This window comes from Muntiacus reevesi, chromosome 14 (genome assembly GCF_963930625.1).
Source record: "Muntiacus reevesi chromosome 14, mMunRee1.1, whole genome shotgun sequence".
NCBI classification, from domain to species: domain Eukaryota; kingdom Metazoa; phylum Chordata; class Mammalia; order Artiodactyla; family Cervidae; genus Muntiacus; species Muntiacus reevesi.
Window position 1 is genome coordinate 60,777,964 of NC_089262.1, and position 72,089 is coordinate 60,850,052.

Sequence of the window (72,089 nt, forward strand, 5' to 3'; positions counted from 1 at the left end):
AGGTTTTGAAGTGTTGGTTGTACGGTGTGCAGCAGGGCTTTGGCGAGAATTGGGCCCATTCATGCTGGTTGCAGGTGTTGCAGTTTTCAGTGCATCTCACTGATGTGCTGAGTGTACTTCTCAAATGTAATGGTTTCACTGGGATTCAGAAAACTATAGTGGACCAGATCAGCAGCAGACCACCAAACAATGACCATGAGCCTTCTTTGGGTGCAAGTTTGGCTTTCGGAAGTGCTTTGGAGTTTCTTCTTGGTCCAAGCACTGAACTTGTCATCACTGGTTGTTGTATAAAATCCACTTTTTGTCACACATCATAATCCGATGGAGAAATGGTTCCTTGTTGTTGCATACAATAAGAGAACACTTCTAGATGATTTTTTTGATTTGTGGTCAGCTCACAAGACACCCATTTATCGAGCTCTTTCACCTTTCCAATTTGCTTCAAGTGCCAAATGACCATAGAAAGGTTGATGGTGAGTTCTTGGGTGACTTCTCATGTAGTTGTAAGAGGATCAGCTGGTTGTTGTCAGCTTCTGATGGTGGGCTACTACACACCTCATCTTCAAGGCTCTTGTCTTCTTTGCAAAACTTCTTGAACCAGCACTGCACTGTATGCTCATTAGCAGTTCATGTTATCGTTATTCATGTCGCCAGTTGTCTCTGCTGCTCAGTGATCCATTTTGAACTTGAATAAGAAAATTGCTCAAATTTACTTTTTATCTAACATAATTTCCCTAGTCTAAAATACATATAGAATAAACAACAAGGCACAAGTCATTAGCAAAAAGCATAAAGCAAGAAACGTACTTTAATCTATGTAACACAGCCACATTTATTTAAGAACATATTCCAATATCAAATGACAAAGTTCAACAATACAAAGCCGCAATTACTTTTGTACCAACCTAATATATTGCTTCTGGAGGAGGAAATGGCAATCCACTCCAGTATTCTTGCCTGGAAAATCCCATGGATGGAGGAGCCTGGTAGGCTATAGTCCATGGGGTCGCAAAGAGTCAGACATGACTGAGCGACTTCACTTCACTAATATATTGCTTTGGTTTATCAGCTTTCTATGGAGACCTGTGTCTTTCCCCTAAATGATAATAACCTCAAAAGGCAGAGGTCATGTCTTAAAATCCTTGCACAAAATATCCTGCTTATAGTAGACATGTGTCAAGCATTCATCTGTCAACTGGTTGATTGTGACAACATTGCGTAGACATCTCATAAAAGGAAGGTATGGTCTCTGTTCTATTCATAAAGAAAGCTATATCACTGGCTGTCATTTGTATTTAGTTTTTCATGTAAATTTACAAAACAGAAAGCTGAATAACAATGTCAGATTTGTGTCTAAACTCTCACTGGCATAACCCCGATGTTCCGAGGCTGTGTTTATGGAGAAGGTAGCTACAGTAAATAAAGAGTTGGCTGGGAAGCCCTTGTTCCTCTCAGCTCCATCCAGTGCTGTATTTGAAAAGTTTTACTTCAAGGAATGATGTAAACTCTAAATCAGGAGGACTTTAAACACAAACAAACAAAACTCCAGTCAAACACAGTAACTGATTTTGTCATCGGTCATTCCAAATAGACTAGTTTATCATTCTTTTGGCATTTTAATAAAGGGTAAAAGCCTCATCAAACCTTCATGCTTGAATGAGAAATATCTTTCAATACTAGCTGGCATGCTCTCACCTAAAGCTGGAGACTTGGCTCTTTCACGCCCCTGGGGGCTGGGAGGAACAAAAACATAACAACAAATATTTTATCAGTGGCCTACTAAGATTCAGTGTGGTCCACAGACCAGCAGCAGTGTCACCTGGGAGCTCCTTGGAGATGTAGAATTTAAGGTCCAAGCCCAGATCTACTGAATCAGAATCTGCATCCCAGAGATTTGTGTGGGCACCGAAAGATGAGAGTAACTGGCATAGAAGGGCTCTATAAGGACAAGATACAACATTAAAGTCAAGATCTCAGTGATAAAAAGAAGGAGCCTGCTATCTGGCTGGTCAGGAGCAGAGCAGTCAAGCACAGGAAATAAAGTTTATTGGCCCAAGACCTGAACTGGGGAGAAAAGGAAGAAGGCCAGTGTGGTTGGAGCAAGCACGAGAGTGGCAGATGGTAAGAGAAGTAAAAATCAGAAATAGGAGACTGATCTATTATTCAAGGAGTCTGTCCTTCCTTGAAGACACTGTTGGGGAGATGGGTTTTTTTCTGAGAGCAAAGCAAGGCACTGATAGATTTCAGGCAGGGAAGAATTATGATCTGATTCAGATTTGGGATATGCTTTTGAGATAAAAATCCTCAGGCTTAGTTGATGAATTGGATGTGGGGTGGGAGTCAAGTCTGTGAGTCGAGTATGATAAGACAGAACTTGAGAAGAATTCCTTGATTTTTGGAAGATTATGAAACAGCGGGTAACAATTAGTCAACGCCATTTCACCTGCCTTCACTAATCAAGGTCATTTTAAGACCTACCTGCCCTTAAGCTGGGTTGGGAAGATCCCCTGGAGAAGGAAATGGCAACCCACTCCAGTACTCTTGCCTGGAAAATCCCATGGACAGAGGAGCCTGGTAGGCTACAGTCCATGGGGTCACAAAGAGTCGAACACGACTGAGCGACTTTACCTTGCCCTTAAGCACATGTGGCCTAAACAAGAAGAGGTTTGTCCAAGTTGTTTTCCAGGAATTGGAGTCGGCTGTGTCTAGCTGAAGCTGAGCTGGCTAAGACTGGATAGAACCATGACCCTCCAACTGGGCATGCATGAGTGTCTTTCTGTGACTTTTTGACATCAGGGACTGAAACTCCACCCTCCGATCGCGCTAAGCGCCTCCATTTTAGAAAATGCTGATCCCTGGAGCTTAGTTACACCTGAGCAGAATTATGACTATTGCAGCTTTTCCCAATCCTTTCCCCATCCTCCCCATGCCTGAGACTACTCTACATCTTCACTCACTATTCTATAAATACCCTTAGTCCTTGCCTTTGCAGAGGTAGGTGTCAGTCTTGTTCTACTGTCTTCTCGGTTGCTGCCGACGCTCAGTGTCTTAACATTTTAGTTTGCTGTCCACCAGGCCAAACAATCCTGGTTACAGCACTACTTGTTAAGATGGGGATACCAGAGGAAGAGTGTGTGGAGTGGAGGCAAGGGAGGGGAATGGAAAGTTAAACTTCAGGTGCTATGAGACGTCCACATCAGGGGGGATTTGGCAGCTGGAGAGCAAATCTGAAGATGAAGGCAGAGCAGACCCAGAGATATGAGCCTGGAATCTCTAGACTCTCCGCTGCCATGTTGTCCTCAATTTTTAAGTTGCAGGCAAAGGGCCCTTCAGCAGACTGTCAAAAGCCTAGTTCCAGTGACGTTACGTCATTCTCAGTGTTATCCTCGGTATTCTGTGGGAATACAGAAGCTCCACCTTTCTACAGGGCCATGAAGCCAACAGTTCCAGTGCTTGAGACTTGCTCAGAAGTCAACAGAGATAGGCTCTGAGCATGCAACATTTTGAAATCCTGTTTATCCTTAATTTATCCATAACTCCCCTAAGTGTGATTATTCACATTCCCAGACCACAGCAAATTAGACTTGTCTGTGGCCTTGTTTATTGTTTGTCTCTCCTGCTAGCAGGACCGCCCGTGGGGACTGGGTCGTGGCCACTGCGGGCACATAGTGAACACTCAAACACAGGCCTCGAGCAAGCGTGCGGTGAGCGGGGAAGGTTTCTAGAGACAAGTACAGCAAGACGGTGACAAGCAAAGTCTGGTGTCTAGGGAATCGTTAGAAAAACTGTAGAGCTCAATAAATCTAAGACCCCAAGACATTTACCTAGGAATTTTCCCAGTGCAGCTTATAACTCACCAGACTCTGACGTCATTGCTTCTCTATCGGCCAGTAAAATTATCCACGTTGACGGTGATGATGCTGAGTCATCAAGAAGAGATTGAAATATGTTTAGTCACTAGATTTAAAATGACAAGAAATATGAACTCTTCAAAGTCTCTTTTTCAAAATAATGGTTGAGATGAATACTTTGGACCTGGAAGTCTTAGGATAACCTAACAACAGGTATAAATGGAAAACGTTATCACCCTCTGATATTATCTTATAAAAGTATAAATGGAAAACGTTATCACCCTCCGGTGCTATCTTATAAAAGAGACAAATCACCCTGTTCTTCATAAACAATTACCTTCTGCAAACTGTAGTCAATTTACGTTTGTGATGAGTACAAGGTTCTAATTACCTACAACATCACTGAAGATGAACAAAACTTTTTTGGAAAAATTACAGACACTTATTCTGTGCTAACGAGGGCATTCTCCTTCTGAACATGGTTACACACAAACAGAAGAAGGCTGGAGGTGTCTGCCAGAGAGTAAACAAAAGCAACACACCTCCTGAAGACAGACAAGCAAAGGGAAGGGAACCATGAGCTTTCCCCCTGGAAAGCCTGGCTGAGGCAGCTGGGAGCACAAGCTGTATTCTTATAATTCCCAGGCTGGGAGCAAGCCTGCATGTGCCTACGCCGTGGCTGCTCAAGGAGAGCACCAACAGGAGAGAACAGATAAAGACACGTTTCTTTCCTACTTTGGAAGGGTGAGGATTAGAGCTAGGGTGCCGGCAGTTTCAGTCCTGTGAGCTTTTTCTTCTGTAAGAGGTCAGAATGGGTGTGTTAAGATGGCCATCTCTGAAGAAACTACCTAAAACTTTGTCATCATGGAAATATTGAGTTTGGGATGATGGTTTAAAGCAAGGTTGTGTGTGCATGTGCCATCATTTCAATCATGTCTGACTCTTTGTGACCCCTGTAGGGACTGTAGGCCTGCCAGGTTCCTCTGCCCATGGGATGTTCTGGGCAAGAATATTGGAGCAGTTTGCCATTTCCCCCTCCAGGCGATCTTCCTGACCCAGGGATCAAACACATGTCTCCTGCATTGGCAGATGGATGGATTCTTTACCACTGAGCCACCTGAGTGAGTGAGTGAGTGAAAGTCACTGAGTCGTGTCCGACTCTTTGCGACCACATGGACTGTCCATGGAATTCTCCAGGCCAGAATACTGGAGTGGGTAGCCTTATCCCTTCTCCAGGGGATCTTCCTGAGCCAGGAGTCGAACCAGGGTCTCCTGCATTGCAGGCAGATTCTTTACCAAGTGATATCAGGGAAGCCCCTTTACCAACTGAACTATCAGGGCTTCCCACCTGGGAAGCCCCCAATGCCAGGTTTTAAAACCAAAGTGAAAGTCACTCTGTTGTGTCCACCTCTTTGTGACCCCATTGATAATAGAGTCCACGGAATTCTCCAGGCCAGAATGCTGGAGTGGGTAGCCGTTCCCTTCTCCAGGGGATCTTCCCAACCCAGGGACTGAACCCAGGTCCCCCACATTGTAGGCAGATTCTTTTTTTTTAAGTAATTTATTTTTTAATTGAAGGGTAATTGCTTTACAGAATTTTGTTGTTTTCTGTCAAAGCTCAACATGAAACAGCCATAGGTATACATATATCCCCTCCCTCTTGAACCTCCCTCCTCATCCCACACCTTTAGGTTGATACAGAGCCCCGTTTGAGTTTCCTGAGACATACAGCAAATTCCCGTTATCTAGCTGTTTTACATATGGTAATATAAGTTTCCATGTTACTTTCTCGATACATCTCACCCCCCTCCCCTCTCTCCATGTCCATACATCTATTCTCTATGTCTGTTTCTCCATTTAGTTGGGTTGCTCAGTCGTGTCCGACTCTTTGCAGCCCCATGGACTGCAGCACACCAAGCTTCCCTGTCCATCACCAACTCCTGGAGCTTACTCAAACTCATGTCCATTGAGTCGGTTATGCAGGCAGATTCTTTACCAGCCAATGCCAGGTTAGCACAGATGCAAGAAGGCTCCCCTTGAAAGATGCTTACTAAGTTCTCTTCAGTAGCATTAGTCACAACACACACACACACACACACACACTCCTGAGGGCTGAGACTGTGTTCTATTGCAGGAAATCTAGGCTTCGTTTGGGGGCTGTAGGTGAGATAGGGGTTTGAGAATCAGTTGTTTATTTCTGTCTCACCTTTGACAGTATTTGTTAGCAATTTGGAAGTTCAAATGTTTGAGGTCTAGGCCCATTGGACAACACAGGGATGTGTGCTTCCCAACATCCCTGCCAGGCTGGCATTAGGTACAAGTGTGCATGTAATATGCAGTTCAGAATGACTACACCTCTAGCCACAGTGACTCACTGAAATAAAAAATAGAATCTCCTGAAGAACTACATCTAGGGGGAAAAGATCTGTCAACTCCCAATAAAAGAGGCCCACTGGAGCATGAGCTATAATCATAATAAAAGCTAATGATAATCCCCAGTAAAACTTTATGGAGAACTTCTGTGCTAGCACAACGTTAAAGCATCTTAATGGACCATCTCATCTAAACTCCATGGCCCCGCGCAGAAGGCACTATTAGCTCCGCACTGGCAGCTGGGGAGATAGGATAGCCAGGGAGAAGGCTCTGGCAGTAGTTCAGGTGAGAGAGGAGGGTAGCAGTGTGGGCGGTGAGGCGTGGAGAGGAGGAGACTTTCCTGAGGTCTCGGGACAGCAGCTGGTTGGGGAGCAAGCGCTCCCACGGCCTCCCTCTGGGGGGGGCCTAGGCTGGGCTCCTGGTGGGCTCCAAGGTTGTATACTGAATGCGTCAGGCCCCCAGGCCGATCCCTAAGCTCATGGAGCTAAATAAAGTGAAATATGGAAGACAGGCAGTTAATAGGGCAAAGAGAACCTTTTCAATTCTTCTCATAACAGCTGGGGCAAAATGTCAAGTTTTATACATATCGGAATATGGTGCTTTGAGTATTAAAATACCTCCAGATACACAGACATGTCTTTATGATTACTCGGGGAAAAGAAGTTTGATAAGAGAGAGCTACCACGCCCAGGAGTGAAAAAAAAAAGGTCTGAAACTCTAAACTTTTGTGAAGCTGGCTAAGAGCCAAATGTCAGCATTTTTCACCTCTTTTCCCATATGGCAGGAGGCATTTCACACTGCTTTCCATAATTTCAATAAATCTGGTAAGTGATATGAGTACTCTGCATGCCAAGAGACATTTAATATGTGTATCAAAATAGATGTCTAGGTTGGCTTGTGACAAGAACCAGATTTCAGCAGCTGAAGTGAACAAATGTGGCCTGGCTCTGGCTCAGCGAATGGGCGCACAAGATTCAGGATCACTTTCTGCTTATTTTCTTTTTCCTTCAGTTTTTAGTTATGTTTCTTTTAGGTTTGCTTATTCTCTAAAAAACCTCTGACCATCTTGATTTCTTCATATTAGCATTCCCTTCATTACTTAGAGCCTTACTGGGCACTGTTGCCAGCTGATGATAAGGGCAGGAAGACTCAGGAATTCATTCCTCCAACCAGTCAATATTTAGTGAGCTCCAGCCCTGTGCCAGAAATTGTTTTGGGTACTGGGGACAATGTAGTGAGCAAAAGAAAGCTCCCTGCTCACACAGAAAGGCTAACAGTAAACAAGTGAAAAGCTCATGCAATATGTCAAGTGAGGATGAATAAAGAAAACAGGGTGGGATGGATAGGGAGTGATTGGATGTGCCAAAGTCCTTCGTGACAAAAACACCATTTTAGCAGAGACTATTAAAAAAGGGGGTGGGGGGAGAGCCCTGCTAGTGAGAGAGCATAACAAGTGCAAAGGCCCTGGGGTATAGACTTGTCAGGAAGCCAATGAGGCCACCAGACCAGCAAGAGAGAAGGTCAGAGTTTGCTAGGCTCAATGGGCCCAACTAAGGACTTTCGATTTTATTGAGTGAGATGGAAAGCGATTGCTGGGTTTTGAACAGAAAAGGGATGTGGACTGACTTACATTTTCACAGTTTTCTTTGGCTCCTGTTGGAGAATCTATTGATTGTGGGGTGGGAGGAAGCAAGTAGGGAAGAGGGAGGCTTCTTGCAGAAGTCAGCCTAATGATGACAATGATTGAGGCTTTCTTGAAGGCAAGGACTACAGAGATTGCTGATAAGATGTTGAGTGTGAGGGAAGTTAAGATAATTTCATGGTTTTGTTTTTTTTTAAATTTTGGTTACAACTACAAACTTGGCAATCGAAATGTATTGCCTACAACAAAAAAGATGGTTATATCCCAGCTGACAGCCCATTTTGTGTGGTATTTTGTGCACATTTCAATCCATCAGCAGGGTGATTGGAGCCCAGAGTATGAGGCAATGGGGCCATGCTGGCACTGAGTTCTCATCACAGGTTGTTCTGGAGGGTCCCCAGGAGACCTGTTCCTTTTAAATTTCCATGAAGTAATTGTTAAAGATGAAAATGGGTGGCTCTTCTCTGGAGCTCTTTTAAAGGGGTGATTCTAATTTGAACTGTCCTGTTGTAACATGATCCTTATAGAAAAGTCAGGAAAGAGCAAGCCAATTTTCACACGAATTTACAAAATTGTCCATTTAGGTGTCAAACGGGCAAGCTAAGCTCTGTGGATAAGCTGCCTTTGCTTCTCCAGGGAATGACACTAGTTTTCCATGTGTTAAACAATACAGAGGCGGAAGGAAGAAGAGGTGAAGACCTTTGCCAGGGCTTGTCTACACCTTAAGCCCACTTAGAGGCTCATTGTCCATTTTAACCCGAGCAAGTAGCCTGGAGCTCCTTCGAGGTGGGTCCTATATGCTAATCATTTAGACACAACCTAGGTCGGTTATTCCAGCTGACTTTGATTTTCCCTCCGGGTGATTGAACACACTCCTCCTCTCTGGGCAATTACCCATATGCTCAGGAGCAGATCTAAGCCAGGGGAATACGGAGAGAAGCCAGCAGCTTCTGGGGACCACCTCCCCTTCCCACCTCTGCTGACCTCTGCTATTGAGGACCAGAGCACCAGCTGCAGAAGGCCCATTGCCTGGTGGTTTCTGGCCTTTCTGATCTCCCAAGGAGGACTGTGAGTAGAACCGGAGGTCCCAGTCACTGGAGTTCTCTTCCCTCCCCCAGGGAGGAGGGCAGAACCACACAGGGAGGGTACAGAGATGAGCTCTTCTGAGGGAGCTTATTATTTTGGCCTCACAGACTCCTCCCTTGATCCACTTCATGCTTGTTTCAGGAAGTGCATACACGGAGTAAAAGTGGCAGGAGCTTCAAAAGCAGGAGCTTCCGTGGGGCAACCCAGGGTGCTGGACTAGGGTGTGGGAATGGGGCTCGCTGGGATACACCACAGGCTGCTGGCATTGACTCAGGGTTGGTTCCACTACATGTGTTCTTCTAGAACCAGGCATGGTGGCTTGAGGAAGAGATGACGGTGGTTGAGTAGTTGGGGCAGGGGGAGGCCTGGGAGGAGCTGGTTGGGGAGAGCTCGCAACGAACTCGGTGTCTCTGCCCCTGTGGTCCTTAGTGGGACTACATGGATCCCAGAGACATTTGCCCTTACCTGGGCAGACATGAAAAAGATGTAAGGGACTTCCATAACCTTTTGCTAAGCATCCCAGGAGGAAGCTCTAAGAACACCTAATCACCAGGTCACATACTAATACTGCAACCCAAGTGTCTGCCTTCCTGATAACTTGCAGGTCTTCTCATTTTCTGAGGTCCTTAATGTTCAAATACAGCGGCCTGATCTTTCCCCTTCTAACATACTACGGCAGTCCAGATCCACCCATTACCCTTTTCCTTCTTTTCTCCAGCACCCTTTCTGGAGGTGGGGTGGTGTTCCTTTCGGTCCTGAGATGGTTCACACTGACCTGGTTCCCTGCCGTCTCCTGGCTCCTAGGCGTCATTCCTGGCTCCTGTAGCCCCTGTCCTCACTTGGTACCACTTCTGCCAACTCTAGCCCCAGCTGCTCTTCCTTCATCCCTCAAGACACCACTCTCTAAGGTATCCTGAAAGGCAGACACTGCTACGAAGTTCTGATGGTGAAGAAGACAATTACATTGCAGGGAAAAAAAGGTCCAAAACACAAGAGGCCTCAAGTGAACCAGCCTTTTTTCAGCTCAGCCTCCCTGTCCTGAAGCTTCTCTCTCTTGAGACCCTTCTCCTTTCCACTTTTGTCACTTGTCCTGGACTGCCTGGAAAAGCCAAAGTTCTGTTAGTGTGGTGAAAAAGGCAATTAAGTTCTCTGGTTCAACTTGGCCTAGGCTCTAGCCCAGGGAGGCCAGGAGTGCTCATTGCCCATGACCACGGGAGCTCATTAAGGTCATGGTGGACGTGGAATAAAGGGCCTGTCTTGCCAGACTCGCAGCGTGTGCTCTGAACCACTACCCCACACTGCCTACTTTCCCTCCCTCTCCAGGCTCAGCAGGGAAATGCAGAGACAACAAAGGAAAGCTGAGGAGGAAATCCTCTCCCCCCAGCTCTCTTTGTAAGGCAGAAGTTGCCGAGAAGAAGCAAACATTTCATCCAAAGGAACAGACCCCATGTCTGCACACCCTCATTAGCTCTCTGCCTGGACCTTTATTTGCCACAACTCCAGCCGTGGTCAAACCGAGAGATCAGACCAAGTCTGGCTCCAGTGTTTCGTGTAGGAACGGCTTGGAGCCCAGACAGCTCCAGCTGAGCTGCTGAAGTCCTAGCATTGGTCACACCCGCTCCGTGGTAACTGGTGGCCAGCAGTGTCCTGCTGAATTGTTCCCTGGCCTTTCTCTGCTCAGTTCCTGTGCTCCAGCTCTGAGTTTATAAATGTTTACCATACACAGACCAAGCAAATGTGTACAGTGAACCTTCACACAGAACCCAGGAAAGCTCCCTTTTAATCCAGAAAAGTGTCCTGGCAAAAGGGGAAAAAAAGCCGACGGTGTTCAATGTGTGCCCAGCGGGCTGCCTGCTGCCTGCACCCCGACCGGCCCTTTGTAAAGGCAGTGGAGGCCCGGCTGCAGCAAAGTGTTCATGTCTGTGGTCTTTGTGGAGTTTTCACAGTGAGGACCTTTATTCAGAGAGAGTCCTGTAATCTTTCACTAGTACCATAAATCTGAAAACTGCAGACGTCAAAGAGGATTAGGTCACTTCGGGGGCTCCTGACTGAAGTTTAAGAAAGGGAGAGAGAGAGAAAAAAAAAAAAGCATATTATATACAGTGATAGAAGCAGGGAGGTGGGGGGAAATGTTATGAATTGTGTTCTGAAAAATTCAGCTCAACAGTTCTAATAGGGCCAATATTTAGGCTACAATATTTGGCTGGATCTGTTATGCAATTCATCTTCAGCAGGCAGACAACACATAATCTGACCCAGAGCCAGTTTTTTTAAATGGAGTTAAATTAGTCACTATTTATAAGCCTAAGAGATTTCAAAAAGGCTATTTAAGGAGGGGGCCATTAGTTTTTTCTACTGATATGTTTGCCTTTCCATCATGCTGGATTGCTTTTGTTTGACTGTGGTTTCTGAGTCAAATAGTGGGCAGTATTGGGCAGGGTAATTTCAGCTGTCTGAGTACTTGGATCATTCATCCTTAAAATGGGGTTGACAGATTGGGAAACTCTAGGCTGAGCAAGCATTTGTGGGTTGGCATAACAATGGAAGAGAACTTCATTCCCCAGTATGGCTTGAATCCCTTTCCCATATTTCTTTCCCCAGTAGATCTAGATCTAAAGAAAGAGATGCCCCCCGTTACCTGATCCAACACCTGCTGTGATACAGATGCTAAAGCTTCCTAGAGACCCACTCCTTAACCTCCTACCCAGCTTTTCCAAAATCACCCATCCTTTCTATCCAAGTTCACCTTCAGCAAACAAACATTGGTGACCCCAGGGAAGATGACAGCGGTGGTAAACAACCCGCCTGCCAGTGAAGATGTGAGTTTGATCCCTGGGCCAGGAAGATCCCTTGGAGGAGGGCATGGCAACCCACTCCAGTATTCTTGCCTGGAGAATCCTGTGGGCAGAGGATCCTGGCGGGCTACAGTCTGTGGGGTCGCAAAGAGTTGGACATGACTGAAGCCGCTTAGTACTCATGCAGACGGGGATGAACATCACAGAGTCAGTGTTCAGCTGAACGATCTGAGCAATCATTTGTTAAGAAACCACCTTTTACAAAGCAGACAGCAAGAGAAGTAGAGAATTCACAGCCATAAAAAGGATACCTGATTTAGGGATAGAACTCAGCACCCCTTATGTCTACCAAGAAGAGACAGCCAGAAGGGGGACACTGATCTGTGAGGTTGGAAGTCAGGTATGGCGGTCTGAACCCGCCACCCTGTGGTGCCAACAAGATCACTCACCTGCCCCTCACTGGTCAAAGACCAGATCCTAGAGCTGTGCTCTCAGGCCAAAGGTGCTCCAGGAGCAAGCGTTTCTCCCCACTCACCTCCCCTCGTGGCTCCTGACTGAAGAGCTTTGTGCTCTCCTAGTGCAACGGCACCCCACTCCAGTGCTCTTGCCTGGAGAATCCCAGGGATGGGGGAGCCTGGTGGGCTGCAGTTCATGGGGTCTCTATGAGTCAGACACGACTGAGCGACTTCACTTTCACTTTTCACTTTCATGCATTGGAGAAGGAAATGGCAACCCACTCCAGTGTTCTTGCCTGGAGAATCCCAGGGACGGGGGAGCCTGGTGGGCTGCCGTCTATGGGTCGCACAGAGTCGGACACGACTGAAGTGACTTAGCATCAGCAGCAAGGCTCAGTGACCATAAATCACTCTACCAAAATGCCTGATTTGCACGCAGATTTTATCCCATCTTCTAGTGGGATTCATCCAAACACATGTAAGTTACAGGACTCAGGAAAGAAGTAATTGGCAACTTTCTTGACCACAGAAAAAATAACAATACCTCCCTGCCCCCTCCTCCCAGGTACTTTCTCTCATTGCCATTACTGTGCCCTCCCTGCACCGGCTTTGGTCCAGGACCCTCCCTCTTGCTCTCTTCTCAGGATCCCCTCATCTTCCTGCCTCCATCACACAAGGGCCCAGAAAGCTTCCCCGTTTGCCCCCTCAGAGTTAGGTGATAAATTTACAAAGTGCAAAATAAAGAGCCACGTCATGTAGATACAGTGTCTTTTCTCCCATTCTACATTCCAGAATGCTATCACTAACAATAAAAGCTGTGAGCACTGATTCAAACCAACTTTGTCATGCATTTTCTCAAATCTGCCACAAATTACCTGTGCGACCTTCAGCAAATTACAACCTTCAATTATCACTTTCTCACCTATTTCTCATCATTAATACAAAAATGGGGATGATAATAGGAATCTATATGGTGACATTTGTAGGGTGCTTCCTGAATCTCTGGACAAAGGGGAACCCCAGATGAACAGGGAGAGCCCCAGATGAGGAAGGTGAGATGCCTGCCTTTAGGAAGCTAGTCAAGAGGACTCTGTACAGAGGATGGCCCCCCCAAATCAGAAACGTTGCCCACTCTTGTGCTAAATGAAAAGTCAGTACCTAAGAACTTGAGTATATTGTTAATATCTTTTTGGTTGGAAAGCTACTTGCAGAGTAAAAATCCATCTTATATTTTAACAATAGAGATAATTGAGAATTATTTGGAAAAACTTGCACTGTTTTCCAATTATAACTGTAAAATAGGGCAAATGTAGCAAGCTTTGAAACTCTGTAATATTGGAATTTGGGGGTGAAATATTTCTTGTGTTAGACCAGTGTATTTAAAATAAGAACACTGATCAGTAGATAAGATGAAGCAATTTCTAAAACAGCATTCTCTGAGTCAGACAAAAGACAAAAGAGCTAATAACATTCTTGAAGCTCTGAATGTAGATTCAGAGTTTCTATGTCACAGGTATTTTCCTTGTACTTGCCAAGGTAGACACTTGGCCAAGACTGAACCAACTCCAGCAGGAAATAAAGGAAAAAACTACCCATGGCTTTACTATAACTGAGTGAGAATCTGGATGGGAGGAGAAGACAGACACAGGAAAAGATGCAGTTCAACATGGTGGCACCAGAAGACCGAGGGGGGCCCCGGCTATCAGGAAGGGCTCTCGGCAATGGCTTACAAGAGGAGCTGGGCCTGTAGGATGGTGGACTGTGGATGTTTGTGCCACAGGAAGCAGAATTAGGAAGAGGAAGTAGGCTTCCCTCATAGCTCAGTTGGTAAAGAATCTGCCTGCAATGCAGGAGACCACAGTTCGACTCTTGGGTCGGGAAGCTCCCCTTGTGAAGGAATAGGCTACCCTCTCCAGCATTCTTGAGCTTCCCTTGTAGCTCAGCTGGTAAATAATCCACCAGCAATGCAGGAGACCTGGGTTAAATCCCTGGGTTGGGAAGATCCCCTGGAGAAGGCTACCCACTCCAGTATTCTGGCCTGGAGAATTCCATGGACTGAGTGACTTTGACTTTGACTCTGAAGCAATTGGCACCTGGCCCTAGGAGGCCTGTACAACCTGGTGTCTGGCTGCCTCTGACCTCTTCCCACAACTCTCCCATTGCTCACCACAGTCCAGCCCCTCCAGCCGATACACTTTCTCCACCTGCTGGGAAGTTTATCTCAGGGCCTCTGCACTTGCTGCCATCTCTTCCCAGATTATTCATCCCCAGTATCTACATGGATACACCCGCCCTTCCTTCAGGTCCATGTCTGAATTCATCTCCAGAGAAGCCTCCCCTGTCCTTTCTCACCTCCCCTCAATGCTCCTTCTCCCTCTTCCCTGGTTTAGTTTTCCCCATAGCATTTGTCACCGTTTGACATAGTCTATGGTTTGTTTACTTTTGGTCATTGCCCATCTCTCCCTCATGAATGGGAAAGCGGAGAACTGTGTCCTCTGCGCACTGCTCCTAGAACACTGTGGAGGTGGTCTCTCCCTGAGTATCTGGGGACTGGATGAATGCTGCTGTATCAACTGGAACTAACCATCAGCCTTCTCCCCAAATATTTTCCACTCAGTAGCCAGTGGATTTTTTCTATGGCAACAGAGCTCTGAATATCGTAAACATCAACTGGAAAATGTCATGTGTTTTACCAGCATTTGCTCTATTTCCAAGCCTGCTAAACAACATCTACTCCATCAATCAAGAAATATCATTATTTGTAACATTTCTGCAGAATAACCACTAAGAACATCACCAGCTACATAAAAGCCCCTTATTCGCCAACATTTCTGTAAAGAATGTGTTTTGTCATTGTACAAGTGGCCTACATTCCTAGGCAATTTGGTAAATAAGGCACTTCTTTGGAGGCAATGTAGGGTCTACTACCCCTTTGAAGAAAATCCAACAACTTGTAACATCATGGTCAAGTAGTCCAGCTTTCACCAAGTTCCTTGCAGACTGTGTCATCCATTCTGTGGTGAATGCCTTTCATCAGGGAACCAAAATCTCTTTGGAGCTTTCCCAGCAAGCACACATGGGGCTGTACAGGGTTCTTCTGCTCCCTAGAGGGTCAAAGAGTGGGGGCTGCAGGCACAGAGGAGGTGCCAGAGAAGCTGGGGGTTTGTCTGCTGACCCTGGTGGCATGTGTCACTGGGACCAGGCTGTGTTGGGGGGAGATCACTGGTTAGTATCTTTACTTGGAAATATGAGGATTCCCTGGGTCCTTGGCTTAAACACATCCAAGAAATTAAAGGGAAAGAAAAGGTGCATTCTATTAAAGAACATAGGGTGTGTTTTATAGTTCTGGGAAGTAACATGAAGCTTCCTCTTCTCCTCCCCAGGTGCTGCTTCTGTCCCTTCCTAGGCCGTTCAAAATCAGGAGAGACTCGCTGAGTTAGAAGAGCTTCAGTCTCCCCCGATGCGTGCATGTGTACCTAGCTGCTTGTTCGTGTCCGACTCTTTGCAACCCCGTGGAATGTAGGCTGCTAGGCTCCTCTGTCCATGGGATTTCCCAGGCAATAATACTGGAGTGGGTTGCCATTTTCTTCTCCAAGGGATCTTCCTGACCCAGGGATCGAACCTGAATTTCCTGCATTGGCAGGCAGATTCTTTACCACTGGGCCACGAGGGAAGGCCCAATCTACCCCCATGGGGTGAGGCAATTCTAGTACAGAGGACTATTTCCCCAGGAAGTAATTCTTTCCAAGTCTGTGAGAAATCTCCACGCCAGGGAGGAGTGTCAAGGCAGAGTAAACCTTTCTCAGGGATTTGTGTAAACCAGCTAGTGACCCAAGCTTTCTTGACAAAAACTCCCATCCCCAGGAGGTAAAATGGCTCAGCTGGGTTCACAGAACTCTGCAATCTCATCTGCTCAGCAACTACGAAGTCAAGGAACCTAAAGGGGCTTTTTCAGCCGAGGGGAGCTGTTGGCCTCTTGTTGCTCTTTCTGGGCCTTGCCAAGAATGACATCATCTCTCTGGATTATTAGCAGGCCCTATCGGCAAACACTATCCCATCACTCACATCAAAGCTGCCCCACATATGTTCACGCTGGTCAGGGAGCCAGTTTCTGTCAGCTTCGTGCCCTGCTTTTAAAATTTCTGAGATGGTCTCATGAATAGAAAAAAACCACTGCTAGTATAACTTTTTAAACAGAGGGAAAAAATTTAGTGGGACACCATGATAACAATATGCTAATATGGAGATTCAGATCTACCTCTGGTCAAGCTATCCCTTCTGAAATTTAAAGCAAAACAACCATATTTATGATAAATACCTGGATTAGCGCAACCAACAGTAAGGTGAGATCTACCACAAAGCTCAGAAAGAAATGGATATTACCTCTTCTCTCTTGGTCAAATATCCCCCCAACCTGTGGTGGGAATGGGGTCACTGTGTGGTTTTTCTGGGGTAGAAAATAGCAGAAATGATGCACTGTTGGAAGACATGCTATATCCTATGAACTCCCTGCAGATTTATCTGGGCTGCTCAGTATTCATGCCAAGATGTGCAATTCAGGGCCTATTAGCCCACAGAAGGACCTAGAGTTCACTCATTCCAACCCCCTCACCTGGAATTCAGTTCAGTTTAACTGTAAATGGGGCAGTCTAAGGCCTCAAGAAATTCAATGCCCACTAGACAGCTAACTAGCTAACCCAAGGTCCTGACATAGCATGAGGGAATTAGCAAGGTGAGTGGTTTGACAGGTATAGGAAAAGAGGAAAGGGATGTGATTCTTTGTTTAATGATATAACTACCCAGGCTAAAAGGTTACCAGGGACCAGTGTTCCTGCCTCTAAGACATAACTGCTCTGCTTTGGAATCCATGAGAACCTCTATCATCTCCAAGGGCAGCACAAGCAGACACGTGGGTTAGTGCTCTGTTTTCACGAAGGGGCAGGTATGCAGGTAACACTCACAACCAGGACCTCACCATAAACAATCTGGTCTGCCTTCTCTTCCCACTTCCCACCTTGGAGACTCTGCCTCCAGCAGCCGAGTTCATTGTGGAGAACATCAGGGGACAGAAGGGGCTTCTGAAGTCTGTCTGTCTGTCCGCCTGTTGCTGAGGCTCTACGCCGTGCTGGGCTCTGCATTCTGCTGCATTTGAGGAAGGACAAAATGGAATCGCATTAAAACTGGCGTAAATTATATCAATTTCCTGAATCTTAAACAAAAATGTATCTGACAGCATCACTAACCATACCCAGTGAAAAACACACTGCATGTGGTTTCTTTTTCAATGTTACCATTTAAAAAATACAGACAAGCTAACTGAATTTGAATCAGAATTGAACCTCTACACTTATGAAGCCTTTGAATTAGAAATATTGTGCTCACCCAGGACTTCCAGGACATGACTACACATGCCAGGATTTATGAGGAGAAATGCAAGAAAATGAGGAGGAGCTGGCGACTGCTGGGAACCCCGCAGTCAGACTGGGATGCGGGCCTGACCCTGAGGCAGGGGAGGGGGCTTGTGGGGAGGTGGGTGCAAGCATTCCAGCTGCCCTGTGGTGCCAGGAGGCCCTGGCAGGGTGGCCAGGGAGTCCACAGCCCAGCACCCCCTGCCACAGGAGTCAGGACACCAGGAAACAGGCACCCAGGGGGCGCCTGCAAGAAGCGTGACCTCAGTGCCCATGTGGGGCGGGATCTCAGAGGGCAGCAGCCGGGCCCCGGGTTATGCTCCCTCCAGCAGGGAGTCCGTGAGGCATGTACTCCTGGCATAGAAGAGCAGCTGCCAGGACTTCCCTGGCGGTGCAGTGGACAAGGATCTGCCCGCCAGTACAGGGGGAACAGGCTCAGTCCCCAGTCGAAGAAGATCCCACGTGCCGGAGAGCAACTAGGCCCATGCGCCACAACTACCGAGCCTGAGCTCTCCAGCTGGGAGCCACAGCCACGGAGCCCGCGTGCTGCAGCTACCGAAACCTGTGCACCCAGCGCCTGTGCTCCGCAACAAGAGGAGCCACTGCAATGAGCAGCTGTTGCACTGCAAGGAAGAGGAGCCCCTGCTGATCACAACTAGAGGAAGCCCCAGCAGAGCAACGGAGACCCAGCACAGCCATAAATAAATGTGTAAAATCAATAAGAGCAGTTACCAGAATCCAGTCTGAAGCCAGGCTACCTGTTTTTGACTCTGGCTCTGTTCTTACCAGCAGTGTGACCTTGGGCTCGCTACTTAACTTTGCCATGACTCTATTTCTTCAGTTCTAAATCTGGGTTCTAAGTGGTACTGAACGGAATTCTCACAGCCCTGTAACGTATTGACAATGAATCGATGTAAAGCAATGAGAGGAATACCACATTCAGAGCAGAAATGCTCAATAAATGTTAGCTTTTCTTATTAGACTCCAGCTGAGTTGTTGTCTGTGATGGGTTGAATTGTGTCCCCCGCCCACCACCATCAAAAGGATGGGTTGTAGCCTTAGTCCCAGCACTTCAGGATGTGACCTTATTTGGAAATAGTCCTTACGAGGTCATCAAATTAAAAATGAGGTTATGAGGGTGGGCCCTCCTTTGGACCCAGTCAATATGATTGGTGTCCTTATGAAAAGGGGAAATCTGGACACAGGGACAGATACTTATAGAGGAAAGGGGATGTGAAGAGACAGAGGGAAGAGACGACTATCTACAGGTCACAGAGAATGAGCTGGAGCAGACCCCCTCGCAGCCGTCAGGAGGAAAGAAGCCTGTTGATGCCAAGATCCTGGACTTCTGGCCTCCAGAACTGCAAGACAGTGTTTCTGTTGTTTAAGCTATGCAATCTGTGGTACTTAATTATGGATTGTTGTTTAGTAGCTCAGTTGTGTCTGACTCTTTGCGACCCCATGGACTGCAGCATGCCAGGCTTCCCTGTCCATCACCATTTCCTGGAGCTTGCTCAAACTCATGTCCACTGAGTCAGTGATGCCATCCAACCATCTCATCCTCTGTCATCCCCTTCTCCTCCTGCCTTCAATCTTTCCCAGCATCAGGGTCTTTTCTAATGAGTCAGCTCTTCACATCAGGTGGCCAAAGTATTGGAGTTTCAGATTCAGCATCAGACCTTCCAATGAATATTCAGGACTGATTTCCTTTCGGATGGACTGGTTTGATCTCCTTGCAGTTCAAGGGATTCTCAAGAGTCTTCTCCAACAACACTGATGTTCAAAAGCATCAATTATTTGGCGCTCAGCCTTTTTCATGTGCAACTGTCACATCCATACATGACTGCTGGAAAAACCATAGCTTTGACTATTGTGCAGTAAAAAGTAATGTCTCTGCTTTTTAATATGCTCTCTAGGTTTGTCATAGCTTTTATTCCAAGGAGAATGCATCTTTTAATTATGATGACCCTAGTAAAATAACCCATCGTCCATTTTTAAATTCTGAAACTGATCCTTTCTGATAGTTTTGAGTGAAACACCTGCCAGAAGTGGGTGCCTCAAGCCCTGGTTTAAAGGGATTGCTGCTCTTCCAGCATCTTGAGCTGAGGGACATTCCCGCTGTCAGAGCCCATCAGGAAGCAACCCCTTCTCTGCGGCTGCACATGCCCCTGCATGTGGGCTCCCACCCTGAGGGACAGAGCAGGCGCCTTGCTGTTATTTTGACCGTGCACAATTTAACCCACACTGGCAGACTTGGAAATTGACATTTTCCCATAATTGCTGTGACCTGGCACCAGCATTGCTAGCGAATGACAGTGCTGAGCTTTATCAGAATCGGATGCTCCACAGAATGAGATTACAGAACTCAATGTGCTGTTTGCTGTGATTTCATGAAACTCAGCCCAGACACATGTGGCCAAATCAATTGGATTCATTCAAGAGATTTGGGGGCCCTTTTAAAACCCAGCCAGAATCTAATTTCTCCATCTGAAATTCAATAAGATCTTAATTCTTGTGAACAGTTCTCTCAGCAAAGAGACTTGGAGTTGGGGAGGAAAAAGAGTAAAAGAGAAAACGTAACATTTCTCTGATGTTCTCTGTGGTTGTCTGAGAGTGGGAGCAAGTTTAATGAGCTTTGATCTGAGTTTCCACCAATTGGATTCCTTCCATTATCTAAATGGAATCAGCTTCTTACTGTGCCTCTGATACTGTTTAAAATAAGGATGCGTTACTCCCCTCTGGTACCTAGGTTGGAGACACTCCTGGAGACGTCACAGCAGAGGTGAAGGTGAGAACCACCTCCGGGGACTGTGGCCCACCCCTCTGTGTGTCTGGACTGGACATCTCCTGGGAGAATCTATTCAACTGCAGCAACTTCAGAGCGCAGGAGTAGGTGGCCCCGATATCACTTTACCTGCCCAGTCTCTTGGACTGATGAAGGTCTGTCACCCTGGATGTGTCATGGGGTGAGAAGCTAGTCCAGGTGAGGAGGCTTTTTGTTTTTGTAAATAACTTGTTTTTATTTTTGGTTGCACTGGGTCTTCAGTGCTGTGTGGGGGCCTTTCTCTAGTCTGTGGCGAGGGAGGGCTACTCTCTGGTGAGGGACACAAGCTTCTCCTTGCCGTGGCTTCCTTTGCTGTGGCGCACAGGCTCTACGCACGTGGGCTCAGTAGCTGTGGCTTGCAGGCTCTAGAGCGGAGGCTTAGTAGTTACGGCGGGTGGACTTAGTTGCCCTGAGGCATGTGGAATCTTTCTGGTTGTTGTTGTTATTTAGTTGTTAAGTCAAGTCGGACTCACTTTGACTCCATAGATTGTAGCCCACCAGGCTCCTCTGTCCATGGGATGTCCCAGGCAAGAATATTGGAGTGGGATGCTTTTTCCTCCTCCAGGGGATCTTCCTAACCCAGGGATCAAACCTACATCTTCTGTATTTGCAGGTAGATTCTTACCCACTGTACCACCAGGGAAGTCTGGCTTTTTTCTTTTTAAGATTGATTTTCAATGGGTGTGCAGGAAGAACTGAATGCATGAGATTGGAGGGTATTCTGCACACAGTGGATATTTCCAGGATAAAAGAAAATGCCTACAGGAGCAGATGCTCTCGGTTAAGTATGTCTGGCCTTGGGAGTGTGAAACTTGGGGATCATAACTCTTCCTCCATTCCCACCTTTCTCTGTCCCTCGGCTGGCCTCCACATTGGTAAATTTATTACTTATTTTATCGTCTGAAGCTGGAGCGTGGATGAGTGAGATCAACCCCTGTGTCCTAACAGATTTAGAACAGAGGGTGTGGATGAGGAGAGAGTAAATCACTGCTTCTCAACACTGTCTGTGCTTTTGAATCACCTGGAGAGCATTTAAAACCACCTTTCCCAGCTGGAGCTCCAGATATTTTGATTGAAAAGAGCCGGCTGGGACTCAGGCACTGGTAGCTTTGAAAAGCTCCCCAGGCTACTCCAGTGTGCAGCCTGAGTTGCAAAACCATGAAGGAGTTCCTCACCTCAAGCAATGAAGTAACAACCCAGAGAAAGACTGGCTCTCCTCCCCTCGGTGCAGCCCCAGCCAGTCGGCCCTCAGTGATGGAGAAGCTTCGAGAAAATGAAGGGACCCAGCCCAGCTGAGGGAGACCCTAAGGCTGCCAAGGGAGCATCCCTTAGTCCATTCCTGGTACCGCTGGAATCAGGAAGTCTAGAGAGACTGCCTCCAAGGGCAGGGGTTGGGGTGGACAGGGAAGTGTGAAGCTGGTTATGCCAGAAAAGAGAGGCCCAAGGGTTTCTGCCAAAAAGCAGGAAGGTGAAGGTAGACGTTACAGAGTTGGAACCTGAAGCCAGAAATCTGTGCAGCAGCAAGAGGGTGCCATGCTGTGGACCTTCCCTCATGTCCCAGCATCACTGCTACATGAAGGGCAGGTCATAGTCACAAACGTACAGTGAGGGTGGTTGTCTTTTTATCCAGAGAAGAAATACTGGGTTGGCCAAAAAGTTCAATTGGGTTTTCCATGTGCTGGAATACGGGAAAACCCAAATGAACACTTTGGCCAACCCTATGCCTGTGTGTGTGCTAAGTTGCTTTAGTCATATCTGACTCTTTGTGACTCTATGGACCGTAGCCCACCAGGCTCCTCTGTCCTCGGGATTTTCCAGGCAAGAACCCACTGGAGTGGGTTACCATGCCCTCCTCTAGGAGATCTTCCCAACCCAGGGGTCGAACCCATATCTCCAGGCAACAGGCAGGTTCCTTACCATGAGTGCCACCTGGGAAACCTGGCCAACCCAGTAGAAGGATGTTATTTCTCCTTTGAGTTTGGTGTTTTTGCCTATGGTCCTACTAGGATATCAGTGCAAACTGTGCTGTTTTTCTCTTCTGGGAGTTGAGGAGAGTGGCATATTTTTGTCATTGGCAATGCCCTTCCTGGGGGCTGCTCCACCCAGCTGGGTTTAGGCTCCCCACCCTCTGGTGTCTGCAAGGTGGGCTCTGCTCAAAGTGTGGTCACCCAGGCCGAGGAAAATAAGGGGACGTTGATGGGCGTGGGGGGATGCAGTCATTTAGTGGAGGGTCTGGGCCTTGCCTCAGACATTTCTCCTGCCAATGTGAGATTAAGATGAATGCACAAGCAACAAATGCCTCAGGTGTGAGGAGCCATTGGTGGAGATCTGTGGACTGCACCCTTGCCTTGTATATTGCACTGAAGCCCTGTCATCGGAAAATAAAACCAGACTGGCTGTTAAGTGCTCAAAGAAGGATTCCAGAACAAGTACCTAACCCTGCTGCTTTTGTCAGCCAGGACTTTATCCTTGTGACCTTGAAGCCTTGTGAACACAGGGCAAGAGTGTCCCCTACCCCCTGGTAACCCAAGAGAAGCAGAAACCCACCTGGGGTAGATCGGGAGAAGGAACTGCATCTTCTCACCTGTTTACATTTTGCTTCTGGGCTTCGCTCCTTCTACCTTATCTGGATTAAAAATTTCTTGAAGTAAGAAATGCTTTTGGCACTCGCCCTGTTGAGGCATTCTATCCCAGATGGAACCACCCCAGAGAATCGTGTCGGTGCCTCCTGGCAGCCCCCTGTGTCACCTCGCCAGAGCCCTCCAGTTCTCCCGGAGGGCACCCTTGGCCTCTGTCCTAACTGGAATGGGGTTGACGGCCAGAACGAGCCGGCAAGGGAACCCTGGGGCCCCGCAGCTGCAGCTTCTCCCTCCAGACCATGCCTGCAGAGGCGTCTGTCCTGTAGCTGGTTGGACGAGACACCCGGGAGAAAAATCAAAGTCTATAAGAGCCAGGGTGCAGCTTTGAAACGGCCAGCAACTAATTTTCTGAAGGAGACAGAAGTGTGTGTGTGTGCACGCATGTACTCACTCAGTCGTGTCTGACTCTTTGTGACCCCATGGACTATAGACTGCAGGGCTCCTCTGTCCATGGAGTTCTCCAGGCAAGATCACTGGAGTGGGTTGCCATTTCCTTCCCCAGGGGATCTTTCTGACCAGGAACTGAGCTCACATCTCTTACACTGGCAGGCGGGTTCTTTACCAGATGAGCCACGGGTGAAACCCTGGAGACAGAATTGGTTTGGCTAAACTAGATTTTTGGGCTCATGTTGGCTGCTCTTAACTACCTGTCAGAGTGATCACACCTATCAGAGTGATCATAACTCCAGAGGGGAGAGAAAAGCCGTGGAAATGACCACTCTGGGGAGGGTGTGGACCGGGAGGATGGGGCCGGAGGGAGGAAGCCTCTCTCCCCTCTACCCCTCCTTGCCATGGTCAGAGCGGTTCAGGTCACACTCTGTCTAGCCACGTGGCCCTGACGGGCGTCAGAGTCTGACCTGGGAAGATTCGCTTTGCCTTGGTCTAGTTCATGTTTTCTCTTCCTTCACGTCTCAGCTCAAGCCTCGAGTTCTCGAGAAACCTGCCCTGACTTCCCTGACAAGGTTCAGTGTCCCTACTCACACTCAACACACCAGGCACCTCTCCTTTGGGGTCACAGCGACCACTCTCCTCTACTGTTTAGCCTCATCAGTAGAGCAGAAACCCCAGGAGCCAAGATCTATGTCTGTTTTTGCTTTGCATTCTACCCCCATCACCTTACATGGTGTCTGACGCACGGCAGGTATTCAATACTTAACCGATTTACTGCTTACAGTAAGGTTTGTGTGTGTGCCTACACTTTGTGAGGTTTTGTCCCTTAGAAAGGGCTGTAGGTTTGACAACTATGATGTACATTGCTACCCCCACCTTCCCAAACACACACACAACAAGCACACACACACTATAAGCTTACAAGAACTGATCTCTCCCCTGTGGCTGAATATGGGTCATAAATAAAGCCGTGGCCAGTGGGACACTGGGCCAGGAGGCCAGCTCGCCCCCACCCACTTGGCCTTCCACTACTATTCTGAGTCCCCGAGTCAGGCTGTAGCCCGATTGGGCCACAAACAGAGTAGAAAAGGAATAACCTTTGGGGAAATGAAAAGGAATATGAAACCACAGGACTGTGCTTTGGGAATGCAAAGTATTAGAATAAAGCCTTAAGGATCTAATCTCACCCTCAGATACGCTATTCCCAAACCATACAGGCTTCTGACCAGAGCTGGCTCCGCCCCCACTTATTAAAGCCGTCTGCCAGCCATTTAAGGAAGAATGACCTGGTTCTGTGCCTTCACCTTCAGTATGATAAGGTTAAAGGCACAGGCAAACAGATGCACTTGGAGATGGGCCACTGACAATTTCCTGACCGTGGAACCTCACAGAATTGACTCCATCCAGACCCTCCTGGGAGAGAGGGGGCTGCCAAAGTGCCGTTAAGTAGCTCAATGCAATTATCTTGGATGACAGGGAGGGCAGTAGGTCCAATGGGGCTTGTTGGGACTTGAGCATCTGTTATACAGATCAGAGTATGGACTGGCCCCACATATTATAAAGTAAACCACCTTGGGCAATTATTTAACCTTCTGCTCCCCATTTTCCTCATGCAAAATAGGAATTATAATGTCTCTCTCATTGAGCTGCCATAGGAATTAGTCAAGTAATCCATGTAAAGCACTTTGCCTAGACATAGAAGAAAGTATGTTAATGGCTCAGTTGTGCTCAAGTCTTTGCAGCCCCACGGACTGTAGCCCACCAGGCTCCTCTGGCCATGAAATTCTCCAGGCAAGAATACTGGAATGGGTTGCTTTTCCCTTCTGTATGGGATCTTCCCAACCTAGGTTTTAAAGTGCTGAATAAATATTAGATATTAATACAGAAAAATCTATATATTTCTAAACATTCAAATTAGCCCCTTTCCAAGTGATTACATAAATGAAATACTATACTATTATGCATCTCCTTCTATTATTAAACCCTGGAGAAGGGAATGGTTACCCACTCCAGTATTCTTGCCTGGAGAATTCCATAGACAGAGAAGTCTAGCGGGCTACAGTCCATGGGGTCTCAAAGAGTCAGACACGACTGAGACGCAAACACACTTTGTTGTTAAAATGTCTTAAAATGTGCTTTCTGTGCCTGCCCTCTGGTCCTCACATGCTTTCTTTTAGGCTGCCTGGTATATGAGGTCTGGTTGCATGTTTTCAAAGTCAATTTTTGCTTTGACATTATGTATTTAAGAGAATTATTGGTAAGGGACATTTTGGATAGTTTGGGTACCATGAGTCAGGAGAAATTTGAGTTCATAGGATTATTGTCTTTTATGTTGTTGAAAATTCCAGCAATTCATGAAAAATTCTCTTTAAAGGTATATTCAGGTCTGGAGGGCCTAAAGCATAGTTTGTCTAAATGATATGTCTTTTAGGACATTCCTTAAATTATTTGCTTTGTTTGAGGCTCTTTCAAGAAACCACATGTAATTATGTTCAAGTATTCAGAAGGTTAAGCCTCAAACTAGCAAATGCCAAGAAATTCGAAGTTCTGATTGCCACCCCATCTCTAATTGCAGCAAGCGGGCCTTTGTTCCTCCCCTAAAGCATGATGCCTTCAGAAAAGAATGCAAGCTGAAGTGTCTATGGCTTCTGGCTTCTCTCTATAGCATTCTTTTCCATTATTTGGGCAGGTCTTCTGATATTAATCAATTCTAGTATTTATAAACAGTTCTGTCTAGGGAAAAAGACATACATATTTTAAGACAATCACTGTGTGCTAATGATGAAGTGTCATGACATTTTTTTCAAAGTGTAAGGAAGAGTCAGAAATGAAAAAGATTCTAAAACCCAGTTCTCAACGATTTATTATTCCTTATTTTGACTAACTTGCTTCTAACATGTATATTCATGCCTCCTGCATGCAGAAATATTACTCTTAATAATCATGGACTAGATCTTCATTGAATTCAATATTCTAGTTTTTCAGACCATTGTGACCCCAGATGTTTTTTCCCCCTTATTGTTGCTTAAATTATCACTAGCTTATAAGGCAGAAGCTGAGAGAAATAAAGCCATGCCTATAGGAAATCAGACTTCACACAAGTGTTATTTGTAATTAATGATGAAATGTATAACTGTTCTCTCCATAACCAGTCTCTATGCTGGATTCTCTTGAGCTTTTAGTGTTCAGAGCATACCAGATGAATACCTATAGCATGAATGAAGAAGCAATGAGTGGCTGGGGAGAAAAGAGCTTCATCCATCCATCCAGAGAACAGTTAGTGACGTCTAGTCTGAACCAAGTACTCTTCTAGGTGCTGAGGATACAGATAATGCTTGCCCATATGGAGCTCAGTCTCAGTGTTGGGAGACAGTCAATAATGTAGGGGTGTAGGGCATTTCAAGGTAAAGGGTTTGTTAGGGCAGGTGGAAGTGATATGGAAAAAAATACAATGAGGAAGAGGGATTGATGTTTGTGGGAGCACAGGACAGGTGACTATAGTTTGTAAAGAGTGGTCAAGGTAGTCCTATTGGTATTTGAACAAAGTCCTGGAAGAACTGAAAGAATGACCCCTGTGGATATCTGAAGAAAAAAGCTCTTGCAGCAGCCATGGACACCTACAAAGAAGAGACCAGCATGACGGCAGTGAGGGAGGGGGCAGAGCGGCAGCAGTTAAGGCCTGAGAGAAAGGAGGGACAGTTTAATTTAGGCACCATGGACCATTTGTCAGGACTTGGGCTTTTACTCCAAGTGGGACAGAGCCATTGACATGTTGTGAGCCTGAGTGATAGAACCCAGCTTCTGTTTTAATAAAGATCCCTTTGGATTTGGTGTTAAGAGTGGGCTGTACAGGGGCAAAGGCTGAAGCAGAGAGACCACCCTGGAAGGCTCTTATAGATTTGGACCAGAGATCTAAGAAGTAGCTGGATCCTGGATTATTTTAAAGGAAGAACTAATGGAACTTGCTAAAAGGATAAGAGTTAGGTTGTGAGAATGACAAGAGACTAGAATAAATCTAAGATATTTTGGTATAAGAACCAAAGGACAGAACTGTCATTTTTTGAGAGGAGAGAAAGTGGGAAGGGGGTGAGAATTTGAAGATGGATGTGTTAAGTGTGAGATGCCTATTAGACATCCAAGTAGAGATGTTGAGTAGGCAGTTGGAGAGACAGATCTGGGATTCAACAGAAAAGTCCAAGCTTGAGACATATTTTTAGGATTTTATGAGCATTTGGATGATATTTAGACCCATGAGACTGGCTGAGATCACTCAGGTAGTGAATGTAGGTGGAAAAGACATGAAGGCCTGAGCCCTGACGCACTTTTTAACATTTGGAAGTATGTACATGACGCAACTCTGGACAACTGTGCTATTCACAAATGTCTAGTCCTTCACAGTTTAGAAAACCCTGTTTTGTCAAATCAAGTGATTTAACATGGTCTTTCTCCAAATGTTCTCAACTGAAGTGCTTCTATAATAAAATAGTACTTAAGATTAAATGACAATAACTCTAAAGTTTTCTGTCTTGGTGCTGAAGGAGTATTTAGTCACTGGCTTTCAGAAGCAAGTTGCAAAAGCTTCTTTGTCAACGACTAGGTTAGCACTGCCTATTGAAGACAGAGATCGAAGTATCTTTTTCACTGTGTACGTGAAGGCAAGAGGACACTGTCTCAAAACCAGGAGGGTGAACTCCAACCTTGTGTTTCACTGAGATAGTGTGTTAGTTATCTTTATCTGCCTAAAAAATTGCCCCCGCCCAATTTAGTTGCTTACAACAATGATCCATTGTCTCACAGTTCCTGTAGGCCAGGAATTCAGGTACTTTTAGCTAGGTCTCACACAAGACTATAATCAAGGGGTGGGTTGGGACTGTGGTCTCAACTAAAGGCTCAACTGGGGCGTGATCTGCAATTGATCAGAAGCCACCTCAGTTCCATGCTACATGGGCCTCTCCAGCCTAATTGGTTAGGAAAAGCCTGTGAGAAGAGCCAGAGAGAGAGAAATAGTGAGAGAATAAGTGAGCAAGAAGGCAGTCACAATCTTTTGTAAGCCAACCACAAAAAAGGCATCCTGTCACTTTTACTGTATTCTATTAATCAGTCTCAAGTCAGTGGGCCCAGTCTGTATTCAGATGAGGATGTGAATGCCAGGAGGCAGGAATCCCTGTGGATTTGTCTCCCATAGATAGCACGGATAATTTTTAGCACCAATGAATTTAGATTTACACCATTACTTTCAGTACAATAGTAGCACTTTCAAAAGTACTGTTTGTCCTCTGAAATTAGTTATAGATAACTAATAAGGATCTACTGTGTAGCATGGGGAACTCTGCACAGTACTCTGTAGTGACCTATATGGGAAAGGAATTTTAAAAAGAATGGATATATGTATAAATATATATATAACTGACTCACTTAGCAGTACACCTGAAACTAACACAACATCCTAATTCAACTATATAAAATAATATAAAATATAACCATACAAAATAAAAGTAAGTTAATAAATAAAACTGCAAGTTGCAACTCCTTAGTGAGGCATGAAATAAGTTTAGTAGTCATGGCCAGCGTTTAAAAAAAATAAAATGGAATCAAGCCAGTACTATCAGAGTACATTGCATGTATAAAGATTTAGAAGAGGTACTAGGTTGTGATATAAATCATATCTCTTTTTAAGGGTCATGTTCAAAATTAGTGATTTTCATAATACTACTAAATGTGAATGAGCCACCAAAACATAATTTGGTAAAAACAGCCACCTCCAAACTGTACAAAGGAAAGAATGTCAGAACCAAACAAAAAAGCCCCAATGCACTCAGAGGAGCTAAAGAAGCATGCACTTGCCAGTTCATGCTTACAGACCTCAGCCCCCTCATGGGGTCTGTAAAGAGTAATCAATAAGAGACCACAAAACCCTGAACAGACATGACAGATATGACATCTTGCCTCGGCAGAGGTAAAGCAGACACACCACAAACTCATGAAAATACCCTGCACAATTCTACACATCTTGAAAGGTCAAACGCGAGAATCTTTTTGACAAGAAGCCAGCTGTGAGTGGCTAAAACCAGTAGGCTTCCTAAAGACAGATGAGGCCAGTTTTTAGTTGAAGCACTCTCTTCCTTCTCAAGGGAGGCAGCCACCACCGACAGGCACGTCTTCCTGCCATAGAAAGAATGCAGTCGGTACTTTGCTAAAGCCTTGTCGGGTTTGGAGCCCGGAGTCCGGCCACTCTACGCCTACCACCTCTCCATCTCCAGCCCTTGCCCATCTAAACCTCCAGGCAGCTGCAGCATTAGCAGTGATTCCCAGCAGGGTAGAAAACTAAAGGCTGTCCAGCTTAATTACCTCTTTCATCTGAAATGTCCCTTTTAAGATCAATGCTCAGATTCTGCCATAGAGACAGCAAAGCGAAGTCTTCATCTCTCATTCATCCTTATCAGCCAGACGGCAAACAAGCCAAGTTTCGATTAGAGTCCAGATTTGAAAAATCCATCATATGCCTGATGTTTCACATTTTCCACAGTACTGCCCTACAGATCCTCCTGGTTTCATGTGAGAGTGCTTCAGAGCAGAGAGCCTGAAAGCAAAGCCAGGAACTGGGGAGACACGCTGAAAGTCCCGGCGCCTTGGCGCTGTTGACCGCGTAGGAACGGAGGTTCAGCTAACAGCATGTGCAACCTATTAACGTTCGGCTCTGAGGGAAAAGGCAAGGAGAAAGGAGGGCCTGAGGCAGAAGGGCTTGCTCTGTGGTTTGAGTCTTAGCTTTAGGCTCCCCTAATTCCTAGAGATGAAAAGAGCTAAGCGTCTTGGAGGCTTTGCATAATGTGAATTTGGAAGTATTTCTGCATTTTCATATAGTATTTAATAACCATAGTCTAAACAATTTCATTCAAAGTTGGATGATGGGCCAAAAGATTTGTTGTTCTACTCATCTCATGTGTTAAAGACATACAATCACACAGCCTAGGAGCCTGAACGTTAACTATTGTTTGCTGATATAGTATGTTATTAATTAGTTAATTCCAAAATAACTTTGACAGTAGAGTGGGGGTAGTGTCTAGGTTTTAGACCAACTAGAGGTTGGGAAAAGAGATATTTCTCCTTTTCTGAAAAATGAGTTACATTCCTGAAAGCTTTTTATGTGATAAAATCTGGGAGACACAGCAGGAGACTTATTTTTTTGCCATGAAGTAAGATGAAAGGGCCAAGTCATCCTTAGATTTATAAATATCTTGAAGAGGTCTTTGTAAATGACTGTTTGTGATCTCATCAGAAAAATAAGATGTGTGAACAGGATAGATTGTTACCCATTAAGTTTGGGCCCCTTCTTAAAGCACTTACATTTATATTAAGTTTAGATTTAGACTAAGATTAAGTTTAGATTAAGGGTACAGTTAGATTTAGATTAAGAAGCAGACTAAAAATAGCTTTATTTTTAATTTTTTATAAATATTTAACTCTATCAACAAGGAATGCTTTGGGCTGCAATTATAGCAAGTCCAAATAACGCAGGCTGAAACACACAGGGATTTGCTTTGCCTACCTTAGGATTTCTTACTATGTGAGTAATGTCCAGAGCTGGTCACTATGTTAAGAACCCAGGCTCTTTTTACCATTTACTCAATAGCATCAGCTGTTGACCCACAATAGCAAGTTGATTGCTGCATCTCTACCCATCATGTCCATATTCAAGGCAAAAAGAGAAAAAAAGAGATGCTGACATTAGAAACATTGGTCCCTTTTATCAAGAAGGCTAACAATGAACAAAAGGTTTCCTTTTTAAAAAATATTTATTTATGTATTTATTTTGGCTGTACTGGGTCTTTGTTGCTTCTTGGGCTTTTCTCTAGTTGAGGCAAAGGCGAGAAGGGGTTACTCTCTAGTCGCGGTGCATGGATGGGCCTCTCACTGTGGTCCTTCTTGTGTTATAAAGCACAGGCTGTAGGCACATGGGCTTCAGTAGTTGTAGTCGGAGGGCTCAATAGTTGCAGTTCCTGGGCTCTAGAGAGCAGTCTCAGTAGTTGTGGCACATGGGCTTAGTTGCTCAGCAGCACGTGGGATCCTCCCCAATCAGGGATTGAACCCGTGTCTTAGGCATTGGTATGCAGATTGTTTATCACTGAGCCACCAGGGAAGCCCAACAAAAGGTTTTCTTGTATTTCATTCTCCCCAATTCAGCTTCAAGGCAAAGCCTGCCTTTGAGGGAGGAAGCAAGTATATAGCTTTTCCAGGTGGTAAAGAATCTGCCTGCAATGTGGGAGACCCTGGTTCAATCCCAGGGTCTGGAAGATCCCCTGGAGAAGGGAATGACAATCCACTCCAGTATTCTGGTCTGGAGAATCCCATGGACAGAGGAGCCTGGTGGGCTACAGTCCACGGGGTCACAAAGAGTTGGACGCAACTGAGTGACTTGCACCCATTGTTTGACATGGAGGTGAGTGGGAGAGAAGGGTCTTGGCAATGAGGTTGGGTCATTGCCAACCACAGGGAATCCATTAACAGAAATGCCATTGACCCAAGGAAGAGCAGCTCTAGGCAAGAAGGCCTGGAAGCTCACCTAGGACTTCGGCTACTCCTCCATGGGAGACAGACATTTACACCCATATAGGTAGAAATATAAGTAGAATCTGGACTTTTAAAGGCCAGTGGGGAAGTTCAGTACTATTTCTGTGTTGTTGTATGGGATGCTGTTATTGAAGACCCAATTTCATGGTCACAAATCAAAGTTATATAAGTATAAACCAAATATCTTATTTCAAAACATCAAGTCATGTTCATTATAATGATTATGTGCAGCAAATGAGAGATGCATGTTTTCAATAAGAATTGGTTTAAGTCATGATATTTCTTATCATTTCTTACACAGTTCCCATCTATGGAGTCATTCATTCAAATAACTTGATCATTTAATCATTCATCTAAATCATTCAATATAAATTTATTTGTGCCTTTTGCCAAGTGCTGGTCTGACACTGGGCACGCGGGGGTGAGCAGCAGCAGTGGGCACAGCCCTTGCCCTAGTGTTAAATCACAACCGTAATCATTGCTATTCAGTACAAGGTGTTATGAAATCAAGCCTTAGGAGAGGAGCAAGGGTAAGTCAGGAAAGCCTGCTTGAGAAGGTCAGGTGTCTTGAGTCCCAGGAGATCACCAGGAGTTGGCCGGCAAAGAAGGAGCAATCTCCAGAAGGAAGCAGACTCTCCCGGAAGCTGGAAAGCAAGCAGGAGAGCGGCATGATTCAGATTTCAGAAGAGAGATTCTGAAGAGTGCTTCTTCAAGCTCATTTTGGGGATGTTTGTTTGCTTTTTTTACTACCCCTAAACTATGTTATAAAAATGATTGAGAGTGTTATGTCAAAAAATACACACATATGATTATCACATTTTACATTCACATGGAAGTCTATCCCATTTACTGAAGATGAAAGCTATTTCATTTCCAACAAAAACTCTAACTATAAAAATGTGGTTCTCTAAGACTGACATTATTTATGTTTTAAGCATGAAATGAAAATAAGTTAATGAGTAAATTAATCTCAGGAGGTTTACCTTGAACATATTGTAATATATTCAATTCATTACAAAGATTCATTACAAAGTTTGTGCAGTTCTTACAACCTAACAACTTAGGACATCTTGCTTGGGCCATAATGGGAAATTCAGTAACTGTACAGTTACTTCAGTTACTTTTGACCATTCAAGCTCATACTGGTTCAATAGCCAACTAGAAACTTCAAAGTCTGATAAATGAATGACAACACTGATTATGTGCTAAAAACATACTAAAAGCCAGAGGACGTGTGACTCTGAAGACGTCAGATGGAACGAAAGGAGCTTGTAACATTGGAAAGGAACTCAAGTCTTGGCTTAAGTACTGGAAGAAGAGAATTGAAGCAAACAGTGAATACAGAAGTTATGTCTTAGAAAGTGGAAAGGGAAGAAACAAATGGAAGTCAGAACTGAACTGACAAGAGCATGTGGGAGGTGACGTGGAAGGACATGGGAACGGAGAGGTGGACACCCAGCTGCTTTGGCCAGAGACTGTCTCCAGGAGGACAGACAGAAGTGAAACCACAGAGATAGCAGAGGAGAGGACTGCTCCCTGGGGAGGCTGGGGTCTGCTGTGCCCAAGAAGAGAAAAGAGCAGGGTTAGGAGGACCTGTGCTACTCTCCTAAACACTGGTCTCTGGAGGGCTGGGCTCCTGGTTTGGTGACATATAAAGTCAATATTTCTGGAAGAACAGCACTGTTGAATCTGTTCATGGATGGCCTTCTTACCTAGAGTAGAACTGACTTTTCAGCAGGTCAGGCTATGAACCTGGGCAGAAATCTATTGCCACCAACTGGCTTCCTGCTGCAGAGCTGAGTCACCAGGCCTCTGGCACTGCTGCCAACTCACTCTTTCGACAGAAGGAATGAAGCTGCCCCTGCCTCGAACCTACAGCCCTCTTTGCTCCCTAACAGAGACTGATAAAGAAGGCGCCCTTCTCTAAGGGTTTAACTGAGACCTTAAAAGCATAATTTCAAAGTTTCAGGCAGGTCCTGTGTATAAAACTGTATATGGTCAGCAACAGGTCAATTTCTAATTTCCTGCAGGCTCAAAACCACAATTTGGAAAGGAGAGTGAGAAAAGGATAGGAAATGAAATCTAATGCCTATACTCAGGTCATGCAAATTCTGGGACAATTAGGATAATATTTCCTTTTCTTATACTTTTAGCCTTGAATGCCTTTAAGAACAAATATTTATTCTTGAAAGGGCTATTTGTGTGTTCAGGCAGTTACCAGCAAGACAATAAGAAAAATAAGACGATGTATCGCTAACTCACGTTGATGGGCATTCCTCCATGTGGACTGGATGAATGATCCCTGGATGAATATCTGAGACTCAGAACGCCATTGGGAGATCAGGAGAGCCCCAGTTCACTCTGATAGTGTTAGACCGTCCCTCTGAAGTCCTCTTGGGTTTCACCATAGCCAAATAACTCCAGCTTAAAGAAATATACTATTAGAGAAAAAAGAACTCAATCTTGGGGCCAAAAACAACTTCATTGATAGAGTTGGAATTTCTCAAAAAGCAAGAGAAGACTATCATGCAGACTTTATAAAGGAGGTTCTCAAAGAGATGGGGACAGACATAAGGACAGATATGTGTGATCCATTCCCTGTGGAGACTTTGGAGACTTTCCCCCTGTAATATGGGCTGAGTCATGCCCATAATGCAGTTTTAAATTACTTTCTTCACATGATGTTTTTCCTTTCAATACTCTCAGTCTTTCACAAAGTATGATGAATCCACACAAGTATGGATATGCTTTTGCCAAAGGGTGTGAGAAACACAACCTGTCTTCTCCATGCAGGCCCTTGTGGAGATAGCAGAAATACAACACTGAAACCACAATTCATTACTGGACGCCAAGAGCCTTGGCAAGGGGAGCATGACCTTTAGAGGAGCTGGAAAAGACACACTTTATGGAGGAGCAGCTGGCTGTTTTGGAGCTGACTTGAGAGAACCTCCCTTTCTCAAGAATACCAGAGGGAGGTCATCCTTTAGGGAAAGAAAAATTTGATCCTTGGTGTGGCCATTTTAAGACAAGACCACCAATTCCTTGACATTCTTCCCATTGAGAAGTGGGGTTTATGTCCTCTCACCATGAATCTGAGTGGGCTTTTGCTGTGTTGACCAATGAAGTGTGGTGGAAGGCATGTTACATGACTTCCAAGCTTAGGTCACGCAAGGTCGTGGGATTCTGCCCTGCTTGCTGGTTTACTCTTGGAATCCCGAGCCACGTAGAGAGGCTACTGTAAGTGTGCTAGTTGACAGTTTCAGCTGAGCCCACCCTTCCAGTCCTCCCAGCCCAGATACCAGTCATTTACATGAAATTTCTGGATGATTCCTGTCCCCAGCTGTTCTAATCAATCTCAGATGAGGCCCTAGATATTACCAAGTAGATAAGCCATGCCCACTGTCTCCTATCCAAATTCCTGACCCAAAGAATCTGTATCATAAAATCTGCTGTATCAGATGGACATGAGTTTGAGTAAGCTACAGGAGTTGGTGATGGACAGGGAAGCCTGACATGCTGCAGTCCACGGGGTCACAAAGAGTCAGACACAACTGAGCAACTGAACTGACTGAAAACTTAAGTATCATAAAATTTGCTGATGACACTGACTTTTGGGATGATTTGCGTAGTAGCCATAGATAACCAGAACAGTTGGGTTACATACATGATTTAACTACCTGCCAACGTCTAGTCTCCCAAGTTTTACATTCTCTGCCCCATTAACTCATTCCAGTCAGAGTCAACTGTGCCTGTCTTGGCCATTGTCTTATGTAACAATCTTTCTGAAGGGCAATTTAATTGCATCAATGTCCAGTGAATTGTGTACTGTGCTAAGAGCAAGTTAATAAGGTTTTAAGTCAGCATGTTGAAAGGAGGAATTGGTACATTGGTCACATCAAACCTCAGAAACCCTGGCATGCCCATCATACCCTTCTAATGGGTTACATCAGCAAAAATCACCCTAAATGAACCCTGCTATTTTAACCAATAAAAATTAAATCAGGAACCTGACCAAAGAAGAGCTAACAGCAAATTTTAAATTGGCTGACAGTCTCTAAGCTAGACATGCCAAGAAAAAAGACAATGGTTAATTGGTCCAGTGAGCTTCTCTGGGAACATGTAGATTCAAGAGACAGAAAGAGAACATTTGGGAGTTGCCAGTAGAAGGTCAATATGCAAAGACACACAGAGAAAATGATACGTAGAAGTTCTGAGATGGTATGAATCATCTGAAAGGGACACCAGCGTGGACGAAAGTCATGAGTCAGCAGAATCTGTAAGAAAATAAAGGGGAGCCAGGTCAGGTGCCAGTGTCAGATACAGGGGAGCAAAGGTGGAAAACGGTGCTAGGAATCAGTGAGTGCTGATTTCATAGTGGGGTGCAAGATGTAGAGGTCACTAGAGCGGCATTTTATCCAAGTCTTTATTCAGGAACATGAACATACCCCTCGAATATAGCACTGTTCTCATGGGAAGTGAATTTTCATTCCGTCAGTTGGTGCCAGGGTGTCTTATGATACCATGTCTAAGAGACTGTCTAGATATAAAGCACACACCATATATCTTTCCCATCCATTTTTTTCCCACTTCGTAAAGGGACGTGATAGAATCTTGTATGGGTTTGATACGGGCTGAGCCCCCCTCTTGTTGACACTTTTGCCAGAGCAGAATTCCCACAGAGCTGCAAGCTCCGAGGAAGCATCAATCACCACAAAGTCCTGGTCTGAGAGATGCTCACACAGCAGATTCCTCCATCCTTCCTGTCACGTTGCTGTAAACCCAGCGGAGGACTATCACAAAGCGGCCAGAGAAGGGCGTGGAGGCCCCTGGACAACTCCCCAAACCCATCTCTCAGGCAGGGCGACAGCCAGAACAGATTGAAGAAAATGCCACAGCTAGTCAACCCACCACAGCACCACCGGGGGAGTCCACTATGGAGAGGTTTTAGAAGGGACACCGAGTCATTTTGAGACTATCTAGGCCCTGAACTGAATTCATGCTGATACCTCAGAATACAGAGCAGCTCATCTCCAAAGATTCTGACTGAGCAGCCTCCCAGGTAACCCACACTATAGCCTTGGTCTCCAGCAGCAGCTGTAAGATGAGAGCTCAAGGATTGGAGGCTGAGACAGGGCTGTCCACTTCCTGTCCTGAGGACCACATCCAGGTGCACTTGGAGAGGGCCCAGACCTCTTCCTGAGGACACCACAGGAAGAAACTCCATGCATTAGCAGCCTCCACTCCAGAGTAATGTTGAAAGTGTAAGTCATTCAGTCATGTCTGACTCTTTGCAACCCCATGGACTGTAGCCTGCCAGGTTCCCCTGTCCGTGAAATTCTTCAGACAAGAATACTGGAGTGGGTTGCCATTTCCTTCTCCAGGGGATCTTCCTGACACAGGGACAGAACACGGGTCTCCTGCACTGCAGGCAGATTCTTTACCATCTGAGCCACCAGGAAAGTCTCAGTAACTAACGGAGACACTGATTTCACAGAACTGTACTGTGCCAACTTCTTGCTCACTGTGGATCTGGACTTAAAACAACAGGGCCTCTTTATACCAACCTTGTTGTTCAGCAGCATCCCTCGTAAAAGCAACCAGTCTCTCAGTCTGAGAACAACACAGGGTGTGTCTGAAAATGCTCAGTTAATGGCTGAGACATGGGCAAACCAATATAGCAATATGGTTTATTAACCATATTGGTTAATATGGTAATTGGTCTATTAACCAATAAGGCGGCTTCATGTCAATAACAAAAAAACAGGCACAAGAGCAGTACCAGCACTGCTGGGTGGATGCATGGAAGTCCAGGAAACAGGAAGTAATCCGAGCCTGCCCATGTTTTCATGGACAACATGATTCAGTAACAACAAACAGGTGCCCCGAGAGATAAAGCAGAGTGGGGCTGACCCTACAGGTGCAATGCCTAGGATTAGGGATGAGGAGGAGAAACCAAGGAAGAGCCAGTTGGTGTTTTGGGCAAACAGGGCGACCGGACAGGTGAGGCGCACATTGTGTACACACAGCAGTGGACGGGGGCTGCGATGGCCTCCATCAGCATCAGGCTTAGTAACTTTAGCCATGCTTCCAGGACTGACTAACCTTCGTTATTATATCCTTTGGCAACAGCACTCCGTTTACTAACAGAAGAAATAGGAACCCTCACCCGGTTTTGACTGCTTTTGTTGACCCTTGGCCCCTGGGTCGGTCAAGGCACTGGGACGTGTATCCCAGGTGCACTTTCATGGTTGTGACCTGAAACTGAACGGTTAATCTTCATGCAGCAGAGGAAGGAGCCTCATGCTGTGGGCTGTAACCTATCTCAAGAGGCTGAACCTCAAATGTCAGATGTCAAGGGCTGGGGGACGGAGGCACAGCCGCAACGCTCTAAACAAAGGGCTCCGGGTGCATTGGTCTTCAGCATGCCCAACTTTAGACTTGGGAATAAGCTTCATCCCTACACCGCTCTGCCGGTTCCCTTTGCCACAAGGTATCCCTCAGCACGCCCTTTCTCTGAGGACAAACCTACCTTACTCGGGTGAGAGGAATACGGACATTACAGATTTCTCAGTGAGCACTTCCTGAAAGGAAAATTCTCCAAGCGAGGAGTTCGCTGAACCAATCCACCCAGACTCCTATTTAGCTGGAAGCCTTGTGGCTCAGCTGGTAAAGAATCCGCCTGCAATGAGGGAGACCTGGCTTCAATCCCTGGGTTGGGAGGATCCCTGAAGGGAGAGGCTACCCACTCCAGTATTCTGGCCTGGAGAATTCCATGGACAGTATAGTCCATGGGGTTGCCAAGAGTCGGACACGACTGAGCGACTTTCACTTTCTTTCTTTCTCCTCCCAGGAGACTTCTGCTGTGAAAACATGGAGCCTTGTTCCCAAGAGGAAGTCGTGCGAGGCTTAGAGTCAGTCCCTCCACCCTTCTCCCTGCTCACCGTCTCCCTTAAGCTTTGCACTGAGGGCCACCAGGTGCGCACGCGCTCTCCAGGCTCCCCGCCCCCGACCCCCACCCCAGTCCAGCCTGGACTGTCTTGGAGGCATAGTTCTACGCTGGGGCCCCATGCCCTGGCGTCCTCACCTCTCCGACCCAGGGAACCCTCTCCACCGCCTGCTCAGCAAGCCTGCTTTCTGAACATCTCCTTGGCCCAGAACATGTAATTTTATCAGGCCATCTCTGACTAACCTCCTTTTTTGACCGCCCCACGTTGCATTCAGGATTTCAGTTCCCCAACCAGGGGTGGAAACGGCGCCCCCTGCAGTGGGAGCTTGGAGTCTTAACCATGGGACCGCCAGGGAAGTTCCAAAAATTGTTACTTACATCATCTGCATTTACCAGTAACAACTAAGGGGAATTCCTTGGGAGTGGAGGCGACAACTTAAACCAGATAAGTAAAACCACCAGGAATAGATGCTTCGGGCTGTTTGAGAGAACTATGGTCCGCGTTTGGGAAGAATGAAGTGTGGGAAATGAAGTAGAGAAAGTGAAACGGATGTGGAAAGGAAGCAGGAGAGTGACTCCTGCAGCATTAGGTCCCTACAATGCTCTGGCTTGGGAAAGGAAACGACTTGGTTGGATTTGCCTTCCTGGTAGTGCACATCACATAAGAGACACTGCTAACTTGCTGTGTATGGGACCATCTGATTCTCATTCTGGCCTAGCCTCCACCAAGGGAACCTGCCCCAACAGCCTGTCACCACCCCACCCCCATCCCCCATCCCCAATCAGGCTCCAAAACACAGCAATAGACCTAAATGAGGCAGAGTCTCTCTTATTAGGACTTCCCTGGTGACTCAGATGGTAAAGAATCCACCTGCAATGCGGGAGACCTGGGCTCAATCCCTGGGATGGGAAGATCCCCTGGAGGGGGGCATGGCAGCCCACTCCAGTATTCTTGTCCAGAGAATCCCCACGGACAAAGGAGCCTGGTGGGTTACAGTCCACGGGGTCACAAAGAGTCAGACACGACTAAGCGACTAAGCACAGCACAGAACAGCTCTCAGACTTGGTATCAGAAAATCCTCAAGATTTCCATGGTCAGGATACAACCCTGAGATGGACTAAGATCAAATCCTGATTCCCCTCCCAGCACCCACACCCCGAATCAGGTTCTTATGTCCTAATCTTGCTCTAAGGGTTTTCAAAGCACACAGCTAAATTGCTGAGATCCATTTAAGTTGAAAGAGACATGGGCTCAGCCCTAGGACAACAAATAACTGGACTTGCTTCTTAAAGTCCCAACTTGCTCCAGCCACAGAGAATATTGTCAGTGGCAGGGGTGAGTGAGACCAATGGACTTGAGGAAATAGCTAATAATGATGGCATCTACTGCAACTGACTCTGTGCCAGGTACTTCATATATGTGGTCTCTAATGCTTCCAATGGCCCTGTAAAAATGATGTGTCTATCTCAATTTTGCAGATAGAAAACAGGTTCAAATAAGACAAACAACTTGTTCAAAGTCACACAGTAAGTAACAAGGTTAAGTTCCTGTCACAGGGTGAGTTCTCCAGAAGCAGAGAGTAAGAAGATGGATGTGAAAGTACTTTATCAGAAGAAATTCCTAGGAAAACTGGCAGTGGAGTAGAGAAGCGGGACCAGAAAGGAAACTAGGGCAGGAAAATCTCAAAAGTAAGCTCTAAAGACAAAACTGGTCACAGAGTTGATCCAATCAGGGAAAGAGATCTGGGGTATTTAAACCCCTCAACCAGTCAGTTCTAGGCTAAGGACTGCCCCCTCATGAATTACAAATTCTCAGATACTTCCCTGCTCTGCTGGCAGATTGCTCGAGTGTGAGGGAAAGTGCAAAGAATCAGGGGTTGGCTTCTGGGAAGAAAGCAGGCTGAGAGCCAGGTGCTTGCAAATTGGGGGGACCTTGGCTTTTCTACTGGGACATACCCCTATCCCAGACACAGTTTTGGAGCCATAGACCTTCTGCATCCAGGGACTGCCTTGTCAGGCCTTGACCGCAGCACTGTTGGGGTCCAGGCTGGGTGCTGGCAGAGGGGAGAATAGACGAGTCAGTTTATCAATGCTACACAGTCATAAAAAGCCTCAGTTTTAAACCTTTGCTTCTAGCAAAGATAAAGTGAGAGAATGGAAAGATGTCTTCATTTAACTTTAATTTCTCAGACCCAGCTTGTCTCTCATGCACTATTCTTTATTTCCTATGATTATCTTGTAATTAGCAAATTTATATTGTGTGACACTTTCTTCTGTGATGGGACTTTTTGTCTATTTTTAGAATGTCATCAATAGATTATGAACAGAGTGTAGCAATGATTTAAATCATCAGTCGTGACATTCTCATAAGTCATGACATTCTCATAAGTCATGACATCCTCATACTAGTCATGATTATCAATGTTTAAAGTTACATTATTTGCTATAAAATTTTTGATATTTCACATTGGTCACATGTTTTTAAGTCATATTTTGTCATGTATAAAAATTAACAAAGTGTGACATTTCATAGTAAAAGCATCATTTTCTTAAGTATAACTATAAAAACAATGTGTCACAATTCTTGTTAATTTGTTTTGGCATCTTTATTTAACATATTGGAAACCATGACGTGGCTTCCCAAGTGGCACAGTGGTAAAGAATCTGCCTGCCAATGCAGGAGATGGGGGTTCAGTCCCTGGGTGAGGAGGATCCCCTGGAGGAGGAAGTGGCAACCCACTCCAGTATTCTTGCCTGGAAATTTCCATGGATAGAGGAGGCCAGTGGGCTACAAGTCCATGGGGATCGCAGAGTCAGACACAGCTGAGCAACAGAGCACTGGAAACCTTGGTATGAGAGAGAGGCTGGGCCTCTCGAATCCTGAGAAAGCTGCTGAAGAAGCAGTGGTGAAGCTGGGGTGACACACGGTGATGGGGCAGCCACCCTGCTGGGCAGAGGAAAAGAGCAACCAAGACGTCAGGCTCAGGACGCCCCGCACGTATGCAAACAGCCACCAACCATTCACTCTTCAGGAGCCAGACCAGCAGTGCAGGAAGGTACCGCATGCCCAGTAAGTGAAATGAGAAAGGATCCCAAAGACTCATGGGCTGTGCGGAACGGTTCCAGGTGAGGTAAAAGGTCTTTGAATCTGCAGGGGCTGAGCCAGCGGACTGAGCTGCCAGAGGTTGGAAGCCAGCTCGGAGCCTGTTTTGCTGCAGCTGAGGAGCCTCCAGCACAGGACACCCCACCCCTCCTCAGCAGCCTGGCCGGGGCTGACTCACTCTTCACACCCACTTCAGGGGGAGCTGCCTCAGAGCAAAAGGCAAGGGTGCGTTTGACATTACTTATGGAAATGATCTGCAGGCTTTTGCTCAATATCCATATTGTTGAAAAAATAATTTTTTTTTTTTTTAACACATCCTTAATATCTGCAGAACAAAATTTTGACCTAGATCTTTCTGTCATTGGCTGACAGGGTGATGTACGTGTTATGGGCCTCATAGCACATTATCAGATTAACTTAATTTCAATTTTATCTGGTGTGAGCCACTGGGCCCTGACTGAATGCCAAGCAGCATGCTGAGTGCTGGTATCTAAAGATGAAAAAACCCTATTCCCTGCCTTCCAGAAGTGTATGGTCCAGTGGGGTAAATAGTCCATACATATGAGTTAGAAGTGAGGGGGCAGAGGGATAAACCTAGAGATTAACAATGGGTCACAGAGGCCCATCAGGCTAGAGGGAAGCGCCATTTGGCCAGTTTTAAAGAGATGTAGAATTATCATCCCAACCAACTCAGCCATATATTGATACCAACCTCCAGGCCACAGACCGGTATCTCCTATTGAGAGAGTCAATTCTAGGCAGGTTGATAGGAACTCTGGGGTCCCCAAGGAGGAGAGAAGGGTCCGGGACTCTTGAAGTGGAGATAGGGGTCTGGCATTCTCAAGGAGGAGGAAAAGACAAACTTTTTATTTTTTTAACCTACATTCCTTAGTCTTATAAAAGTCTTAGTCTTAGTCATATAAAACGTTTTTTTTTTTTTTTTTCTTTAAGAACAGAACTGATGATTACATGACAAAGAAAGTTTAAACTGTATACTAAGGATTATATACTTCCCTGGTGACTCAGATGGTTAAAGAGTTTGCCAACAATGCAGGAGACCCAGGTTCAATCCCTGGGTCGGGAAGATCCTCTAGGGAAGGAAATGGCAACCCACTCCAGTACTCTTGCGGGGAAATTCCATGGACGGAGGAACCTGGTAGCCTAGATAGGCTACAGTTCATGGGGTCACAAAGAGTCGGACATGACTGAGTGACTTCATTTTCACTTTCAAGGATTATATAACAACAATGTATCCTGCTTTAGGACAGTTTCTCCTTCCTGAAAACTTTATGGCTAATCCTGTTATCTTAAAAATGTAAATTATGGGAGTGGGTCTAGTAAGATCTTTACAACCTTGAGACATTCTTTCGATTTACTGTAACAGCTAATTAAAAAGTGTATAACTCGCTTGCTTAGACTATCGAGGGGTGCACTCTCCGTCCCCCTTCTGATGTCTATGTCACAAGTTTCTCTGTCCCTTTTCATTTTAATAAAACTCTGCTACACAAAAGCTCTTGGGTGACCAAGCCTGGTCCCTGGTCCCAAAGTTAAATCTTCTTTGGAGATCATGAATCCGACACCGTTCATCGTAAGCTATCACTGTCAGATGAGCAGTGGCATTAGATTACAAATAAAGTGCACCGTGAATGAAATGCACTTGACTCATCCCCAAACTGTTCTCCACACTCTGGGCTGTGGAAAAATTGTCCTCCACAAAACTGGTCCCTGGTGCCGGAAAGGTTGGGGACTGCTGTATTGAGAAAAACGGAAGTTTCTAAGTCTAAAATATAGACATTCTTCTAAGGAACAATAGGACTGTGCATTTAGACCCAAAGCGAGGAGCTCTGGGTGGGAGAGACCTTTTTGGAAGAAACAGACCCTGTGGAGGCCAACTCTGAACCCTAGTCTCCATTGGCTGAAATCTGATGTTAAAGCTCAAAAGGCTCGGAGGCAGGAAGCGGGGCCCGTGTGCACCCCACCCCTCGTGTGTGAGTTCTACCTTCAGGACAGAGTAAGGACCAGCTATCTCCCCTTCTTGGTGAATTCATCTCCTGTAGGGCTTCTTTGTCCTTCTACCTCCCTCCTGCCACTCTCTCCATTCGCCTCACCCAAAGCGTGGAGTCCTCTGCCCACACCCATCTCAGCCTCCTCCCCGCTCCCTGCCCGACAAGGAAGCAGAGAAACAGAAGCAGCAGCAGAGGCAAAGATGGCAGAAGCCTCGCCAGGTGAGGGGAGCATGCTTCCGCTGTCTCCTAGTGGCCACCTTTGTCAGCCCCATCGCTTCTCTCCTGGGAACATAGGACCTGGGATGTTAGTGGCTCACCTGGGCGGACTTAGCGTTGCTCAGCGATGAAGAGCTGACAAGTAGCTCCAGGTCAAAATGGCTAAACAAAGGAAGCAGTTCCTTGACTCATTTTCAAAATCCTCTCTCATGCAGATTGTCCTCTCAATTCAACTGAAACACTGACCTCTGTGGTCCTGTTAAGATGTTCGCCCCACAGAAAGCGAAGTGCTGATTACAGCCCTTCTCTGACTGTGGACAGAGCTGTGTTTCAAGGTCACCCTGTAGACGAATGGTCTTATAGTGGAGTTTTGTCAGTCATCTCATCAGAATGACTAAGGGTTGTGAGCTATTCGGATTCCTGTTCTCCCAGCCTCTCCTGGGGGAGAGTAGGGGAAGAAGGGCGATTCTGACTCAGTAAGTCCAGGCTGGTACTTAGGAATTTGTGTTTCTCCAAGTGTTCCTGGCGATTCTGATATGTAGTCAATCTGGGGACTCATTGCTCCAGGGAGAAATAGCTTTTCTTCCCAATTCAGAAATGAGCTGGTTTTCTTAAAACTTGTGGACGCTCAGACTCCCTGAAAGCCTTGTTTTCCCTCCAAAGGGAGTGACATATTGAGATGTCTCCCCCGCTTGGCTGCACACATTCTGCCTCCCCAGCCCCGTTCACAGCCAAGCGTGGGGCTCATCGCCCAGCTGGTGGCAAGTCCTGGCTGCCCGACAGCTCCGAAGTCATCATAAAATGTGTGGCAATGACCGTTTGGCGTCGCTGTCCTAGTTGTCTGCAACGTGACACTCGTCCACAGGGATCGTGTGTGGAGGAAACGTGCCCGTTTGACAGAGATATTATTTCAGTGGGTCTCCGCTTTCAAAGGGTTCCCCATTTATCTGCACTATCAAATTGTTCCTGGTTCCATAAAAGCAGGGCAGCTATTGTGATGGAAATGTATATACACTAGGTAAATGCCGGGCTTGTTTGTTGTTTGAAAGAAGCTGCTGGAAGCTGATGAGATCAGGTGTGTCCTGGGCCTTCAGCCAGCGGCCAGTTCAAAGGCTGGACCTGCAGAGAATTCCTCCTACCTCTTCCTTATTCAGGTTACCGAGGAGGAAGCTGGAGCCTGGAACCAGCTGAGCACAGAGTGAGCCGTCTCCTCACCCTCTCAGAGTCCTACTTGGTGGTGAGGGCCTGAATCAGGGCAATAATCTCCCTCTCCATCTACTGGGAGAACTCACTGATCCTTTTTCAAGTACAGTTAGTTCAGTCGCTCAATCGTGTCCAACTCTTTGCGACCCCATGGACTACAGCGTGCCAGGCCTCCCTGTCCATCACCAACTCCTGGAGCTTGCTCAAACTCATGTCCATTGAGTCAGTGATGCCATCCAACCATCTCATCCTCTGTCATCCCTTTTCCTGCCTTCAGTCTTTCCCAGCATCAGGGTCTTTTCCAATGAATCAGTTCTTTGCATCAGGTGGTCAAAGTATTGGAGCTTCAGCTTTAGCATCAGTCCTTCCAATGAATATTCAGGACTTTTAGGATGGACTGGTTTGACCTCTTTGCTGTCCAAAGGACTCTCAAATGTCTCGTCCAACACCACAGTTCCAAAGCACCAATTCTTTGGCGTTCAACTTTCTTTATGGTCCAACTCTCACATTAATTTTTCAAGTACAGAAACACTTTTTTGGTATTTACTTTTCCCACCCCATTGGCAGACTTCTGCTCCTGTGTACTGCCTTCACAGGAGACGAAGAACTACCCCGACACACTCCAGAGTGAGCGCCTAAGGTCTGCTTTGTGGGCAGCAACCACGAGTCATTCGTGCTGGAGAAGGTTTCTGAGTGGCCACCACAGGAGATCAGATAGAGTATTTCTAAATGTGGCAAGGACCTAAAGTCACATTATTAGTGTGTTCATGCCTGAAGCATAAGAATTTACAAATATCTAAAAGATAATCAAAAACACAGTCATAGCTTCAAGGGATTTTTAACTTCTGTGTCCCTGTTGACAAAACTTAAAGTTAGATGTATTGGCCCAAGGATAGGTCACACTGCCCAATATCTGTGAGCAAGGTGAAGACATCCATTTTTCTCATAAAATATGAGTGAGGGGAAAAAAAGAGTGAGAAGACATAGGGTACAATAGACTAGAAATTGGGAGATGAGTTAATATCCCAAATCTATCATCTGTTGTGTTTCTTAATGAAGGCTAACAATGAAAGAAGGCAGATCAGAAGGGAGCTTGGGGATAACTTTGACGGATGAAGAAGCTGAGCACTCTGGAAGTTGACTGACAGGGCACTTAGGGAGCCCGGCAGTACTTCACATAGCCAGGGCCAAGTACCATGCTCTTTGGCTTCTAACCTGCGCTCTTCCTCATGGGGGCCTCAGTTTCCTCATTCAGTACATGGGGACATTAATGCTTGTCCTACCTACATCATAAAAGTCTTAGAAAAGTCAACTGAGATAATATGTGGGTTGGATTAAATTATCTCTAAGGTAAAGTGGTATTTAAAGACCATATAAAGTTTCTTTTCCTGTTTTCCTTATCATCATGAATAGCCACACCACCTATTCTGTTACACAGGATAAAAGCCTTGATACTTCCCTTTCTCACACCCCCAAATCCAATCCATCACTAAATCCTATTGAGTTTCCTTTAAAGGCATCTTGAGTCTGTCTACTTTTTACCATGTCTGATTCATCATCCTGTCTAGCCACTACCATCTCTCACTTGGACCAGTGCAGCAGCTTCTTAATTGATCTTCCTTCAGCTACTCTTACCCCCTTAAATGAACTCTGAACACAGACACCAGAAAGATCTTTAAAAATTCAATCATGGTCATGCCCATTCCTGCCAAAACCCTTCAATGACTTCTATTGCTTTTAAATAAAATTCTTAACCCAGTTATATAGCATCAAAAAGAAAATAAAACACTTAGCAATACATTTAACAAAGGTCCAAAACTTATACTCTGAAAACTATGAAACATTACTGAAAGATATTAAAGAAGAATTAAACAAATGAAAAGACACATCATGTTCAGGGACCTGAAGACTTAATATCATTAAAATGACAATACTCCCCGAATTGACCTATAAATTCAATTCAGTCTCTATCAAAATCTCAGTTGGCTTCTGTGTGGAAATGGACAAGATAGTCTTAAAAATCATGTGGAAATTCAAGGGACCCAGAATATCCAAAGCAGTCCTGAAAAAGAACAAATCAGGAAGACTCATACTTTCTGATTTTGAAGCTTGCTGGAAAGTTATAATAATCAAAGCAGTGTGGTTATACTCACTGACATACTCATCAATGAAACAGACTTGAGAGACAAGAAGTAATACACACACTTGCAGGTAGTTATTTTTTGATGGTAGTGCCAAAATAACTCAACAGGCAAAGAATAGTCTTCTCAACCAAATAGTGCTGGAAAAACTGGAAAGTCATATGCAAAAGAATGGTGTTAACTCCCTTTCCTCATACCATACACAAAAAATTAACTCAAAATGGATTGCAGACCCACATCTAAAAACTAAAACTATAAAACTCTTAGAAACATTGAAGAAAATTTTTGTGACCTTGGGTTAGGAAAAGTGTTCTTAGATATGACATCAAAAGCACCAGTTACAAAAGAAAAAATTAGATAAATTGTACCAATATCAAAATTTAAGACTTTTATGCTTCAAATGATACCATTCATGAAAATTAAGAGAACTCCACTGAATGGGAGAAAATACTAGCAAATCATACATTCGATAATGGGCTTGTGTCAGTGGGTGCATGTGTGTGCTAAGACACTTCAGTTTTGTCTGATTCTGTGTGACCCTATGGACTTCAGCCTGCCAGGCTGTGTCTAGAATATATTTAAAAACCCTTATAATTCAATAATAAAAATACAATTGACCAATTTTGAAATTGGTTATGAGTAAAGATCAGTCCAGGAAAAGTATAAATAAGTCATCAAGATATTAAATTCCTGGAATAAAAATGCTCTAGAAATTCCCAGAAAGGAGTAGTGCATGCAGGCTGGAGGAGCAAAATTTGAGCTCTGTCCTTTGGGAGATTATTAAAATCATGATCTTCAAGTTTTAAAGCCTTTGTGTCCAGTAAAAATAAAAACCAGTGAGTAAGGTTTGAAGAGAAAATGATCTGAAATTCTGGGCACAGGCATCTGTTGGGGGAATAATAAGAAAGCAGTTGGGGCAGGACAGAGAGAGGAACCGAGGGAGATTAGGAGACAGAGAGAGAACTTTATAGACTGATTAGGGCTTTTAGACCAATATAGTGTCTTTTTTTTTTTCCACTCTGAGTGAGATAGAGAGTCACCAGATGGTTCCAAACAGAGAGACCTGCTCTGGCTTCAGTGGACATCAAGGGCAGAAGGAAGGATGTCAATCAGACTGTATACAATACCTCAGTTGGGAGATAATGAGACTTGGATCAGAGACTGAAGGTGGAAGTGGGAAGAAGTGATGAGACTTCAGAACAGGTTTGAAGGTAAAGCCCAATGCGTTGTAGAAACCCCCAAAGATGGAGAAAGTAGATCGCTTTTTCAAGGAATGCCTCTAGGGAAGAATCTTTCAGAACTTGGGAGGTGGGAGTTTGAGAAGCCTTGGCTCCCAGTGACTCCTGCCAGCGTCCTATGTCATTCGCAGAGGACACCGGGAGAGGCCATCTTTACCCCCAGGCTGTTCATCATGGACCTTTCGGGTTTCTCTTTCTCTGATCTGTCCAAGCTACACAGAGACAAGCACCTGTCCTAAGTTTGCTCTATCCTTTACATGATCATTGTATCTGCAACAGCAAAGAGATTATTATACATAGTAATTTTCTTCATGATGTAAGATGCTGGACTCCTCCTAAATTGAATAGCAAACTGCTTACTGTGGGAAAGCTGTCAAAGTCCAGATCCAGAAAGCCCCATACCAACTCAGGTGGGTTTTAAAAAACACATATTATTTTATAAAAAGTACTTCTGAAATTTTAAAATCACACAGCATTTTCACTTTTTATAGTTCATAAGCCATGTCCCAAGCACCAACTCAGATCCAAAGGTTGGCCTGATAAACCCAGATGCTAATTTCTTTTCCAAGAGAAAGGAACAAACATTTACAGATTGCCTACCCTGTGCCATACTCTTTTATGATATTTTATTAACCTTTCTTTTAAGAAGAAAGCTCAGGCTTGGAGAGGTTAACTCACATGCCAAAGGTCGCACAACAAAGAGTCAGCAGAATCAGGAGCGATAAAATCAGCAGCTCGGCCCCACCATGCAGCTCAGATCTGTACAACATTCCTCTGCTCCTCAGAAGCCATCAGCCCTTAGCTCTCCTGATGTAGTCAAAGGAGGTTCCTCTGGAACAATCATATGTGGATTCAGAAAAGTCAAGTCTCCCCCGAAGCCTTTGCGATATGAGAGATATGATCCCAAAGAATGAATCATGACTTACCTTTATTACTATTATTTTTTTGGTCCTTCTTGGATTTTAAATATTTGAGATGTTTTGGTCTACAAATGAGGTCCATGCCTCTTCAAAGTTCCTAGAGCAGGGCACATGGGGGCTGGCACAACCTTCAGCAGCAAAGACATGATCAACTAAGGATTTCCATTTCCATCAAACAGAGTTGCGCTTATTAATAAGGCACAGTCTGCAGGGGGAGGGGGCAGTTCTGATTTCATCCCCATTTTATGAGTGGGGTTCAGAGAGGTTAATTCACCCTAGACTCACAAGCTAGTAATAATAGCAGGGCTTTTGCTTTGTGCAATAGCAATACGATTATTCCCATTGTTTTTATGAGTAACAAACAGCCAGCATGCTTATCTAGAGCTTACTGTGTGTGCTAAGTTGCTTCAGTCGTGTCCAGCTCTTTGCAACACGACAGTAGCCCACCAGACCCCTCTGTCCATGGGATTCTCCAGGCAAGAACTCTGGAGTGGGTAGCCATTCCCTTCTCCAGGGGATCTTCCTGACCCAGGGATCTAACCTAGGTCTCCTGGATTGCAGGCAGATTCTTTACCATCTGAGGCACCAGGAAAACCCTCACAGCAGCCCCATAAGCAAGGTGCTAGTATTATCATCCTCATTTTGCACACGAGGAGACCGAGGCACAGTGATATGAAGTAACTCATTCTAGATCACGTTGCTGGTAGGAGACAGGTTAAGGATGAACATCCAGACAGAAAGCCAGGATCCACCAACCATTTGCCATTAGCCATTCAGCCACGATCCTCTCTCTGTCTCTCCCACCAGTGCCAGATTTGAGCGAGATCGTCTGATTCTGAGTCCTGGGCTCCCTCGTGTCTCTTTTGGTCAATGCAAAGCCCAGGTTCCAGCCCAGGGAGACAAGTGCACAAAGGGAGGAGAAAGTATGTCAGGTGACTGCAACCTGCAGCGCGGTGCGTGCCTCTCCAAGGAGGCGGAACTAGTTCCCCACCCGGTGACTCTTCAGGCCACTCATGAGCTACACAAACACAGCCCCTGCTGACTGATGCCTGGGAGACTGGTGTGTGCCCTCTCTCTTCTTCTCTCTCACAACACATACTCAGGCCCACCTGCTGCATGTTACAATTTCCGCCATCACCCAGTTTTGCAAGTGGCCCTGCCAGTGAAGAGGAGGGGGGGAAAAGCAAAGATCTGTAGATCTGGTTGGTTTGCAGCTGTCAAAGGGACGGGTTTGTTGGCACGCAGTGAATAGAGGGCACGCTCTGTGGGATCCTGGCATTGTCCAAAGCCAGGCAGCATGTTTTCTCCAGAGGGGTGTGAGGGTGGATTTGTGTGTGCGGGGGTCACAACAGGGACTGTGGCACCAGAGAAGTGAGTGTTAATAACACATAAGGAAATGGACCACACATATCAAAGGTGAGAAGTAAAGGCATCATGATTAGGAACACACAGTAATTCTGACGTGGGGACGGAGATCGCGTTTCTCTTTCATGTGGCGCCAAAAGGAACTTAAGCCTGTATTGATTGTGTCTGAGAAAGCCCCAGGCACAGGGACACAGCTGAGTGTGACTGAGCAGGAGGTGCTCTAGTGCATCTACACACGCGTGGTAATCGAAGGACCTCACCTGAGGCCCGCCCCTCAGACTCCCTCTAGTGTCCCTCTGTCCACAGGAAGCCTGATGAAGCCTATTGGGCACCTCACTTGGAAAGATCCCAGGGCTTCCTTAAAGATCCAGGGACACCTTCCATCCTTGACCGTCTTTCCAGCCCAGAAATGCTGGGGCAGTAGGAAGTGGTCCCAGGAATGGCTAGTGGTGAGGAAAAAAGAGCAAAAGAGACACACAAGGAAGAAGAAATGAGCATAAAAACACCCCCCACCCCTGCCAACACGCACACACACAATACAAATCTTGCAGAGTGATTCTGACCCAGGTGTGCCAGCCACACACTGTTTTTAGTGATTTGAGTTTAAGCAGGAGGCTGGGTGGGAGTTCTAAGATCACTAGAGAGGAGAGGTGTGGTAAAGAATATACTTAGCTATAAACAATTTTGATCTCCTTCCACCCACTCCCCCTCCCCACTCTAAAGGGAAGAAGTTCTTAAATCTTGCACTTGGCTGCTGCTACCTGCCTGGGGCTGTTAACAGAGTTAATGGAGTTTTAAGGGAACAGAATGAGATAAAACCAGAATGAGAAGCTGAGTTTCCCCTTGGACAGCACTGAAGGAGAAACGGACAAGTCTGATAAGGAGGTGCTGTAGTGGTCAGGAGGGGAGAGGAGGAGTGGGAGGATCACACCCAGGAGCTGAGTTAAGGAGTCTGCACGTAGGGAGTGGATGGGAGGAAGGGGAGGGCTCTGGAAGCACCGAGAGGGGGGAGGGAGGTGGGAGGAGGGGAGGGGGGTGAGAGGAAGCACGGGGCGGGGGCGGGAGGGGGGGGGGAGGAGGGGAGGGCGGTGAAAGAGGGCTCAAGAGGGCAGAGACCCAGAGAGAAATTATGCTCTGGTGATGAACTGAATATCCTTCTCATAGTTTTTGTTTGTTTGAATGATTTGTTTCATTAAAAAAAGAAAAACCCTCAGTAAACATTTAAGCCATTTTTCAATTAATTCTCACATTGGGTTGATGTCTTCAAATGAGGGAGTGAGTTCAGATAAGTCACAAGGGAATTTTTTAGGATTTCATTCCATTTCAAACTCCCTGGGCTTCCTTGGGTGTCCAGATAGAGAGGGAGAAAGGCAAGGCTGGCAGACAGAGCCGGGGTCCTCCTCTATCTCGGCCAGAATTACTATGCTCCATTAAAAAAAAAATTATTTCATTGGTAACAATTAATTTAGTCCATGTCCCTTATCCTATCGAGAGATAAACTGAGCCCTAGAGTTGGTGACTTGCCCAAGTCCAGTCGCTTGGTTCTTGAGCTAGCACCAACCCCAATGTGCATCTGCCTTTCCATATAGATTTCTGCCTCTGGACACACAAATATTTCCAATCCATCCTGTGCTCTGCTCCCTATCTAGGAGGGGGAAATTGAGGCTTTCAGTGGAAATGTGACAGAAAAAATGTAAAGCCTAGGGAGAAACTATTCCACAACTACTACATCTAGCGTATACAAATGCCACCACACCAAATAGAACACCAGCTACACCAGCTAAGGAAAGGGCACTGATGATACCCAGCACCTTGCTTGTACTCCCAGAACAATAAAGTTTATGTATTTGTTTACTTAATTCTAAACTCCACCAAGATCTTCTTCAAACAATTCCATGCCTAGTCCAGAGACACCCTGAAAGGAAATGGCATCTTTCTTTGACTCCCTGGCTGAGAGCTCAGCATTACCACCAGCCCCCAAAGCTCCTTAAAGATACCTTTGCTCTACTTCCTAATGTCTCAGATCAACAGCTATCAACCAGACTTCATGGAGGTGCCTTTCCTTAAATTCAACTTTAAAAAAAAACCAAGATCATGGCATCTGGTCCCATCACTTCAAGGTAAATAGAAGGAGAAAAAGTGGAAGCAGTAACAGATTTTCTCTTCTTGGGCTCCAAAAATCACTTCAGATGGTGACTGCAACCATGAAATTAGAAGATTCTTGCTTTTTGGAAGGAAGGTTATGATGAACCTAGACAGTGTAGTAAAAAGCCAAGATAACACTGCTGACAAAGATCCATATAATCAAAGTTATGACTTTTCCAGTAGTCAAGTACAAATGTAAGAGTTGGACCATAAAGAAGGCTGAACACTGAAGAATTGGTGCTTTCAAATTGTGGTGCTGGAGATGACTCTTGAGAGTCCCTCGGACAGCAAGGAGATCAAGCCCATCAATCCTAAAGGAAATCAACCCTGAATACTCATTGGAAGGACTGATACTGAAGTTGAAGCTCCAATACTTTGGCCACCTGTTGCAAATAGCTGACTCATTGGAAAAGACCCTGATGCTGGAAAAGATTGAAGGCAAAAGGAGGAGCGGGTGACAGAGTATGAAATGGTGGATAGCATCACCGACTTCATGGACACGAACTAGGGCAAGCTCTGGGAGAGGGTGAGGGACAGGGAGGCCTGGCATGCTGCAGTCCATGGGGTCACAGAGACTCAGATACGACTTAGCAACTGAACAGCAGCAACAACCTTTCCTTATTAAATAAAAATAGACAGCTGGGACTCTGAGAGGCGACCTGACCAGCCCCAGGTTTATGCTTCTCTGGCTCCTATATCTCACCCGTTCTCTGCTTTTTCTGGAAAGGCTTGTGCTGAGGTGGCTCTGCTCCCCAACTATTTCTAATTATCTTCAAAGACTCATTCAGAGCTGATGATTCAGCACGACTCAGGAATCTGATTTTGCAAAAAGGTGAGACTGTTTGGAAACACAACCAGCCTATGCTAAACGAAACTGTGGCATTTAACACACTAATTAAAGGTTAAGGAACCGCAACCACAAATCAGCTTTCTTCACACTAAAAAGGTCCAAAACAAGCAGGCAACTCAAACCAAGTCAGAAGTGTATTGGTTTAGTTTCAACCAACATCAATCAGTAGGTTGAAAGAATTATGTTCCAATTTAAAAATGCCCATTTGGGACTTCCCTGGTGGTCCAGTGGTTAAGGTTCCACCTGCCAATGTGGGAAATGGTTCAATCCCTGGTTCAGGCACTAAGATCCCTCATGCCTTGAGGCAACTAAGCCGGCTCCCCCAGGAGCCGATGCTCTGCAATGAGAGAAGCCACCACAATGAGAAGCTCACGCACCACAACTAGAGAGTAGCCCCTTCTCACAACTAGAGAAAGCTGGTGTGCGGCAACAAGACCCAGCACAGCCGAAAAGAAACAAAATAAATTTTTAAAAATAGCCATTTGACTAATCCAAAAAGATCAGGTTTAGGCTCTCATCTTTGGGCTCCTAGTTGTAGGCTTGGAGTAGCCTTTTTCTCTTTAAATTCTACATGGACCAATCTAATCCTCTATCCTCTATGTTGGGAGATGAAGGTTCTCATGTGATTCTGACTTGCCTGCATTAAGCTCACAATCCGGGAGGGAAACAGAACCATGACATCTAAACAGAATAGAAATAGAGTCCCAGCATGTTGAAGTGTGCTGAGCTGTGATAGCAAAGACGAGGAAGTAATTTATTCTCCCTGGAGGCATGGTGAAGATTCTCTGCCCTCCTTAGTTGACTGGGTTTTCTATGAGTGGTAGGATTCTCTGGGGATTATAAAGACATAGGCTTATGAGAACACAGGATGCAGCTCAGAAGGTTGAAATGCTGTGAGCCAGAGCAGGTAATGAGTATTTAAGATGGGTGAAAAATGGAAAGGCAGATGAAGATAGACAGTATTTGCCACATTTAGAAAACGTGACTTTATTCTGTGTGGATAATTTTAAAACATATACATTTATCTTTTCTTTATAAAAGTAATACATACTCATTGTAAAAATTGAAGAATTTTTAAGTGGTGGGAAGAAATTACCCATAGTTCTACCACCAATGAGGACAACTGTTAACATTTTCACTCAGTATTTCAGATACACACACAATCAAGGGACCGGATGTACAGATGGTCTTGTAACTTGTTCTTTACTTAACCACATATTGTAAACATTTTTCACTTTCTATTGTGGGATATTAGACCATTTGTAATTTCACTATGGTTTAATGAAGCTATAAAGAGCATGCATGTACAATTCTGCTTCTGTGGTTGCTCATTTATTGCCATAATTTAAAATCATAATTTCTGACTCAAAGCAAATATACATTTTTAAAGCCTCATGTATTTATTGCAAAATATTCTTGAGAAAGTCTGCACCAATAAATACTTGATGTTTACTGAGGAATTATGTGAGGAAAATTTCCTTATTTTCTTGCTATTATGTGTTCTTGCAATTTTTATAATTTTTGCCAATTTGTTGGCCCAAGCACATCATCAGTATTTAACTTGCTTTTGATTACTACAAGGGTACACTTTTTTGTGTTCATTGATCTTTTGACTTTTCTTCTTTTGTAAAATGCCTATTCCTGTTCTTGGATTTTTTTTCTATTAGGAAATTTCTTTTCCTGATTTATAAAAGGCTCACATGTACATTAATGATAAAAACTTTTTGTCTGTTGCAAATGCTTTTTCTAATTTGTCTATTCTTTGTAATTTTGTTTATGGTAATTTTACGCCTAAACAATCTTTTACATTTCTACATTAAGCAGAATCACTGATTTTTCCTTTTATGCTTAAAAGGGCCATTCCTTTTATAAGATCAGATGACTATTTGTCTTCATATTCTTTTATTTAAGAGTTTAACGCATTATCAATTTATTTAACGTATAAGATGAGATGGGAATGTAATTCAGGCTGAATAATGGCCACCCAAAGATATGAGATCCTAATCCCTGGAATCTGCATTATCTGGTAAATGGATCTTGATGACTGAGATTAATTTAAGGATCTTAATTGGCCTCCCTGGTGGCTCAGAGAGTAAAGAATCTTCCTGCAATGCAGGAGGCTCTGGTTCCATCCTGGGTTGGAAAGATCCCTTGAAAAAGGGAATGGCTACCCACTCCAGTATTTTCTTGCCTGGAGAATTCCCTGGACAGAGTAGCCTGGTGGGCTGCAGAAGAGTCAGACAAGACTGAGCAACTAACACTTTTATTTTCACTTTAAGGATCTTGACATGGGGAGATTGTTCTAGATTATCTGCATGGTCTCTAAGTTCAACCACAAGTGTCCTTGTGAGAGAGAAACAGAGGGAGATTTGGCACACATAGAATCGAATAAGATAATGGCACATGAAGGCAGGGTTCGGAGTGAAGCAGCTGCAAGCCAAGGAACGCCTGCAGCTACCAAAACCTTGAAGAGGCAGGGAGCAGGTTCTCCTCCACCACCTTCAGAGAAAATGAGGCCTGCCAACACTTTGGTCTTTTTAAAATATAATTTTATTCATTGATTTGTTTTTGGCTGTGCTGGGTCTTCGTTGCTGCTTGGGCTTTTCTCTGTTTGCAGCAGGGGTGGGGGGTGGGGGGGCTGCTCTCTAGTTGCAGTGCGTGGGTTTCTCATTGCACTGACTTCTCTTGTTGTGGAGCACAGGCTCTCAGATGTGCAGGCTTCAGGAGTTGCAGCTCCCAGGCCCTAGAGCAAAGGCTCAATAGAGTTGTGGCATATGGGCATAGGTGCTCCAAGGCAGGTGGGATCTTCCTGGATCAAGGATCAAATCTGTGTCCCCTGCATTAACAGGCAGATTCTTTACCACTGAGCCACCAGGGAAACCCAACATCTTGGTTTTGACTCAATAAAACTGATTTCCAACTTCTGGTCTCCAAATCCGAGAGAATAAATTTCTGTCATTTTAAGTCACCAACTTTGCAGTTAATTCATTACCACAGTCACAGGAAACCAACACAACACCCCACCAAACTGTTTTCCTAAAACAACAAATATCCATTATTTTCTTACTTGTCTGAAATGCCATCTCTATCACATACAAAATATTTGTATCTATATATATGTTTCTGAGTTTCTTCTTATTCATTAGTCTATTCTTGTATTAGTAAACACTGTTTTCACTATCAGATCTTTTATATTTCTTATCAGGCAATACAAAAACCCCTTTATTAATTTTTTTAAAGAATACATTTATTATTCTTAACAAATTAGTCTTCTAGATATAGAATTAATAATAGATTTTCAAGTTTTGTTAAAAAAAATCATCTAAAATTAAATGATTATAAATTAATTTGGAAGTTGCCTTTTTAAAATATTACTTGTTCCCATCCTCATTCTCTTGTTATTAAAATTCTTGTTGTATGTTCTACAGTAACTCCTGAAATTTCCTTCCTATAGTTCTTGCACATTTCTAAAGTTTCTACTTAATTTTTCTGCCTTTCCTTTCTCCCTTCCTTCCCATCCTCCTCCCCTTCACACCCCCTTTCTATCCCTCCTTGCCTTCTTCATTCCTTTTTTTTCTTTCTTCTGTTGCTGCTTATATAATGTTCTGAAACAGAGAGGTGACATATGATTTCTTCTTTGGCAGTTAATTTAAACGTTTAACTTTGTTTTGTTATTTTCTTAGGCTAATACTGAAACTCATTTTTAGGTTCTAACAGATGCTGCGTGGGTGGTGGCAAGAGGCAGTGCAAGTGATGATGTGTGTGTATGTTGGGGCGGGGATGGGGGCAGTGTGCAGGGGACAACACATGGTAACTTTTAATTAGCTCCCAATAGTCAAGGAATCATTATTCATACATTTCATAATCAGGTACAACAGGGCCATCTGACATTTTTAAAAAGAAAAACATGCTTCCGAGTGCCATAGTTTGAAGCTCTCCTATAAAGATTTTCAGTTCCAATTGATTGTTGTCAGTCTTTTGTTTTAGATGTGCAACGTATGAGTTCTGAGCCTTAATCCAGCCTCAGTTATGTTTGTGTTTGTATAACACTTTGGCTTCCCCAAATCCTGGGTATGAGGATGAGGAAGGCTTTTGAAAGAGAAGAGTTAACCTACTATTCAGATCTGAGAAATAACCTCCAATCACCTCTTCCAGACCGAGACCGTTGTAAGACAGAATTTGGAGAAGACTTGCTCTGCAAAAAGAGAGAGAGGGGAAGATAGGATTCCATTTTTATCAGTGAGAGAAATGAAAAGAAAAAAAAAAATCTTCATTTCCAGCATCCTAAAGGAAGACAGTGCTAGGCAGACACGCTGAGGCAGTGGTTTCCAGCCTTGGGAATAAAATGAAGCAGATGTTTTAAGATACTATATATGAAGCACCACATTAATAAGCACTGAAAATTAATTAATGATGGTGATAATGACTAGAATATTATTTTTTTAAGTATAAGAGGAATCTGTTATATTAAAAAAGATATTATCTTCTTAGCTAGGTAGACTTTTTTATTTTCTTTAACTAATCAACACTCTGCCAAGGAAAATGGAACGTTCTGCCAGAATTTAAACTGAAAAAAATAAAGTCCTCGGGCAAGTTTATATAAAACTCTGGAAAAGTGGTATGTAATAAATTAAATATACTGAAATAAGCAAAGCCTGAATATTTAACCACTTGACTATTTTAATTTAAAAGGGAGCTGTGAGACCAAGACTCGCTCACACAGGATGGAAAGTTTAAGGCCTGACTGGCAGTTCCAGAAGCTGTCCTGCAGCTTTCTTTTTTCAGGACACTGGCAAACAAAACACGGCATCGGTGTGGCATTAAGTTGCGGGCCAAGCCAAACATTTGCCGAGGGTTGTCCATGTCCCAGAATGTACACGTCTGGGGAACTTGGACAAAGAACATGTTGCACATCTGACTGCTTGTGCCATTAGTTAGCATCACCTAAGAAGTCTTCAGGCACCAAATGACCAGCCAGAATCATTTTGTTGGGGTCCTGGAATAGGAGGGGGTCCCTTCCTATGGACACCAGTTCCCTGGAGTCAAACCCCAAAGCCAGGGTGAGTGCAAATACATGGACGTACTAACCAGCAAGTGGACTGGGTGAGTGAGAAAGAGCTTTGGGGTCAGAGAAGGCAGCTGAGGAAAGGCCAAAAAAGGCAAAATGAGATCCCACTGCCCCGTGGAGGAACACGTGTTCCAGCCTGAGCAAAAGGAGGATAATCTGTGCCTGCAAGGAAGGTTATCCTTCTCTGGCCCTGGTTTCCATCAGCAAAACTGAAGAGGGGAGATGGACTCAAGTGGTCATGTCCTGAAGGAATACTCCATAGAGTGGCCAGAAGCTGGGATGAATGGGAAGCAGCATCGCAGACCTGTGGGAGGGACGTCTCTGTTGTACGGTCTAGAAAAGAGGTTTCAGGACCTAACGTTTATAGAATGTTGTCCACTTACCTGGCCCCAGACTGAGAACTTTACATGCAGGCTTTTATTTAATCATCACACAGTTCTATGAGATGTGTTATTATCATCACCCCATTTTATGTAGGGCTTCACTGGTGGTTCAGTGGTAAAGAATCTGCCTGGCAATGCAGGAGACACGGGTTCAACCCCGGGTCAGGAAGATCTCATGGGAGAGGAGATGGCAACCCACTGTAACATTCTTGCCTGGAGAATCTCATGGACAGAGAAGCCTGGGGGGCTACGGTCCAAGGAGTCACGAAAGTGTCGTACATGACTTAGCGACTAAACAACATTTTATACCTGAGAACACAGAAAGGCTAGGGAGCCTTCAGAAAGGAAACAGCTCACAAGCATCAGAGCTGGCACTCAAATACCAGCCTGCACCAAAGCCCACGCTCTCTGTATTCACACCAGGCTGCGTTCCGATGCAGAGGAAAAGCCAGATGTCAGGCCAGCATTTGAAAACGTTCTATGTTCCACGTAGACACAGACCAGTGTGCAGGACTGGAGGACTGTGGGAAAGCTGACATGTATCTATCGTAGACATGCTTAAAATGCCAAAAGGTAATTGATTCTCGAAAGCCAATATTACAGTCTGGCAGATAGTGTCAGAAGATATAAACTAATTGCATCAGCAAAAAAAAGACTTTTCTCTTGGGACTGCATGTGTGAGTACTAAGTAGCTTTAGTCATGTCCAACCTTTTATGACCCTATGAGCTGTAGCCTGCCAGGCTCCCTGTTCATGATTTTCTAGGCAAGAATACTGGAGGGGGTTACCATGCCCTCCTCCAGGGGATCTTCCTGACCCAGAGATCAAACCTATGTTTCTTATGTCTCTTGCATTGGCAGGCAGGTTCTTTATCACTAGGCTACACCTGGGAAGCCCTTTCTCTTAGGAGTAGCAGAACACAATAAAAATGCTCATTGGTTCCATTGGTTTTACAGCCCTTTCTGCCCAATTGCTACTATTTCCTAAAACACTTTTAACCCCTTGTATGTCTTTGTTCTTTTGAACTTCCCTCGAAGTTTCTCAGTAGCTTGTAAGAAAAACATCTAGAAAATTGTTCTTTTTTCCCCCAATATTATTATTAGAGTCTTCCATCCTTCTGTATTCACTTTATATTCAAGGAGAATGAAGCATAGAGAAATTGAGTGTGCCCTGAATGTGCACTAAGGGACTAGGAGACAGAAGCAGGTGAGGATTCTGATGGTCAAAATTGTGTCTTCTTAGGTCTAAACAGACATTTCTCCAAAGAAGACATACAAATGGCTAATAAACACATGAAAAGAGGCTCACCTTTGCTCATTATTAGAAAAACGCAAATCAAAACTACAATGAGATATCACCTCACACTGATCGGAATGACCATCATCAAGATATCTACAAACAATAAATGCTGGAGAGGGTGTGGAGAGAAGGGACCCCTTTTGCACTGTCGGTGGGAATGTAAATTGATACAGCCACTGTGGAGAACAGTATGGAGAATTCTTTAAAAACTAGGAATAAATCTAACATATAACCCAGCAATCAGGAAACCAAAACTGAAAAAGAAACATGTACCCCAGTGATCTTTGTAGCTGAACACTGTTTACAATAGCTAGGACATGGAAGCAACCTAGAATGTCCATCAACAGATGAATGGATAAAGAACCTATGGTACATATATACAATGGAATACTACACAGCCATAAAAAGGAAGGCATTTGAGTCCGTTCTAATGAGGGGGATGAACCTATTACACAGAGTGAAGTCAGAAAGAGGAAACATATATATATTAACTCATGTATCTGGACTCTAGAAAGATGGTACTGATGAACCTATTTGCAGGGCAGCAGTGGAGACACAGACAGAGAGAACAGAGTTAGGGCCACAGGAGCCAGGAGGAGAAGGTGGAATGGATGGAAAGAGTGGCAGGGAAACATACACTACTATATGTACAGTGGATAGTGGGAACTTGCTGTGCGGCTCAGCAAGCTCTGTGAGTACTCTGTGACATGTAGAGGGGTGGGATGCGGTGGGAGGCGGGTGGGAGTTTCAAGAGGAAGGGATATATTGCATCTATGACAGATTCATGTTGATGTATGGCAGAAACCAGCACAATGTTTTAAAGCAATTAGCCCTCAATTAAAAATTAAAAAAAAACAAGGTCCCACATGCCGCTTGAAGTAGCCAAGAAAAAATCTTTTGTCCTCTTTGAGAGTCAAGTCATCCCTTTGTATGAGGAGGCAAAAAAACCTCCAGGTTTCATAGGAAGAGATTATATACACAAATAGATCCTTATCAGCAGAACTAAAATAATATTTTTTTTCACACAATAATCAAAACCCTCAGAGACATTCGTATGCAAGCAGACGTTTTTTTGCTGGTGAGCTCTATAAATGCAAAGGCAGGGAGATGAGTCAGAGACAAGAAAAGCTTTCTTACAGCTTCACTCACTGTCAGAAAAGTGCTGATTGTGTTAGAGCTCTATAGAAACAGCTCGGGTTGAATGTGATGTGAAATTTGACTTGAATCCTGCACCTGTCAGCCTTCTGGGAGCAGATTTTCAGTCCTAAGGCTTCCATCTAAGTAGTACCTCTTGGTGGGGCCTTCAGAAGCAGGGCCGGCCTTTCAATTCCAGGATTGAGTCTTATGTTCAAACTCTCTCTACCTCACACTATCTTCCTTCCAATCTGTCAACAAATGTGCTTTTCTGGGTGGAACTACAAGGTTCCAGGTTCACATGTGACCAGCTACACTTGTAGGCAGAAACTCTTATCAGAGTGAACCAGGCCTGCCACTTCCGCTATGACAGGCCCAATCAACTAAGATAATGTGCAATTTTTACAGTGTTCAGGTACTAAATCCATTGGTGTGTGTTTAACATATCTGGATTGAGTTTTTGAAAGGTGAGGAAACCTTGCCTTATTTTTTTCATCTTTGGAAAATAATTTAGTGGTGAAGGAGGATTTTACTTTAGATACTTATATTCACATTATATAACATATGTAGTTATATATACTATATATTTGTGTTTATACTATTTATAATTACTGCATCACTAGAAATTTCACAATTAGAATATATCCATGTAGTATTTTGTCATTTAAAATGCATTTTTAGCTACTTCCCTGGTGGTCCAGTGGCTAAGACTCCACACTCTCAATGCAGGGGGCCCAGGTTCAATCTCTGGTCAGGGAACTAGAATCTACATGCTGCAACTAAAGATCCTGCATGCCACAACAAAGACTGAAGATCCTGCGTGCTGCAACTAAGACCCAGTGCAGCCAAATGAAAAAAATATCATTTTTTAAAATAAAATTTTAAATAATGCATTTTTAAAAGCTTGAATGTCACATTTACCTTCAGAATTTAAAAAAAATAGTATGACTACATTCATTAAAGAAGCTTTAGCATACACTGATGAAAAGAGTCTAATTCAGAAAATCCATAATCATATTTTTTGAGGTAACACCTGATAATACTTGAATGTATAGCATTTCATCTTTTTTTTTTCCCTCCCTGGACTATATGTACTACATGGAAATACAGTAGTCTTGCTTTATCCATGGTCATGCTTCCCAAGGTTCCATTTGCTTGTGGTCAGCTGGAATCTGAACATACTAATGGAAAATTTCAGAAATAAATGACAAGTTTTCAGTTGTGCACCATTCTGGAAGGGTGATGAGATCTTGCGCGGTCCCACTCTGTCCCTCCCAGGGTTGTGAATCGTCCCTTTGTCCAGCATACTCTGCCCCCTAGTCACTCAGCAGCCTCCTGGGTTATCAGATTGACTATTTTGAGATTGCAATTCATGTGTTCAAATCACCCTTATTTTACTAACTAATGGCCCCACCACACAAAAGTAGTGATGCTGTTAATTCAAATATGCCAAAGAGAAAACACTTCCTTTAAGTGAAAAGGTGAAAGTTCCTAGCTTGATAAAGAAAGACAATCAATCATATGCTGAAATTGCTAAGATAAATAGTGAAAATTAATCTTCTATCAGTGACATTGTGAAGAAAGAAAAAGAAAATTGTGCTAAATTTGCTGGTGCTCCTCAAATTGCAAAAGTTATTAACACAATGAGTGATAAACAGACAATGCATTAAATTTGTACTATAAGGTATTTTCAGAGAGAGGGAGAAACCACATTGATGTAATTTTTATTACAGTATATTGTTATAATGGTTCTATTTTATTATTAGTTACTGTTGTTGATCTCCTACAGTGCTTAACTTGTAGATTACACTTTATCACAGGTATATATATAAGAAGAAATAGTACATGTGGAGCTCAGTACTATCTGCAATATAGGCATCCATTGAGCGTCTTTGGACTTATCCCCCATGAATGAGAGGAGATTACTAAATGTTCATATAAAATCACATTACATTTGCTGTTTTGAACTGCCACATGCCTTTTAACTGAAAAATATACTATGAGTCTCTTTCTACTTATGGAGTTATATAAAAAATCATTTTTGAGATGACATAGTATTATATTGTTAACCACCACTGTCAATTCCAAGGTTTTCTAATATAAATAATACTTGAGATAAATGCCCATGCATTTTCATAGTAAAATTCCCCAGATAAGGAACTGTTAAATCAAAAGTCATTCTTTCAAAGGCTTTCCATGCCTGTTGCCAAACTGCCCCCCAGAAAAATTGTCCCAATCTATCTTCCGTCCAGCAGGGTGAGAGCATGTTTCCCCCGTGCTCTGACCAGTGTGGTGTCAGAAGTCTTTGTATATGTGCATGTTAGTTGCTCAGTTGTGTCTGGTTCTTTGTGACTGTGTGGACTGTAGCCTGCCAGGCTCCTCTGTCCAAGGAATTCTCCAGGCAAGAATACTGGAGTGGGTAGCCATGCCCTTCTCCAGGGGATCTTCCCAACCCAGGGATAAAACCTGGGTCTCCTGCATTGCAGGCGGGTTGTTTACTATCTGAGCCACCAGCGAAGCTTCACCATAATTCTTTTTAGACTTCACCAATTCGATAGGCAAAATAAATGATGTCTCATTGTTCCTATTTAATAGGCAAATATAGAATGGTAAGTCATTATATATTATTAGAGAAACTAAACATTTTTCTTTTATTTTTGATAGCTTGTTTTTCTCCTTTGGGGATTAACTATTTATAATCCCAGTTCCCCCCATCCCTTCTAATTTAGTTGTAAGTTCTTTATGTATTAATACCAATTATTTTTCTCTCATAACACTGTAAAAGTTTCTCAGTTTTAACTTTTCTTAATTTAGCTTATAGTATTTTTGTTGTGCTGAAGTTTTAATTTTGCCTTAGTCAGAAATGCTAGTCTTTTTCTTTATGGTGTCTACCATCAGTGACCTTTGCTACCTATTGACTGAGAATGCTTATTTTATGATATATCTTAGAGATGGAATATGGCACTTCCCAGGTGGTGCTAGTGGTAAAGAGGCCGCCTGACAATGCAGGAGCTGCAGGAGATGCGAGTTTGATCCCTGGGTTGGGAAGATTCCCTGGAGGAGGAAATGGCAATCCACTCCAGTATCCTTGCCTGCAGAATCCCATGGACAGAGGAGCCTGGCGGGCTACAGTCTATAGCATTGCAAAGAGTCAGACACAGCTGAAGTAACTTAATAGAGCACATACAAAATCATACCCCAACTAAACTATACTTCTTTGTCCCAGAGTCTGCTCCTGAGGGGCCCCAGACTAATTCTTTTTTTAAGTGATGGGAAATTATCATGCAGTATGATAGGGAAAATATCTGATATTGAAATAACATAGACGGGAACATGACCTAGAACTGGGGTTCTGAGATCATGCAGAGATGGAGTGAAGGTCTGCAGAGCAAGTAGGAATTCCTTTGAAACAGAAGGAAGAGACTCAACCTGGAGGGAATTCTAGTCAGAAGGATCAGCATGGCCAAGACTTAGAGCCAAGAGCAGGTGTGTTGTATTAAAAAAAAGAAAGAAAGAAAAAGGAAAGTTTCAGTGTGACTGAGACATGGACCAGGAATGGTACAGAGAGATAAAGCTGGAGACATGGACCAGGAATGGTACAGAGAGATAAAGCTGGAGAAGTAAGAAATAAATAGATCACAAAGGATCTTGTTTACTAGACTGAGAAGTATGGAAAATGTGCCTATTTTCAGCAGAAATTTTTAACATTAACATTTCCAACCTTGTTAGGATTTAGGTATAAAATGTAGGACTTGGATAGTCTAAGCGTTTTTCTATATATTTTTCTCAAAAATTAATTTCATCGATCTTGCTCTTCTCTTCCTTATGGTACATTTTTCTCATTCAACCTGAAACTATGTCCTTGTCCTTAAACTCAGGTTTAAAGCTAAGCTTCTCGGTGTGGGGAATACGTCCTTTTGTTCTCTGTAGACCCAGAGGGCCTAGCACAAAGCCCAGATAAATGCTTAGGCATCTTGGTGTCTTAACTTGCCCATCCCTTTCCATCCTCCCTCTCTCTTTCTCCCTCTGAACCCTCCTCCCCCTCTTTGCAGTCAACCCACACGTGTGTGAATCATCAGTAGCATCTCCCAAAGGGGAAACCCCCTCTGCCAACCAGCTGGTCCAGCCTCATTCCATGAACGTTGCTGAGTGGGAACGTCCCCATTACACAACCGTAATGCAGCCCAATGTGTTCTGAGCACTCCTCTCCCATCTCACCAAACCCAGTTTTCCCACCATTTGCCATCTTACCTTCCTTATCGATGAGGGTCTGATTCTTCACTTTCAAGTCCTACTTACTGGCACATGGTTATGTCTTGACCTTCAGAGGGAACATAAGTACTTATCCAATCCACAAGATACAGAGAAATACTCAGAAAAAAAAAAAAAAAGATTAATTCAAGATATAGAGGAATTATAGGGTTTAAAGTTTGATACAGAAATCTTTTAGGCCTGATTAATAAATTTTTCTAGTAAGGGATGAGATGGTAAACATCTTGAGCTTTGCAGGCCATAAGGTCTATTTTGTAGCTACTCACCTCTGCCTTTGTAGTGGGAAGTAGATACAGACAATACCTATAAAAGTGGCTGTGGCTGTGTGCCAATACAACTGGACTTACTGGACTGTAAGGAGATCAAACTAGTCCATTCTAAAGGAAAGCAACCCTGAATATACACTGGAAGGACTTATGCTGAAGCTGAAATTCTAATACTCTGGCCACTTGATGCGAAGAGCCACCTCATTGGAAAAGACCCTGATGCTAGGAGAGATTGAGGGCATAAGGAGAAGGGGGTGACAGAGGATGAGATGGTTGGATGGCATCACTGACTCAATGGACAAGAGTTTGAGCAAACTCAGGGTGATAGTGAAGGACAGGGAAGCCTGGCGCACTGTAGTCCATGCGGTCACAAAGAGCTGGACATGACTGAGTGACTGAACAGCAACAACAGGTGGTAGGCTGAGTAGGTCACAGACCCCAGTGGGTCAGCATCCAGTGTAGACCAACTCTCTCATACAGAGGAGAAAAATGAACCCCAGAGATGATGCATCACTGTACCCTGCTAATTCATGGCACACCTGGGCTGAGGGCCTGGGCCTTCTGGCCAGCTAGTCCTTAAGATGTAAGTCCTGCTTTTTCCATTTTGACTTCTATTCCTCAGCGTCACTCATGTCCAATGGGTTTGTCCCATCTTAGCGGTTTGGTAGATCTTAATACTCAGGCACCAAAGACAGATATCAGACTTTAAAAGTGTATATATGTCAATTCCAATCTCCCAATTTATTGCACCCCTCTTTGTCCCCTTGTATAAAATAGGTAACTAATGAGAACCTACTGTGTAGCACAGTGGGGAGAAAGAAGGGTACAGTCTGTTTGTAGGACATATTTTAAGTAAACCTTAAAAATGCATTCTAATACCTAGTAGGTGCAGACAAATACTGTTTGATTCCACTTATATGAGGTACCTAGAATAGTCAAATTCATAGAGTCAGAAAGTACACCGGTAGATACCAGGGCCCAATGGGTGGGGGGTGCTGGTGGGGAGGGAAGGAAGGGGGACTGGGGGCTGAGTGTTTAACGGGGACAAAGTTTCAGCTTGGAAACTAAAAAATTCAGGAGATGGATGATGGTGAAAGTTGTACAAGAATGTGAATGTAATTAGTGCCATTGAATTGGATAGTTAAATACAGTTAAAATAGTATGTTCTATACTGTGTGACTTTTACCACAGTAAAAATATTTTTTAAAAAGGATATGAAAGTGCCTACTAAAACATACTGTAAAAAATAAACTTGAAAAGTTGTAGACATGTTTCCAGGTCTCCTATCATTTCTAATACAGTGTATGTCTGCTTCAGGAGTGATTGACCTCCAGGTTCAGTGGAGTGTGTGTGTGTGTGTGTGTGTGTGTGTGTGTGTGTGTGTGTGTGTGTGTGTGTGACTCAATGCACAGGAAAATGCCCACCTACGATAGGCAAGTAAACTGACAAACAGTCAGATGGACCTTGCCCAAAGTAAGGAAAATTTTTCTAGGTTGTTGTTTTTTTTTCCCCAAACTGAAGTGTGTAAATTTTTAGGAAGAAGTATTTTAAATAATATGATTTGAAGAGGCTAAAGTTGAAAAGCCAAGTAAACAAAACAATAAAAGCTAGCTGAGTCACTGGCAGGACATTCCAGATTGCTTAGTGTGCTATTAATGACGCTACAAGGCAAGAAGGACAACATAACTGGTTCCCACAGAGGGGACTGTTTTGTCTCACATCTCAGCCAGAACAGGCCCTGGGACTTGAATGGTCCTAAACATGTTCTCAGTTGTGGAAGAACTGATGTGTCCTCTAAACATGGATGCCTTGAAGCTGTTCCTTCAGAGTACAAAAGAGGGAGGGTGGAAAGGCAAGGCACTGCTGCCCCTTCTATGACCTAGAAACTTGAAAAACAAGGGCTTGGTTTGAGAGGACAGCAGACAGCAATAAACAATGAATAGAGTCCTCCTACTCCCTTCTGTTCTTGAAGATTTGTTCTAACTATGAGATCATTTCCAAAACTCAGGAACAGTAGCTGAGGACAAGTTTTATCTGTGCACAGTGGTGGCTTTCATTTTCCATTGGCCCTTTCAGCCACTCTCCAAAAACAAACCTTGATCAGTTTCAGCAGTGTCATCTGCAAAATGGCTCAACAGCACTCCAAAGTACTAATGAATAAGTTAAATGACATGACTCTGTATCCAGAGGTATCCTGTTTATTCCAACAACGACATAGGAATTATATGAAGTTATTGTACTGATAATTAACGTTAGCAGCTGCTTCATTGAAAAAGACTCTGCATCCCTACTCTTTGCTCTAACCACTTTTAAAAATTTGACACTCAGCACCAAAAATCTACTGACCAGGAAGTCGAAGCACACTGATAGCTGACTAAAGATAGCAAAACTCATTCTTGAAAGTGGAGGATTTAAACTAATGCACCAACCACCACCTCACCCTGCCACCCAATCCCAGGTCATCTGCCTGGATTTGTGCCAAGTGTCATTTAAAATTTATATTTACTATAATATTTATTTAATAAAAGGAAAAGCTAAATTCTCTGATGTTATTATATCATTGAGAGATACTCCCATCTCTACACACCTCCCTGCATTAGTTTTTCTCAACTATTCCTAAAACTTAATGGGCAATCAATTTATGTCCAGTGAAGAAATGAGCAAAAGAGCGAATAGAAGAAACACAGGAAAAACAAGAAGAATCGCTTTATTCACTATGCCTGAACAAAGAAAGCAGTAATATTTCATACGCTGTTTCATGGAAATATTCCAAGGAAAGATATTTTTTTCTCCAGCCCATTTGAAACTGTTGATAACAACATTTTACCTAATATAAATAGGTGAGTAAAAGTATTTCCTTTTATGTCAGGCATATTGCTAAATTATTTTATTCCTGTCTTATCACTTGTTATCTCTAATTTATAGATGAGGAAATTGAAGCTCACAGAGATTTTGTTTTAACCAAAGTCACAAACTAGTAAATGTTGGACCCCAGATTTAAAGCCTGCTCTGTCTGACCCTAAAGTCTTTGTTCTCTGTAGCATCTCTTACTCTGGTGAAGTAAGGGAAGAAATATCTCCTGCACAATGACATTAGTGTAATACTTGCATTATGAGGGAAGAAAAATAAATTATTTAGAAAACAAGTTTTAGTCCCATTTCAAATCTATAGACCCCCAAAGGGCAGAAGATTAAGGCTCCATTAGAAATCCCAGGTAACATCAATAACAACTCAAAACTCTAAGTTCCCAACTTTCTTTTCTTCCAGTAAATCACACTGATGTATATACTTTACAGAGGTCTGATGTGAACAATGGACTTGGAAATTTTAAAAATAAGGTGAGTGTAATGCTTGATGAAAGTACTCTTAACTCAAGTCTCAAGTGGAGAACATCATTAGTGCCATTTTACTGGGTTGCCCAAAAAGTTCATTTGAGTTTTCCTGTAAAATCTTATGGCTAAACCAAAGTGAACTTTTTGGTCAACCCAATGAACATTAATGAAATGTAAAGTGTTTACTAGAACACAGTAATCAATGATGCAGCTTTGAATGGGCAATCATAAATAATATTTTTATTAGTAGTGAGAAACTCCTTTTATTACTTAAATTGATTAAAGAATGATTTGGGCACTTTGGAACTCGGGTCTTAAAGATCTGTCTGTGTTACACTGTGTAGGGGAACAAATGGCCACACTATTACTATTTTTATACAACTCATTGGAACTTACACATTGATTTTTACACATAACTAGCCACAAACTGCTTCTCTTCTTTAGTTGCTTTTATGGGACACTGATCATGCCTGTAGTTTAATGGACTAAATGTTATGTACTGCTTTGAATTAACTGGTAGGGTACCTCCTCCACAAACCTGTAGTAAAGCCTATTATTTTGTGCAGAGATAGGAAGATGATAATTTGTAAATAATGATAGTGGAAAATAATCACTGGAATATTTAAGCAAAGACATTCTAACACAAATAAAAACTAGTTTTACAAACAACTTTGCATATATAAGATTCCCAAATTGCCTTGATTTAACTAGCTATTGGGCATTGTATAGATACAACCTAAGTTGCCTTGTTAGGATGCAAGAACAAAGATAATAAAATGATTTAAGCTTTTGTTTATGTAATAAGATGATGCCATATGCAGAGTTTTGTAGAGAGGATTAAATAATGTAATGGATAGAAGACGCTAGGGAATTCTTATAAGTAGCCACTGATGACTGTGATGGCTATTGTTATTACTATTTCTCCATCTGTTTTAATTACCTCACAGCTTTCATTCAGTCACCTAATCCACCCATCAGTACGGTGCACGCAGTGATTCAGGTTCTTTGGGAGGATGTCACAGGGCAAGACAGTAGTGTCACTCTAAAAGGGACCATCGTCCAGAAACCCAGTCAGGAAAACACAAACGCTGTTAACACTTTCTTTCTTATACATTGTGTGGTCAAAAGTCCTCAATTCCTTTCTCCTGTTACTAGTCCCTGAAAACTAAGGGATTAATTGTTAAACCTCAAGAGACATGCTTTGAAAGTGAGGATGCTCAGAAATGCAAAATGTTTTCTTAAGTATAAATTCAATAAGAAACAGTAATTCAAAACATTCCCAAGTGGAGGATCTGTGATCTCTCACAAGAATAAATTGCTTTCTTGCAAGGCAAAGACCCTTGATGTAGTGACCATCTTTAAGAGGAAGCTGATAGGGTCATTTCAAAGATGTCCTCCTTCTCAGCCTGTTTCCAGTGGCTCATCACTCAACAAAGAAACTGAACTGAAAAGTGGACTCCTCGGCCAGTCAGGATCACTGAAAGGCTGGCCATACTGGGTTCAAATGGAGGCATGACTTTGATTCAAATGCAGACAGGTCCAGAGTGCTTTCTGGCCTTATATCTTTCCACCTATACTGAAAATTTTCTCCCATCTACATCTTTTTAAAGAGATTGTCCAACACATATATCTCTCAGAAATTTCTCCTCCCCCCTCACATCTTCCCAGCTGCCAACTGTGGCCACATTGTTAGACTGGGATTGCACCTGATCCAAGTAAGGAGATCAGATCTACTCTTCCAGGGACTTGGAATTGGGACCCAGAGACTGGGACAATTAACTAGAACAGGAAGTAGAAGATCATATCGATTCAGAGAATGGAATGGCTATTGCAGGTGACCGTGTTAGCCACCTCTATAAGTTGATGGATGAATCAGAAAAAGGGTCTGCAGACAAAGAAAGATGAAATGAACATGAGAAGACAAGGAAACTAAGATGCAATCTTCCAGTGATTTTTCCAATTCGTAGAAGGCCCCCTGTCCTTCTTATATGTGTGTTTCTGTAGGAGTCCTTTGCATCCTGTAGTTCAGTTCAGTCGCTCAGTCGTGTCTGACTCTCTGCAACCCCACAGACAGCACTCCAGGCCTCCCTGTCCACCACCAGCTCCCAGAGCTCACTCAAACTCATGTCCATCGAGTCGGCGATGCCATCCAACCATCTCATCCTCTGTCAT

At 44.2% G+C, this 72,089-nt stretch overlaps 1 long non-coding RNA gene across 1 annotated transcript; it reads right to left on the minus strand.

Annotated features, from left to right (window-relative positions):
* Positions 1-453: 453 nt before the first annotated feature.
* On the minus strand, positions 454-29,926 carry LOC136146356 (uncharacterized). The gene is made up of 4 exons (XR_010658984.1): positions 29,812-29,926; positions 17,217-17,344; positions 3,858-3,920; positions 454-685 (listed from the first exon to the last, which is right to left on the minus strand). It is a non-coding gene; the product is annotated as an uncharacterized lncRNA (long non-coding RNA).
* Positions 29,927-72,089: the final 42,163 nt, after the last annotated feature.